Below are 68114 nucleotides of genomic sequence, written 5' to 3'. Positions count from 1 at the left end.
ATTTATTCAAAAATTGATATTTATTTGAGATAAATAGACTTTATTGATGAGGCAAGTCCTTTCTTCGCCAGATTCGTATCAATTCGGCTTCGCGTTCTTCCGAGCCACCATGGCCACTGAATCCTCCTGCATTGCGTTAACACATTCATACCCTTCTCCTTACGACTTATCTGGTCAGGTCTTTTCCGGAATGATATCTGGAGGATGACGCGGAATACACCTCGAAGCTCTGTAGGCCAATTTGAAACAAAAGCAAAGTATTATGACGGGAACTAGTACAACTAAATGATATCTAAGAAAACACTTACCATTCTATTCCGATTTTCACATATTGTCCACAAAGCAAAACTTGCTAGTTTTTTTTTTGCTGTGCACGTTTCACAACAGTACAGTGGAACTAATTTCTCAAAATCAATTTAGACAAACAATAGAGAATAAATACTTTTAAGTCTACATAAAATTTTCTCATTCAAACCTCACCAGCAGTTGGTAGAAGGTTAACAGTAAGGCACTTCACCGTCTGATAGTAAAGTTTCAAAATGATGCCATGCCGCTAATTAGCTTTTACCAAGGAGCGTGACAAATTTTTCCCATTCGGTGAGGATTACACCGTACCTGAGAGTGGACCTGTTCGGGGCACACGCACTTTGCCTACCCTTCGCTTGTTTAGCAGTCTCCCAGAAACAAGGCGAAAAGAAAGGTCCCTACATTTAAAGTTTCCTGCTCGGGTCTCAGTTTAGTCATACGCTTACAACACCAACATAAACCTTAAACCAAGCGACAAAATAGTATGTTCAAGTGTTCGAATTATCTAGATGGATGGATTAGTTTCTGTCTCTGCCCTGCTCATTGTGTGCGTTGTTCGGAATCGTTAATGAGCTCTGGACCTCGTCCCAGAGTCACCTTTCACGCCACATGCACCTGCCTACGTGTTTGGAGGTAGGTATGTATCTCACCTGACCAGGAGACATTTCCTTGGTCAGCAGGTGAGCTTTTCCTTCTTCCTTCCGACCGAACGTGGTTTGGTTTAGTTTAAGTTATAATTTGACGGCGGGATCAGCTCCCAACTTTATTCTGGGCCCGACTACTCTTGGCTCTCGAGTCTTGACCGCATAATAATGCTAATGACGAATGAAACCTCTTTAGCAGCAAACGGCCGGAGTCAAATAGTGAAAAATGAACCCTTGATTTATGATGTTTGATGGTTGTGACTTTTGAGTGAACAGGCAGGCACCCCCCGGTGTTGGATAGTTGGATTAAATAGAGCAGTTTGTTTTTTTTTTTTTTTTTTTTTCTTACCTTTCATCAGTCGTGTCTGAACCGTCGTTCTGATTAGACGTTTTTTCGGATTGTGTCTCACTTCTAAGTTGTGTGCCGTTCGTCACAAACACGGACATCGAAATTAAAGGATTTTTCATAGAGTTTTCTTCTTCGTCGCGTGTTACTTTCGAATTTAGTTTTACCGGATAGTGTGCCTAAAAAAGTGTCAAATTTGTTGACGCTGCAATGTCGGTGGATGGAAATCCACCCTGGGGCTCCCAGGCTAATCCCCCTGGCCGAAATAACAAGAGAACGATGCCCGTATGGATGGATCGGGACGGTTTACACGGCGATGTCCAATTCTTGGTTATGAAACCTTCTTCCAAAGCCAAACTACCGTCCAACCCGTTCATAATTGCCAAAACCATAGATCAAGCCGTAGGTCGAGTTGAAGCTGCAAACCCAACAGATGGCGGAACCAGCTATTTGCTCAAAGTTCGGAGTAAGGACCAAGCCGCCAAACTAACTCGCATAAATCAGCTAATCGATGGTACCCCAATATCAATCGTCTCCCACCCTACATTAAACACCACACAATGCATTGTCTCCTGCCGGGAAGTTTCTGGCATCTCGAATGAAGATCTTGCTAAAGAGCTGGCGGACCAGGGAGTGACCCGCGTTCATCGATTTCTCAAGAAAACCGACGGAAAAGAAGAACCAACCAACACTATGGTTTTAACAATTAAAGGAACCGTCCCTCCCACCCACGTCTTCTTCGGCTACGTTCGAGTGCCTACGAGAACCTACTATCCACGCCCCATGATGTGTTACAAATGCGGAAAATTCGGACACACAAAGCTCCGCTGTGAACAAACTGAAACTTGCCTTGCTTGCGGTGAAAACGGGCCTCACCCCAACTGCACCAGAACACCAAAGTGCGTGAACTGCGGAGGACCACATGCTGCCATCAACCGATCCTGTCCGAAGCAACAGGAGGAACAAGCAATTGTTCGGATCCGCGTTGACTTGGGAATTTCCCAAGGTGCTGCCATTAAAGAGTACCAGAACCGACGTGCTGCTGCAAGAAATCCCACATCAGTCCAATTGCGTCTGGAAGCTGCCAAAACCGCCAACCTCAACGACGAGAAAGATCTCCGTATTCAACAATTGGAGAACCAGATCGCCCAACTTATGGTCTTATTGAAAAAACTGCAAACAAACAACCAAGTAGTCGCTGATACCGAGGAAGACACAACAGACTCAGACGAAACTATGATCTCCGAAACCAGCACAGCACCATCCACTCCCAAACGGAACAGGAACAGAGAATCGTCCGAAGAACGTAGCCCCAAAAAAGATGCGGAACCGAAAAAGAAAAAGCCTCTCTCGCCGAATAAACCTCAATCTGCCAACCAACGGAAATCGCGGAATCCTACATAGCCTCGCATCTTTTCAAGGTCGGTGAGTAAAGGAAAATGCATTATTGTTTTCTGCAAAAATGGCCTCCCCTCATATTTCCCAAATATCCTCAGACCATACTCCCCCACCAGATAATAACATCCTACTCACCGCCTCATCAATAAATCCCAATCTCTCTACCCCATCTCCTAATCCTACACCCAACAGAAATCCTACCTCCAAAAGAACCTGTAATTTGGCAATCCAATGGAACGCACGTGGCCTCATATCCAGACTCCCAGAAATTCAGCTAATAACATCCAAATATACCCCTATCGTCATAGCCCTACAAGATATTCTAACAAACAATGCTGTCTCTCCCAACCTAATCAAAGGGTACGATTTATATTCCGTAACAAGCCCTACACGCGATATAAGGCAGGGTGCTGGACTAGCAATACAAAACAATACCCCCCACAAAATCATAAACATCAACTCTACTCTTTACACCATAGCAGTAAGACTGCTTTCCCCTCTCGATATTACCGTCGTTTCCCTTTATATCCCTCCTTGTATGAGGTATTCAGATTTCTGCGACCAACTTAACAATCTTATCCCTCAAATCCCTACCCCTTTTCTGATCATGACTGATCCTAATGCTCATTCCACAAGTTGGGGATGTACCTACACTGACAACAAAGGATCGTATATCGAAAACATTATCTCCTCTAAAAATCTTACCCTATTAAACAATGGCCTTCCCACACGCATTGATCCTTCCAATGGTAACACAACAGCTTTAGATATCACAATCTCATCCTGGGAACTGGGATCTAAGTTGTCATGGAACATCCTCGATGACTCCCATGGGAGTGACCACTGTCCCATACTAATAAAACTACAACACACTACTCCTATAGCCTCTACCAGACCTCGATGGAAATATACCGAGGCTGATTGGTTGGGTTACCAAAGTGAAGTAGATCAACAACTTGAAGCCACCCACCCTACTTGTATCACCCCATTCATAAAAACACTCTACGAAGTCGGTCTAAAATACATTCCCCGTACCAGTGGTCTCCCTGGAAAAATATCTGTTCCATGGTGGGGTCCTGAAGTTCGAGACGCAGTCAAGCTTCGTAGAAAGACGCTTCGTGCTCTGAAAAGGATCCCAAATGATGATCCTAGAAAAGTCAATGCCCTCGAATCTTTTAAAACAGCTAGATCCAAAGCCAGAGCTGCAGTCCGCACTGCCAAACGATCATCATGGAAAACCTTTACGGAAGAGATCCACTCCAGTACCCCCTCCACAGTTCTCTGGAATAAAATTAAAACCCTTAGTGGACAACCCCGAAAAAACCAATATACCATCCTTCTCAACAGTCAACACACAAACGACCCACCCCTCCTTGCCGAAGCCTTCTGTACACACTTCTCAGCAATAATCTCATCCCCTATAAATCATTTTCCCCCTAACATCACCACTCCATCCGATGACCACAACCAAGACTACAACTTCGACTTCACATTCGAAGAACTAGAGTTTGCCCTAAAGAAAGTCAAGGGTCTCTCTGCTGGTCCCGATGAGGTTGGTTATCCGTTTTTAAAAAATCTCTCTTTCTCAGCAAAACTAATCTTCCTACAAATTATCAATAAAATCTGGAGAGAAGGTGAAATTCCCGATTGTTGGAAGAATGGCCTTGTAATCCCTATACCTAAACCAAAACTAGATCCCCACCACTTGGATAACTATAGACCTATTACCCTACTGGATTGTTCCGGTAAAATCATGGAACGTATGGTTAACCGACGCTTACAGGCCATTCTTGATAAAGATCAGCGTCTGGACAACCGACAATTCGCTTTCCGTCCAGGTCGCTCTACCGATGACTACTTCTGTCACCTTGAATCCATTCTGGAAGAAACTATAGAAGACGGTAGTCATCTGGAAATTCTGTCGCTAGATATCTCAAAAGCCTTCGATCGAGTTGATCGAACGATGCTCATCCGAACTCTTTCTGAATGGGGCATAAATGGACGTATGATCCTATATATCAAGAGCTTTTTGTCGAACCGTTCCATCCAAGTCCTTATAAATGGATTCCGATCATCGTCAAAGACCATACACTCCGGTGTTCCCCAAGGGTCTGTCATTGCACCCACACTGTTCATCATAGCTATTGATTCCCTTTTTAAAAATATTCCTAACAACATTGAAACCATGATTTACGCTGACGACATCCTACTCCTTTCATCTGCACCCTTTATCCATTCCGCTCGTAAGAAACTACAAAATGCCCTTAATATAATAGGAAACTGGGCACCTGCAACCGGTTTCGTATTTTCCCCCACCAAATCCAATCTCCTACACCTAGGCCCAAACCGCAGAAAACTAAACAAACTTCCACCTCTCACTCTTTGTGGTGGAACCATACCCCTTGTTCGCTCAACTAGACTGCTTGGCATTTGGATTGATGATCGCCTGAACTTTAAACGGCATCTTGACCAAGTTCGCAAAAATTCCATCAACAAACTGAATATACTCCGATTTCTCTGCAAAAACACCAGCTCCGCACATCGAGACTCTCTATTCCGCTTTCTACATGGCTGGATTTTACCATCAATACTGTACGGACTCGGCTTTGTTAGTCGAGCAAAGTCTACTCTCCTAAATAAATTGGAGCCCCTGTACAATCAGTGTATTCGAACGATCAGTTCCGCATTTAGAACCAGTCCTATTATCTCCATGATGTCTGAATGTGGCCAACTACCCTTCAAATACCTCATCACAAAGAATATGACTGCCAAATCTTTGAGATGGCTTGCCACTGGTGGCTCTAGAGATTCCCCACTAGTAGCTAGAACTAATACAATGCTTCAGAACCATTGCAACATAACCCTTCCTGATATCTGCAACCGAATGAACAAGCCTTTTCGATACTGGAACGAAAAACTCCCTACAATTGATCTCAGCTTAGCTAACAAAATAAAAGCTGGGCAACCCTCAACGACCGTACAGCCTGTCTTCCGCCACTTAGTTGAGCGTAAATTTAAGTCCATACCACATATCTACACTGACGGTTCGAAGACTGAAAACTCGAAGGTTGGAAGTGGCATCTTCGATCAACAACACAACAGGAGTTTTCCATTACCATCTGCTTGCTCTGTTTTTAGCGCAGAAGCATATTCAATACTCGATGCACTAAACAACTCCTGCCCAGATTCAGGACCCTCAGTAATATTCTCCGACTCAGCCAGCGTTCTTAAAGCAGTCGCTGCGGGGAATCTGAAACATCCATGGATATCATCCATATCAGATCGGGCAGTCAGCAAAAACGTCACACTGACCTGGATACCAGGTCATTCTGGTATTCCTGGGAATGAGGCCGCTGATCGCCTGGCACAAGAAGGCACTAAATTGGAACCACCTGATATTCCCATCCCTCAAAAGGACGCATACAGAAACATTACAAACGGCATCCAACTAGCATGGGACATCGAGTGGAATCAAAATAGGCTTCCAAAATTACGTGAGATCAAAAACTGTACCAGGAGATGGACTGACCAGCCAAACCGGATCGAAAGAGTCGCATTGACAAGGATCCGAATAGGACATACCCGCTTAACCCATTCTCACCTCTTCGACCGATCCGGCCCTCCAATTTGTCCGAGCTGCAACATACAGAACACCATCAAGCACATCCTCACAGACTGCGACATCTATGCTCAAGCCCGGCTTGATTGCAACCTGGCTATCAATATTCGACAAATCCTATCAAACTGCCCACAAGAAGAAAAACGTCTGCTAACTTTCCTCAAAAATACAAAGTTAATTAATGAAATATAACCACTAGCCACGGAGGAGAATGGGATGAATAAGCCATAGATGCTTAAAATCCCGGACAAAAAAAAAAAAAAAAAAAAAAAAAAAAAAAAAAAAAAAAAAAAATTTTCTTACCTTTTCCAAATTTGTTCCGTTGATGGACGGACGATTGATGTGAAACGGTGGTCTTTCTGGGTCGATCATCGTTTGGAGCTCACCGTTCCTTGAAAGAAAAAGAAAAAAAACACAAATCAACTCGCTTTCAAATTTACCTTTTTGAGGGTCTGTAAATCTTTTCTGAAGAACAAACACTCTAATAGGAACAGAAAAAAAAACTACAAACGACATCATTGAGGACAGTTCCGAGTCCGGAAAGTCAGATTTGCATTAATTTCACAGTTCATATGCTCTTGCTAATATTATTGTAACCCGCTGGAAAACAGAAGAAAAAATCTACAACATGAAAATGTTTTCTTAAATGCACTCAAATTGCAACATTAGTTTACCGTTTGAGGTGGTTGGATTTATTTGGTTAGGCTTGTGTAAATAATCGGCCTGCTTCGCGCCGATTTAACATTGAATTATGGCGAATTCAGTTTTAAAATGACACCAACTAGAGCCTGCTTCGGTGATGGATAGCAATTTAGATGTAAATATTCCAGCTTAAATAATCCTCTGTGTGCTTTGATAGCCGAAAAATGACAGTTTGCACTTTACGTCTATATATTTTGAAGAGAAAGCAAAATATTACGTTTGAAAATTAAACCCAAAAATATAGACAAAAACTGGGGTTAAAATTCCACACAAATTTCAGGCTCGTTGAGCGACCCCTTCCCGTGATCCGATCTGGCCCAAATTTGGCATGAGATCTTGTACTAGGCCTAGGATCACATTTCACAGGTTTTGAATTTTCCATACAATTTTCAGGCACTCTGTTGTACAGTTTTTTTTTTTTTGTAAAAAATATCGATTAAATTTATAGGCATTTCGGTAAACATTAGCGGTTGTGCGGTAATACCAGCATAAGCGTGGCAGCGAAATCGACCTTACCATTTTTTTGCCTTATAATTTTGTCATTTTGGTCATTTTAGTCAATTCAGTTCTGTCATTTTTGTAAAAAAAAATCTTTTTTGGGATTTTTGTCATGATTGGCCTTTTAGCCATTTTTGTCGGTTTTATCATTTTTGTCATTTTTGACATGTTTGTTATTTTTATCATATTTGTCGTTTTTGTCATTTTTAACGTTTTAGCATGTCAGTGTCATTCCAATCGAGAAAAACCAAGCAGGCTTAAATGCAGCGCTACAGCAGGGTTGCAAGCTTATTATTTCAAAAGGGACTGCGCGCCTCTTTGTATGTAGTCTCTTCAGTTTGAACTAAATAAAGAGACTAAAGTAAACATAAAGAGACGCCATCTGATCCTTTTTTTTTTGTAAACAAATCGAGTTAACGGTTATTCTGATGTACATACATATGTGTTTGCACTTTACTAAATTACTAAAATCTCTGAAAATTTTCAAAAAATTAATAATGATCAATTGGACGAAACTACCTGTTGATGAATTTTCGTTGGAATGATAAGAATGTATAGATCACGTTGGCCATGCTTCACTGTCAATTTTTCGTAAATTTGGACAAATGTCGTCGAACGAAAAAGATCGTCATGAATTAATCCTGCGCACTCATTTCGAGAATCCGGAGTTATCATATCGGGATATCGGTAAGATGCTGGGAATCGTCCAATCCACGGTCAGCAGAGTATCAAAACGATACTTCAAGAATCTAACCATCGACCGGAAGGTGACGAACGGCAAAAATGGATGCTCCAACAGTGAAAAAGATCACAAGGGCGCCCGCATACTAAAAAACTATATCTCAAACAGTCTATACGATTCATCTACGGCTCCAGGAATAGTGATTGTCTCTGTAAACGTAGCTTTTACATTAAACTTTAGTTCGAAATCGATAAGAACGAAACATGAACTTCATGTAGAAAAGTGATGGTATTTGGAACGGTTGATAAATGATATGGACGGTTAACTTCAAGTTTTCTTTAATGTAAAACTGATCGCGAACCGTTACCCATAGCATCCATGACTTATGTCAAACTCTCGTCAAAAATTGACCGAAATGCGGATCAGTGGTGCCAGATGGTTTTGCAAAAAAATCAGCACACTTTTATAAAAATATTCATGTATTTGAAACATTTTCATTAATTTAAGAATATTAATACCGAGCAGCCAGGTTTAAGACGGTCCAATGAATTCAAATTTCAAGCAAGAGAACCTGCAAAATTCATTTATGTTTTTTTGCTCAGCTGACTAAACCCCTTAAGTGGAGTTGTTTCACATCATTAATCTTAAGTTGAGTTGTGTCACATTCATTAATAAATTATATTGATGTCACGGATCTCTCAAACACCTAGAAACATAAGTTTAAAAAAACATAGCTTTGTTTTAAGTATAAGAAAAATATATTTTGCCTCCATAACCAAAATGCCCCCCCCCCCCCTCCCCCTCTCCCGCACCTTTCAATTATCTCTAGCATTATTATTAAATATTTTCACATGTTACTGTATGTCAGAGAATTTAGCAAACACATTTCAAAAACTTTTGTTCTGAAAATAATCGATATGCATGGCATCACTGCCCACAAACGAAGTGCTTGAGAAATTCGAAATCGCGATGCGTTCCTGCCGTCCGGTTTCGCGCGTTTTCGTAAATTTTCCCCAAAAATTTAGCCGCGAAACATAAATTGAAAAACAAATCAGGTAAGTTTTAGCAATTTTCTTTAATTTCCGTTTTTTCACCGTATTTCTCGTATTTCATTTTCAGATACACACCCAGGAAATGGCGGCTAAAAAAAAGCGCCCCGCTGGGGGAAAAATGCAGGCCAGTAACCAAATGCGTCCGGACGGCCAGCCCCGTTGGCAGTGTTTGAAATTCCTGCGTCCAGTCCCGTTGGCGTTTCACAACTTCTGCAGGATACTCCGCACTTGGGGAAAAGGATCCTTTCAAGGGAACCCCAATCGGATCTTTACCACCATCGCTTTTCTCTCACCGGGAACGTATGAATTCAAGGGAAAAAAGCGGAAGAACGGATAAAAAGCGTAAGTTACATTTAAAAACACAAAAAACAATCTACCGTTATTAATCTGTTTAATTTTTCTTTGCAGAAACCCGTATTTATGGCCTCCAATAGCCGATTTCTTAGGGCCCTGGAGCTCATGGATAGGGACCGCAACCATCACCCAAAATTATTCGGCTGCCATTCGAACCGGGCAGAAAAGCTATTGGAACTGGATCTAGCTAGCTGCAACCTACAGGAATCGCCCGATCCTAGTTCCCCAGCCGTGAGGACCCCCCACTACAGTGTGCTGTGTGCGGCCAGTCAATTTTTTTTCACAATTGATCATCCTCGTAGGATGCTCGACATATTATAAGTGTAATGAAATACGCAGGCGGTGATTTGATGAATGTGGATAAAAGCTGACCGGAAAAAGTTAATTAAAATAATATGCAAATAGTGAAAAGAAAATGTATTTTATTTATTTGAATCCGATAACTCCACACATTTGTGTATGTGTACGTAATCTATTCACGTACGGTTCTGAATACTGTTTTTATAACGTTGGAAGAACGTTTTGCCAAATCTTTTTATAACTATTTTTGTAAATGTTTAGGTACAAGATAACTTTTAAAAAAACTTTAGCAGCAACTGTTTGATGCACTAAAAACTTTTCTACAAGTGAATTTTGTACGTTATCCCAACTGTTTGTGAAACAGTTCCTCCATACAAGTGTTATAACCGTTTTTAACAATTACATAACCTAACGACATATTAAAAATACTGTGAATTCGGATTTCACGGTTCAACTAAAGTATTTCACAGTTTGAATAATCGTTAGCTTAAAGTTTTTTTACGCTTCATTGAATAGTCATTGACTATTTAAGAAATCGTTTGGATACAATCCTTATTTATGCGGGCGTAGCTAAGCAGTTTAGACGTGATCCGAGAAGTTCGGTCCGGGATGTCGCCAAAAAGCTGAATTTGTCAAGTTCATTCGAAAGGTAAAACATGGTGGGGAAGACGCGAGCCCGGAAGCTGTACACAGAAAAAATGTTTGACTATTACGTGTCACTGAAACTGCAACCTTTAAAATAAATCAATTAACAAAACCTGTAATTTTAAATTGTTTTCCTTGAAAGTTAACGAAGATTCATTTATTATTACAGCAAATGTCCTGTAAAAAAGTTGTACACTGAAAATCAAATGTCACGTAATTTGTTTTTCGACCTGTAAAATTACGGTAAATGTCCTGCTCCTTTTTGTTACAGGACATTTGCGTAATTTTACATTAAATAATTTTTGCTGTGTACACCGAAGCCGCATTGCCTGGTAATGGACGACGAAACCTACGTCAAAGCGGACATTCGTCAGCTGCCGGGCCTGTTGTTCTTCAACGCAGAGGACAAATTCAGCGTTCCGGAGGAGATTTGCAAGCAGAAACTATTCAAGTTTGCCAAAAAATACATGGTGTACAAGCGATCTCCTCTTGCGGAAAGCAAAGCGCCCCCTTCGTGACGACCGGCACGGTAAACGGGCAGGTTTACCTTACGGAGTGCCTACAAAAGCGCTTACTACTATTATTGAGGCAGCACGAGGGCTCGACCATCTTCTGGCCGGATTTCGCTTCGTGCCACTATTCAAAGGACGTGTTGGAGTGGTACGAAGACAACGGGGTCATCATCGTGCCAAAGGAAATGAACCCGCCCAACGCGCCGGAGCTTCGCCCAATAGAGACACATTGAGCGATTATGAAGCAGGCGCTCCGGAAGAACCCAAAAGTTGTCAAATCGGAGGCGGACTTCAAGAGAAAATTACTTCTTCATATGACAGTAAGTAGGGGCAAACCCGAAGCAATCGACCATGTGCGCGCTCGGCTAAAATCCCAAGTCGATGGGTGGTGGTGGTGATAGAAAACAGCAGAGAGATCAATATCGAGGAAAGAACACATGCGATGCGACCAGGGTTTTTTTTTTTTCAAAATTCAGGGACATGAGAAATAGAAATTATCAAATCTTATTTCGATGCAGTTCGGTTGTACCCATTTTCCATCATATTCATAAAAATCAGGAGAAATCAGGCTTATTTCCAAAAAACCGTGAAAAACGGCAGGTTATCAGTTTGGGCCTCAAAAAATCAGGCACATTCGCAACCCTGCATGCGAGATATATAAATATTTTCTACACTTTGCCCATGTAAATTTGACACATTTTTTCTTTATGTATGAAGCTGTCAAATATCTGTGTGATCTGAAGATCTGAAGCCCTGGGGATCTGTGTAAAAATAACTCTGCTTTAGAAACTGACCAAAAACCGGCAAGATGTATAAGCAATATACTTGGAAATTTGAAGTAAGTTTTCTGTTGTGCTTGCTAAAAGGTCTGCAGCTAACTATATCCGGGAGCCAAAGTTAAAAGGTAACCTACAGGTTTAATTCATTATTTTATTTACTTGAATTGTTGGATTTCATTTTTCAGTTCCACAGTTCCAGTTTCAGTTCCAGTTCCACCCGAATTGAATCTGAATGTTTATGTAAACTATAAAATTCCCTCCCGAAGAAAACAAAAAAATCTGTGTAAAATTTTTGAGACTGCTTCCTGTCAAGATGTGTGAAATTCACACGTGAATGTTTTGTTAACCAGTCTAACACTTAAATTTAATTCACAACAACATTTAGTTTTTTTAATCATTAGGAAAAATTAACAAAAACAGGAAGAAAAAAACACCATTGCTTTCATTCGGATATTAAAAACATTCCTCGTGGCTATCATAAATAAACCGCGTTGAACTGACAAAAAATTCACGTAAAATGTAGATGCGTCCCATGAAGCACAAATTCTTATATTCAAGGACGCGTTCACATATCGATTTCGTAGCATCTACGTGAAGATCAATTGGATAAAAATTATGTAGTTTTTCACGAAGCCCCTACTTGCGGATTATTTTGAGTGTAGAAGATCCAGCAGTCACGTACGCATGATGGAGCCAATTTCCTCACGTTAAAAATTCATGATATTTACGGCTTATGTTCTTTCTTTCTTTGATATCTCATGTTTCTCTAATACAGGGATGAGCAACACGCGGCCCGCGGGCCGCATGTGGCCCGCGAGACCCTTTTGTGCGGCCCGCGATGCTTTTTTCAAATTTTTATGCCTTAACTTTTTTCTACAATGGAATGGATCGCTGTTGTGGAAAATTAATATGATTTGATCACTTATCTCCATTTGTCCCACAATCATTCAGATTGTTAACTTTTTTCTGGTTTTTCAAGTATTTATTATGTTCTGTTCAAGACATAAATGTTATATTGTTTATTGGCAAAACGTAGTATTTGAGTTTTTTTTTTATAAAGGATACTTTTTTCCTAATTTTTTAACTCCTATCACTTTGCTGAGCAAAATCCAATACCATTATCAAAGGATTTTGGAAGTCCGTTAGTGAAGTCATTATTTTCGTAACAAGCAAAAATAAAGTTGTTTGATAAAAAAATATGCTCAGCAGATTTTTTCTTAATTATTCTATTCAATTCGGCAAAAAGCTTGTTCTGTTAGCATTCAAATACTGGCAAAAAAAATTTAAACCAAAACATTGAGAAATATTTTTTTATTTCTGAACATTGACCAAACTAACGATAGTTTAATAATAAAGCCAGGGTGAACGATTTTAAATTTTTTATCAATATGAATCAAATATGCCGACCAAATTTATCAGTTCTTTATAAAAACAAAAGATATCTAAAATTCTGTGATTCGATCTAAAAGGTCTTTGACATTTATCTGTGATGCTTTTTTCAGATATTTTGATAGAAAAATTAACAAAATCGAAGAATTGAGTTATTTCACTTATAAATCGAATTCTACATTATCAAAATCATAATATAGCTTCAAAAGTCCTATTTCAATGAAATTTAAATAAGATAAAAAAAATCTGGAATAAATATTCTAGAAGCAAGAATGTAATTTTGAAGATAGTTGCTTAAAAATATGTGAAATTGAACATTTTCCTGTGATTTCGACCCTCTACATTTCAATGCAATGATCCAATACAGAACTTCAATAAAAAAAAAACGGGGGTTTTGTCGTTTGTATGAAAAAAATTTAGGCTTTGAAGACAAGTTTTAATTGTGGAAAAAAATCACAGAAAATCAATTAGCGACATTCTAAATTATCACTGTGGCAAGTTCCAGAATATTTTTAAATGGATGTGATGAGTAATAGTACCATCGGTTTTAACTAGAAAGTTGTAAGAACGAATGTTCGCCAAGAAATAAAATTAAACAATTGAGAGAATTAAAAAGTGACAAGTGATGTATCGGGTATTTTTAAAGTTGTCTTTAATTTCTGTTTTGAAACACGTTTTGTTTTTGAGATTTGTTTTCGCCAAAAATTTGTAGTTATAAAAACTGACGTGCTAATTATTCAAAAATAATTTTAAGTGCGGCCCGCCGACAAGATTTCAAATTTAAATTGGCCCGTTGGTTCAAAAGGTTGCTCACCCCTGCTCTAATACTTTCCATCACCTCTGAAAAAGTGATCAATTTTGTTATTTTTGTTAATTTTTGCCGATTTTCGTAATTTTTGTCGTTTGGCCATGTTTGTCCTTTTGCATTTATGCAATTTCTGTCATTTTTTTTTAATTATATCATTTTCGCACATTTTTCCATTTTTATCATTTTTTAAATTTTTGTTATTTTTTGTAATTTTTGTCATTTTATGATTTTTGTGATCTTTGTCATTTTAATCATTTTTTTTTTGTTTTTTTTTCCAATTTTTTGTATCTTCATCTTTTTTTTGGAAGTCATTACGATTGTCAATTTTTTATTGTTTCTTAATTTTTTTTTTCATCATACCTATTTGTTTTTTTTTGTCATTTTTAAAATTCTTATCTTTTTTGTCGTTAAATTGTTATTTTAGACGTTCAATTGCCATAATTGTCAATTTCGTTCACAACTCGGAACAATTTCCAACATTCCCTTAGTTCGTCGTTCTACATTTTGCTAACCGTTCAACATGTTAAATTAAATATCAAGATTTATTTCTCTCAAGTGGCCGCCATTTAGACTTTGCCGGTTAAATTTTAGTGCCCCTGTAACCTGCCCTGTGGCGGTGTGGCGGCGACCAATTAGTGGTGAAATATTAAAGCGGAATTAATGACCTTCCCTTTCGAACTGGCAAGCTGACGCAGACCAGGCGGAGGAATGTTGATACGGGTTCTGTTGCTTCCCACATTACTACTTACCCGTCAACCGCGGCCACGAAAAGTCACAAACATACGTATTAGAAGGTAGGTTCATAGAGAAGGGACGAGAGTCTTCTAGGCCAGGCAGCGAACGGTTTGTTGTTAGCGACCAGACCAGGACTCTTTGGACCATTAGCGGCGTCTCGGGCGGATTGTGTGATCAGGATCGGAATCGAGGCCGGTGCCGCTGAGGAGAAGCAAAGCACTAATTAAAACACAATTTTCTGGTAGTAGGTTACCGTTCAGCATAAATTACGTAACGCGCCATAAATTATTTCAACTCCTCCGAAACTAATAGTGGCCTTTGTGGAGAGGAAAGGCCGGGAGGGTCTTTTTGTTTTATGTGTTGATGTGACCTTTGAAATGGAGCACCATTAGCGTTAATCGAGAAATGAATACAACTTTTTCTCCGATATTTGAACCGGTGAAATGACCGGAGATAGCGAAAGTGAAAAACTGTTGTCATAAATACTAATCGTTATGAGGGAGATTTAAATTTTAATTTTAAAAACGCGTGAAAAGGGAATTATTTATGCAAAATGTTAACTTTGGAAGTAATGAGCTTTTTTAACTTTGATTTTCATGTTGTCTTGATATTCGTCGGATCAAAGCAATCGATGACGGCGGTGAATATACGGCAACATAAAGGTTTCACTTCAGTCTCATTTCAAATGTGCACACATTACACTAACTTTTGACAAATTAGGTAAAATTGGATGATATACGGTTGTCAGTTGATTTCAAATGTCGTCGAAAGAGCAGTGCGTTCGCCAAAGATAAATTTTCGTAGAAGTGCTGTTCCTGTACCTCAAATTTCCAAAATTCAAGAAACGTCAAATCTCTTCAGATAGTAGTAAGATAGTTACCCTAACACAACAGTAAAAGAATGTTTGAATAAAAATGTCATTTCAGTAAAAATTTGAAGACTGTGCGTGTGTGCGGTCAATTTTTAGACTGAGTTTTTAACTGTGTATCATATACTGCCGCTCATAGCAAGTCCGTCCCATTTGCGTTTTTGTTGAATTGAGAAAAACAGCAATGAAAAATCGTAAAATGTTCCGTTGAGAATTCGCCACTTGTATGCCTTTTTCATCAAAGTAATCACCAGAATCTGTCACTGCAACGGCAAACTAAAGTTTTTCGCTTTATAAGGTTTGTTTTTTCGTTTTAATTATGTTAAAAATCATTTCAGTAAAAATTTGAAGACTGTGCGTGTGTGCGGTCAATTTTTAGACTGAGTTTTTAACTGTGTATCATATACTGCCGCTCATAGCAAGTCCGTCCCATTTGCGTTTTTGTTGAATTGAGAAAAACAGCAATGAAAAATCGTAAAATGTTCCGTTGAGAATTCGCCACTTGTATGCCTTTTTCATCAAAGTAATCACCAGAATCTGTCACTGCAACGGCAAACTAAAGTTTTTCGCTTTATAAGGTTTGTTTTTTCGTTTTAATTATGTTAAAAATCATTTGCTGGGCTCTTATGGCAGTGGGACCGACATGCGATGATTTAAGCCATATGGGACCGACTTGCGATGATTTGTGCAATGGGACAAAATGACTTGAGGTTTTTTCAATGCTCATCAGAACAAAGTGCTGAAAACAAAATTTTCTATTGAAACTACAGAAAAAATTAAAGTGTTTCCAGTGATAAACTGAAAAATGACAAAAACGCAAATGGGACGGACTTGCTATGACCGGCAGTATAGGCTTCAAGCAGTTTCCTGGAAACCTGTACGTGATGGCCAAGGAGAAGTTCGAGGACTTCATGGCGCAGAAGGTTCTATTTCGGCAAGCCATCGCAACAAACATTTTTTTGCTGAAAAAAACGCTAGAAAAAATCGTACACTGAACCCAAAATCACATTTAAAAAACAAACAGAAGATTCACTTAAAAGTAAAAACTCAGTGAATTTCTTCATTTCAAGTGGCTCATGTACATTTCACTTGCCTCTCATTTGAATTTTAAGTGACCGAATCAATATACACTAGCTCATCACTTGAGTTTTAAGTGACCGGCATTGAATGTCTTCGATGCTCACTTGAAATCCACTTGATCGGTCACTTAAGCCAATATTCACTTGCCCATCACTTAAAATTCAAGTGATTTTTTGCATAGCGAATGTCAACAATGTCAGTATTGATTGTTTCATTGTTGTTTGGAAAGGAAACAACAGAGGTTTGTTTGAGTTGGTAGGTGCCGAATTAAAGTAATTTATATGTTATTAAACAATGATATTTTCCATAGGTCGACCGACAGAAACATCGTGTGAACCGGTTAACACGTCGCAGAGACCTTTTTGAAGCAATCAGGTTTCGGATACGTTTTCCGATGATGATTTATTTTGGAAATATTCAAGTGCAATTAAAGTAAGTATCATGCAAAACAATAAATACTAGTTAAATTTAATTTTTTTTATTATTGAAATAATAATAAAAAAAATTAAATCAAAAAAGATCAACCCGAATGTCTCGTCAAAGTGAGGAAGTCAATGATTTTTCGAAGCCGAAAAATCTTTTTGAACCCAAATAAGGAGAAAAAGTGACGTTTTTTACGTTGTATTTTTTTTAAATAAATAATTGTTTTGTAGAAACAAAGTTGATTAATGTTTGATATGGAGGATCGAAGCAACCTTGCTCGTGACCAGACTTGTTTTTCAGTCGCGCGTTCGTTTTCTTGAATTTCTTCCCGGTTTTGTAATAAAAATCCCGTGTGCTCGTATATGTACGTTTGTTATTTGAAAACTGGAAGATATAATTATTTTTATTTCTCGTTTATGCTACTATGTATTCCGGAGAAGAGATCAGGGAATAAATTGTGCCTTTAGTTGTGCAAGGTTATATTTAATAGTGTTCATTGAATTATGCAAGATAACCATATGGAAAAGAACACCCGGAACGATTGCCACGACGTCAACAGCAGCCAGTAGTGTCCTCTGCAACCAATGCAATCAGTATCAGCAATGCTGCGGGAAGTAACATCAACGCTTCGCAACAGGCCAGTTTATTTTGAGCTGATCAGCTACAACAGCCCTCGAATCCCTGGTCAAGTCACGGGGATTTTGGTGAGAGTGTGCCTCATGCGGCTGCTACGGGATGTCTTGGGGCTCGAGGATTGCACCTGGTGAGTCGGGTGGCAATGGGGGAGCCGAACCTTCAATAATGGGCCTCGTGGAACTTTTACGAGTCCCAAATGTTGCTGAGCGATTGCTGTTGCTCGTAAGATGGGTCACTTGCCGTTGTCTCAAACCCTTTCGCATGTTGGTCAACCCCCGGTAAGTACAAAAAGAGCGATCGTTGGCAACTTACGGATTTGGCTGCAGGTATGAATAAATTTGGTCATTAAAAGTTTAAGTTATTTGTGAGGTGATTGAAAATTTTGTGATAACTTTGATTTCCGGTTCTATCTGTGGAAATGTTTTTGAATGAGTCTTCAAATAAGTTGCAAAGAAATCAATTACCTACAAATTGATGCACGTAGTTTCTCAATTGAACATCTAAGAACAAAATTAGGCTCCTTTAAAGTTGTGACGTGAATTCACTCAGTTTAAACAGGACAGGGTAGTGGACTGAATTAATTTTACAATATTTGGAATTATTATGAATCATTTTCGAGAGATGTCAATTTTATGTGCACCTTTAAAAGTGATATTTTCTTATTACAACTTATATGTAAAACATGATAAAAAAAATGTTTCTATCCTATTTTGTCTATTGGTTTTTGTAACCGTTAGGCCGAATATTAGGCTCACTTGAGTATTCATTTTTTTTTTAATTTATACAATAACAGACTTTTCAAATTTATCAAATAATTTTGGAAAATTTATAAAATATCCAAAAGTAAAATTGAAAATGCTACACATCCACCAAAAACTTGTGGATTTAAGTAAACATCTTAGGTGTATCCGTGTATTTTTCACTGTTAATAACTTCATTTTTTGAGTATCGTTATTCCAGATTTTTTTATATATCAAGGCTAGCCCGTTCATGCCTTTCAAATATTTCCGGAAAATTTTGCGGTATGAAGACAAGTATCCTTTTCAAATGAAAAAAAAGGTAAGATGGACAGGACATCAAACGATCGGAAGACTGATATACAATGGATTGTGGGTTCAAGCCAGCCGGAGTATCTCGACAAATTTAGAATAATGAGTAGGTTACTTTGGAACCTTTTCAGAATTCTTCATTTGTTTCGAACAGTTGGAAGGGAGTGAGATGAGTCAAACCTGTCCCAAGCCAGTGGTAACGGACCCCTTGGTTGTGCTGCAAATATTGTTTATGAGTTAAGCTTGAACAATATTTGAATATGCGATCGAGACTTCCCGTACCGCCTCGGGTCGAAAGACCTATCAGCCACTGGTGGGTTTTCATACATACATACATATATACAAAGTTGATTAATGTTTGATATTCTGAAATTTCACCTAAAAACCATCACAACTGAAAGATATTAATGACCTGAGCAAACATTTGAAATTGACTTTGCCATTCACTTGAAATTCACTTGATCGCTCACTTAAGTGATTTCACTTGACGGTCACTTAAAATTCACATTAATTTACGTATGGCGAAAATTCACTCCAGATGTCACTTACCTTTAAAGTGAAAATTATTTTCGGTGTAGTTAAGGGCCCTATTACATAAGACGAGTCACGATGACGAATCATTTTACTCGAGTGAGCCACTTTGGTATTACAGTAGTTGAGTCGAGTCGAACTTCAGTCGAGTAGCTCGAATAATTCGACTGCGAAAAACATGATAACCGCCATTCGAGCACTCAAATTAATTCGATCAGCTTCACTCGACTACCGTAATTGGGATTGGGCCTGCTAAAAAGAATAAAGCTTGCTCTTTACTCTTACACAGATTTCCATAAGAATGACAGCTAATCGGAGTGAAATTGGAGTGAAGGCTATCGCTTTCTCTGTTTAACACACGAGAAATCGTATACCGGGTTTGTGAGCGCGCCCATCGCCCATACGACATTTCGCTCGACTCGACAGTGACTGGAGTCGAGTCGAGTTACTCGACTCGTTTTATGTAATCTTTAAGATTTTAATCAGCAATCTGGTTGAAAGAAGACCACCAAAATTCACTAAAGCATGGCTCATCTTAAATCTGGACGCACTGTTTATTATACCGTAGCGTTCCTAGTTGTCGGATCTGGGGTGTTTTGACTTTGTTTTGGTATGTTTCCGTGGTTGGGTTCAAAAATCGCGAAATTGTTGAAAATGGTCAAATTGACCGTTTGCAGCGTTCTCAAACGTTTCTAAGAGATGCATTGTGGAACTAAGGATAGGAAACTGCATTTGATTGAAGGTGTTGAGAACAATCAAGGCACATCGCCAAAAAATCAATACCGACCGGTGCACCGTCAGAAGAATTCGTCTGCCCGAAGCAATACGATCTTATCGGGCCAGTAAGCAACCAAACCTGACATTGAAGCAGAATGTAGTAGCCAAAGGACGTGCCCGGACGTTATACAACAAGGTTATAACGAAGTACGACGAATGCATCCTCATGGATGACGAAACGTACGTGAAGATGGATTTTGGGCAGCTTCCAAGCCAAAAAAAAATATAAAGCTACTGCACTGGTCGGGGTGATGTCTCCGGCAAGTTCAAATTCGTTTTTGCTGATAAGTTTGCAATAAAGTGTTTGATCTGGCAAGGTATTTGCAGCTGCGGACGAAAAACTCCGGTTTTTGTGACAAACAAGACCATGGACTCAGAGATGTACAAGGATGAGTGCCTGAGAAAACGTATTCTTCCGCACATTAGATCTCACAAAGGACCAGTAAAGTTTTGGACAGCTTTGACAAGCTGCCACTACAGCAAAGAGGTACGACAGTGGTATCGGGACAACGAGGTGGATTTTGTCGAAAAGGACATCAACCCACCCAACTGCCCTCAATTCTGCCCTATCGAAAAATATTGGGCAATTGTCTAGCAGAAGATGAAGAAGAATGGTAGGACGACTCGGGATGCAACAGAGATGAAGAGATGGTGGAACAAAATGGCCGCAGAGGTCAGCGAACAGGATGTCCAAACTATGAGTGGTATTCGACGAAAAGTTCGAAATTTCATCAAAATCACATCGGAATATTTTTTTTCAATTATTTTTCCTAAGTACAATAAAAAAGTATAATAAAGCCCCAAGATTGAACATCGAACACAGTTGCACTGGATAGAGGTTTAAATGACTTTCTGCCAACTGAATGCATAAATAACACTGTTCAGGATCGCCCTGATGCCATGAATCGATAGCATCAGATATTCCGAGATTAAATAAAAACCGCACTCATTCAAAAACATTACAAACTTAGTGGACTGTATTATAAATTCAAACAACTTAGACTAATTACAATTATGGCCTTTTCGACACAAACTATGGTCCCTTTGGAACTCTGACTATGGCCATTCTGGCCTCTGACTTGCCCCAAAGGCCGCTGATTTTGTTACCGTGGTCCTTCTCCGATGGTAGTTGGTTGGAATAAGAGGCCGAGCCTTGGGATGATTTTTGCTGGACCCTTCGGAAAACCCTCTTCGTGGCCGAGGAAAAGCCGATGATTTTGGCGCGCATCTCAGCCGTTAATGCGCGCAGCATCGCCAAGTTGCTATTGGGTCATTTCATCTCTTAGGGTGGTTCATGGTGACCCGTTCGTTCCAGAACAAACACAATTCTAGATAAATGATCCGGATATGACTTCGAGATCATATTAAATAACACAGGGGGGAGGGAAACGATCATCTGTGGTGACAAGGGCCCATGACTTAATCCGCAATCCACAAAACCATCATCACTATATTCAAATAAGCCAATCATGGACCTTTTTCCTGTCCGACCTGTCTGTCTATCTGTATAGGATTTCCAGAAATAAAACATCCAATCAAAATATTCAAATGCCTCCGCTCTCCATAAAACGACACTTGGTTTGTAGTGTTTTTTTGTCTCAACTCAGTTCAATCATCAGTATCCCAATAAACGCCGAAATAGTCAACGATGTACCCGGATCGAATCCGTTCCGATCGATTGGGCTCTGTTTTCTCGACTCGACTCGGAAAGTGAGTAAGTAGGTAGGAAAATCCAATCGTTTTCATGTGGGAAATTTGAAATTCAGCACATGGAAATAATGTGTTGATGGTGGATATTGGATATTCAAATTTTTCATTCCATCTGCTGACGAATGGCGGCGTCAATGATGGCGTTGTGTGTGCCCTCACGTTAAAAATGTAGAACTAAAGGACACGCCGCCGATATTACCATCAGGAAGCCCCACATCTCCCTCTCCAATCCCAGACGGAATTGAACAGAACAATTTGCCACACAAATTGCCTCCTATCATAGGCAGCGTTGATTTTCACACCCGTCCCCGTCATCTTCGTTCGTTAGTCGAGTCTAGATAACAATCTTCGGGAAAACAACAACGGTCCATCAGGAACCCAGAAACCGGAGAAGGGATGAGGGTTGCCAGGATGTAATTTGGGAAAAGTAGCTGTGTAGCGACACTTCGGATCTCGCAAATATTCTCAACCCATGAATACTAGATGAACCGAGGGAATTGACAAAATTCGAATGTTACCATGCTGAAAAAATGGCGCCGCTGACAGATACCGAAAGACAGCCTCGCCCGATGTCATCGTGTTATGATGCGACGAGATGAACAATCCGATTTGCAACGCTTGCTGGGATGGAAAATGGCACGATTCGTCCCGTTCCATTCGTGGGTTAGGCCATCCGGATGAATTGGATTGACAGCGCAGCTGAAGATATGGAAACGAGCAAGAGAGGAAAGTGCGGACGACGGATCAGTAATTTTATGCAATAATAGTTGCAGTCAGCCATGAAAAATTTTCCCTCATCACGGCTTGCTTTGGTACGCCGTTTCAGGTCAATTACTGTATACAACAGAAGAAGGACGTTGAGTAGTCGACCGACTCAAAGTCGAAACCGGACGAAGGGCACGCAGAAGAATGCAATTATTTATTGGTTTGTAATAGATTGTAATTATCCTGCGTCGCCTTCGCTTCCCAAGAGAGGATGAATGGGCAAATTAATCTTTCTGGCCTAGGAATAAACGAACCGGCGCGGCGTGGCCAGAAAACGTGGCGCACACAGACAGGTAGTCGAAGACCTATTAGCCACAATCATCATCTTTCACATGATGGAAAGCAGCGAAACTTATCTATACCTAGGTATATGTGGAAAGGAACAAACGATAGGATATTCCCCGTTTTGTTTTGAGCTGATTTGTGTCGATATAATTTATAGGCCAGGGGCGGCTTTCCGTTCCTTTAGCGGCGTTATTATTAACCGTGAGTTCAAAGGTAAGTTCGGTTACTTCCTCGTTTTTTCCTAACCACAATTCCATTTTTTTTTCTCTTTTTCTGTCTATCCATTAAAAAAGGAAGAAACAATTCATTCATGAAATTCAGTCGGAAAGAATCCAATATGTGATCTTTTGTGGTTTTAAGAGCCTAGGCATGTCCGCTGAAGATTTTGGCAAAGGTAATTATAGGACGATTGGGCCCGAGTACCCGCCCCTTGTTTTGTAGGGTAGGAACCTACGTTATTAGTTTATTGTGTGCACATTCGGTGCGGAGGCGACGAGAAATATCATCTATGCTATTCTACTTCCTTTGTGATTACTGTCAATAAGGTCGAATCCAACGACGACGCCTCAATGAATAGTTTTAAAGCATTCCTCCTGGAGCATAAAAAAAAATGAAATTTGGCGACAGTTGTTCGACTTTACAGATCAATGATGACGATCTCACATCCATTTTAACTTTTTAAAGGTAAAACGTTCAACCCCATACTATTCATTACCGAAAGTCGTAAAACATTACTTCAACTAACTAACGCTTTGAATTAAAAAAAATAGTGATAAAAAGTGAGACAGACCATTACAATTTCCATCAGAAAGCTAAAAAACGATCATTTTAGAATCGGCCAAAAGTAGTTTTTTAATCGAGGTCTGGCCTTTCTGAATGCTTTATCGGCAACTAAATGCTATTACTCGGACAAACGTCTTTATCAATCGTCAGTTTAAAAAAAAGGGTCCAAAAATGTTCTTTTCAGCTGAAGAACCACTGAACATTTCCAAAAAAAAAATCCGAAGGGGGGAATAAATAAAGTTTGGGGTATTTTATGTAAATTTCTAAAAATTCAATATTCAAAAGATTACATGACGAAAAGTCAAATATTGGAAGATACACAGTAAACGAAAATTACCGAGTTCGGTAATTTTTTTACAGAAACACTTCTGTAATTTGAATATTTTGAAAAACAGCGAAAACTGTAAAGTAAAACTGAAAACTGCCGCTGTCAAGACAAAGTCAAAATGCATTTTTCCTTTTCTGGCATTTTTTACATTTTCCTTCGCTCTCTTGCAGTCGTAATGAATGTAAGTTTGCCCCAGAGTACATGGAAAATAACAGGTAGGCCATTGCGCTTAACCTCAATCGAAAGCTCCGTGTATGTACACAGCATGCTTGCATACCAACAAAAATAGTTATGAAAATATGACCTTTTCATATGGAATAGCAATCAAAATTATTAATTTTTCCGTCGATAGCCATTCGATTCTTTTGAAAAGGGCTTCAGATTAAAGATTGATTCTTCAGGCTCATCGGAAACTATTTTTTGCATTGGATTTTCGGATCTGAACCATAAATAATGAGCATTCAAATTTTCATCGTCGTCCCTCTTTTTTTGAGAACAAGCAATGTAATATTTTCTTCTGTCTGTGTTAAACATTTGATAAATGATCTAAAATACTTCGTATTTCTGTGATGAAAAGTCAATTTGTTTGAATTTTTATTCAAATCGCAAAAGAAAAAGGCCACACAAGGCAAAAATATCACCAAATTTTTTATTTAAATCGAGAAAAAGTCCATTGCATATTTCATTTAGCGGTGTTGAAAAGCCAAATATTGTTCGTCGCATCAAAATGCATCAGTGCATATTCTTCTCATAAGTTTATTTCTTGTCAATTCTAGGAAAAACGTAATTTTTTGATAAAGTCCATACATTTTTCCATAACTATTTTTCGGAGCCTCTTACCAATACGTAGAAAGAGAGCGGAATGGCCTACCTTGTTTATTTCAAAGTACTATGAGTTTGCCCAAGCAAATAACGCAGCCTGTTCAATTTGATGACATGCACGTGTTCGGTATGATTTCGTGTCATTAGCTGTATGTCAGGATACAAATCAAACCAAAATAGTAATTCTGCTACCTGAAACATTAAGTACATCCGTCGTTGTGAGGCCAGATTTTAGGATGTCATTTGAGACTCATATTGTAGCCTGATTATATATAAGGTTGTCATTTTTTTTTTAATTGCGCTATATTTCGGAAAAACACAACCAGATATGCAGAGCAAACTCGACGACCTCACCGAAAGTTCCAAGGCAGCAGGTCTCAAAGTCAATGTCGGAAAGACCAAGTCGATGGAGATCAACACAGGAAATCCCTCCAGTTTCATGGTAGCTGAGCAACGAGTTGAGAAAGTAGAGTGCTTCCAGTATCTTGGTAGCCAGATAACGCCTGATGGTGGTACCAGAAAAGACATCGAAACCCGGATCAGAAAGGCCCGATTTGCGTTTGCGAGTCTCCGAAACATCTGGCGGTCACGCCAGATCTCTCTACGAACGAAAATCCGAATCTTCAACTCAAACGTCAAATCCGTATTGCTGTACGGGTGTGAAACTTGGTGCACATATGCGGTAACGACGCGAAAACTGCAAGTATTTGTAAACCGATGCCTGCGGAATATCATCCGCGCTTGGTGGCCTGGCAACTGGATCTCGAATGAGGAACTATCGCCGGTGTCATCAAAGGGCGCTAGAAATCGAGATTCGGGAACGTAAGTGGAGATGGATTGGGCACACGCTGCGAAGAGATGAAAACGAGATTTGCAGAGAGGCGCTAGATTGGAATCCAGAAGGTCATCGAAGAAGAGGCAGACCCAGAAACTCGTGGCGGCGAAGCCTAGCCGCTGAAATCCGAACTGTCGACGAGAATCTTGACTGGGACCAAGTGAAGACGCTGGCTCCGGATCGTCAACAGTGGAGGTCTTTTACCACGGCCCTATGCACCGGAGGATCGGCGCGGGATCATTAAGTATTAAGTAAGCTATATTTCGGAAATCATTCTTTATAGCTTAACATTAAGTCTGTTCAATGAAGTCTGGTCGAAATGAGTCGAAACAAGTAGAAACCGATTTTTTTTTCTTTGCTTGTCCGCTATAGGATAGAAATGGATTGACAGTTGATCATCTGTCTCTTTCCAATTGACGTCGACCGATTTCTACCGGGTCGAAACGAATCCTGCTGCCGAGCTGGATCGGTTTTGACTAGTTTCAACTTGCTCCATTGAACAACGACCTGACTAGTTTCGACCAAAACATTGGCTCGTTGAACATCTACCAGTTGACAGAAACCAGTTAAAACCGATTTTTACCAACCATTGAACGAAGCTATTGATAACAACGCGCTATTCAAATTTTATGTTTGCTACTGCAAGAATGCCCTTATACTGTATTTGTTTTCTCCACTCGTGGAGTGTTCCACCGTACCCGATAAAAACAAACACAAATCCTCGCCAGTGTATTGCTACCTCGCTCACTCACACGCTCTCTCGCAACACTGGCAAAATTATCGGTGGGCCACCGTCCGTAAGCAGAACTCCGACAGGTCAAAACCAGTGCAACACCGTCCGAATAAACAAACAGTTTGACAGCACCTAGTGGTGCACCAGTGCAACACTAGTGCAACACTCGGCATAAACAAATACGGTATTAGTTTATACTAACGAGCCTATAGTAAACAAAGAGACGAAATTATGGAATTTTCGATTTTCTGTCAGTGTCATTCCAATCGAGCAAATCCAAGCAGTCTTAAAGCAGACCCATGTAACTTATCGAAATTTTTTTCTATACGCTCAGTGCTGCTCCCTTCTGAGAAGGGGTATCATAACAGGCGACTAAAATAGCTTGTACACCCTCCATGGGGGTCAATGGTTTGAGTATTCAACAACTTCAACGTCAAATAAGATACAAAATTATCAAAGCAACCGTTGTTCGTATTCGCACTGTTGGTATCAATTTCAACATACTTGTTTTTATGAACAAAAAAATTCCCAATTGAGCATTCAATAGATGATTTTCTTCTCGAACAGAGTAAAATTAGAAAAGCAGAGTTTCGGTTTAATTCAAATTAAAATCAATTTTTTCCGAATGGCAATATATGGTTAATAATTCGTCCAAAAGGTCAACCAAAATATATTTTTACCATTTAAAGCATTGTAGATGGCTCTGAAGTACTCACTTCCAACAGATATACTTTTAAAGCAGATTTGTTTTTCCAAGACACACATTGGTTACCATGGCTAGATGCATGAATATTGTTGCCCCAACTCTTAAGGTGGCGTTGCGAACATCGAAAGTCCGTATAGAAGAATTAATGTTCGCGGTAAAGCCCACCTCTTTATCTTGAAGTGATGGTATCTTTGCTTAAAGGCAGCAGGGTTGCACGCTTATTATTTCAAAAGGGATCGGACTGCGCCTCTTTGTATGTAGTCTCTTTAGTTTATACCATTAAAAATATAAGTACCACAGATTTTCCGAAACAGACAGATATTTTGAAACGTCCATCGATATGCAATGCAAAACATCGTTTAATTTTCTTAAACCAATATATTACCTACATAGTACTTCCTTGTTACAGGAACTGGTCATCAGTAAATTAATCAACGTAATTTTGTTTTCATACCCAATTTTATTCAATCATTCAAAATATGCTCAGTTATGATTACAGTTTCTTAAAGTAAAAAATTCCCTCCCCTTCCGATCGCAATATTTTACTGGTAGTAGAGTTCCAGATTCATACCGTCATGAATTTCATCTTAAGAGAAAAAAAATTCTAAGTCAGTAAACATCCCACCAAAAACGAAACAATATTAAGTACTTACAGTCCGATAGTTTAATGTTATCCTTGAAAATTGTGTACCACTTTTTGAGCACAATTTTGTCATGTCGTGTTCCGGTTTGTGCCGCTATCAGCTTCTTAAGATCCCCAATGGTATCATCCGGATTACATTTTACTCGAACCTGAAACAAACGTATCATTTACAATGGTTTTCAATCACTTGGCGCCATCTCACAGTGGCAAACAATTACCTTCTTTCCCAGTCGATCGTTGCAGGTTATTTCTAGCATTTTAATATGCTTTTTCGCAACAAAAGTTCGCAAAACGTTTTAAACACGGCGGAAATTTCACGATTTACGAGAAATTCTGAACCAAAACAAACAGTTTCGTTGAGTTTCGTCTCTTTTGACGAAACTGTAGCAGGGCTGCGTTCAATTTCGTTTTAATGTTGGCATGCCCAGGGAGTGATACACACGCTAGAAGCTAACAATTCAAATTAGGTAAGTTTGCTTTGAAACTGAGTAAAAATCACCATGTTAATATGGCCAGTTAGATAATAAATTTGAGCGTATGACTTATTTATTAATTTATGTTTCATTTTTTTCCAAGTTTTCAATAAATTTTGAAATCGTTTTTTGAAACAAGAATTCTCTGAATGTGATATTTGTTATAAAATATGTCAACACATTTTAAACACTATTCCATCAATTTGAATATATGCCTTTGTGTTTTTAAGTGGAAATATGGTGAATTAGTCACATATATATTCTTTTTATTTACATATTTCCCTATCTACTTTCTTTTTTCTTTTAAAGTGAACTGATTGTAATCAAACAAAACGGGTTTGGCTCCTTAAAGCCTAAAGGTATGAGCCTTTTCAAATGAAGAATTTACAAAAAAAAATAGTTACACAACATTTAAAAACTAAATAAGACATATAACATCGTTCATTCATCAAATAACAATTATTTTATTTTGTTATTAATGCCACAGCGAAGAGATACACGAAATCGAGACTCGGGAACTTAAGTGGAGATGGATTGGGCACACGCTGCGAAGAGATGAAATCGAGATTTGCAGAGGCGCTTGACTAGAATCCAGATGGGCATCGGAGAAGTGGCTTGTGGCGGCGTAGTCTAGCCGCTGAAATCCGCAGAATAGACGAGAACCTTGGATGACAGCAAGTGAAGACGCTGGCTCCGGATCGACAGCAGTGGAGATATTTTATCTCAGCTCTATGCGTCGGTCTATCGGTGCCGGAATATTTATTCATACTCTTTCTACCAACTCGAAAAATAATATAGAATCATCGTTTTGAAATCTAAAAGCGAAAGAAATAAGGTCAGTTATTATAAGCGCAGAGGGTTTTTTCATACAGTTTGTTACGATAAAAATTCCACTATCACTGATATCATCTATCGATAAAAAGAGTCAAATTGCTCAAAATAATCGTAACATTACTCATTTTGTCAAATTCTCCACCATTGAGTATTTTCGGAACGTGTTTCTCACGAATGTTAAACGCAATTGTGCCCCACCGCTGGGCTTTAGCGGCTGTCAAATTCGCTTGACTTTTGCGTACCGTGTACGTCACGATTCGGTCCGAAAACTGCTGGAAAACTGCAATAATTACACATCAACAGCTATCATCGCACATCAGAGCCCTGGCGAGAGTAGCAGCAGCAGCAGCGGAGTTTCCCGAGTTTGCCATCAACCGAAAGACCAGTGCTAGTGAAAGTAGCCGTTTTCTCTGGCTTACAAAAAGTTTACAGAACCCTACCAAAGCGCATAGTTAAACGAATTGCGGTCGAAGAATATTCTCAGGTAAGTAGAACGCTACTGTTTCAACCTTCGAACCGGGCTCATCAATCTTTTCCATGCCTTCAAACCGCAAAATTCTCTCCCCGAAAAAAAAAAATCTCGCACTCGATGGACACGACACACAAAAAAATGCAGCAGCGATTGTGAAACGCGAACCTGTCTGGGTTGAGGCTGACTTTTTGGAAGTTTTTTTTTCTTTGGGTTGCTGTGTTGTCTCAGCAAGGTTACTTGGTGCGGCGAGGAACAGGGAGTACGCGGAGGGCAAACTCATCGAGAGTGAATAGTAGCGAAAATCAACAATACAGTGAAACGGTGACCACCGAAGACTAGGCAACAGCATGTCCATACCGAACCAATATCTGGAGAAAACGGAAGACGTCGCGGACCAGGTGAGTGCCAAATGCTTGAATTTATTTAAAAAAAAAAAAAGGAAATTGAATACCTAATTGAAATCGGGCATAAAAGTGCGCCGTGGCAACGAAAGGGTTAAAGGTCAGCGTATGCATAATTGGTCTAGACACAGAACAACAAAGTGCTGTTGACACGATTGTATCATAACATGATTAGTGATCAAACTGTTGTTTTGTTTGTTTTTTTCTCAATGAAGTTTGCTATTTTCAAATCGTCACAATTTCCTAAGCTATGTTTCAATATAGGTACAATAAATCCATGTTTTGTTGACAATAACCCGTAAACTTAAACTTGTTGGGTATGTTGTTTATAGAATTTGAGCTTAAGGCACGAACTAATGGGAGTATCAGAACGATTACGTGATCATGAGAAGAAATTGATATTATTGTCATGATCAGAGACCAGACTTCATGTCTTGACCTTCATATTGAAAGTATTTTCCACAAAGTATTAGTTCCCGAAAGTAAAGATACTTCATGAAGCACCCATTTCCTGTCAGGAATTGCGTCATGTAGAAATTCATCATGTTTTTACCATCCATTCCTTGATGTTTGGGAACAAACAATGGTTCCACCTTTCTCTTTCTGAGCTGCAATACATGAAGCCTCCGACGAAACGATGCGGTATGCACACCGCTGACTGCTTCTGATTCCCGGGTTATTATCCTCGAAAGTGCGGCCATTGCTTTTGTCGCCTTCTTTAACATATATTGGATGTGGTTTTTAACGTTGAGCCAGTTAACCTGACCTTGAGCATTCCCAACTGTGGTGATGGGGTACACTAGCTTGCGCTCTCAAGCAAGTATCTATATTTTGTTTACTTTTGTCTTCGCCTTCCATTGAACGACGATATGTTTGTTAGCCGGAAATAACCCAACTCTTCGTCAGATAAACAACGAGAATGAGATTGCCTTTAATGGTTTCCTGCCTAGCTTTCTCGGGGACATAGCACAAGATTGGACCGGATGATATAACGAGAACTAGGTTCAAAGCCAAAGGACAGTGAAATACTCGCCCGATTGTAACCGGGACATCAGACAGCCATTCACTCAATCGCTGGCCGCTAACTATTTCATCCTGTTCCTGTTACAAATTTGTTAGCCAGTAAGACGTGGAGAGGGAGAAATTTAGTTTTCTTGACCTTATATCTGCAAGATTTGCACACATGTTCACGCTCTGGTCCACGAGGAAGCCGAGAGTGGCGGGTGCGGTAGACATCCAATTACTATTTTAACAAATACACGTGTTTCAATTGCAAAAACATTGGTAAACCGAACGTGTCGGGTGAGGTACGATTTTTTTATCAGCTCCCCCACGAATGATTAGGTATGTACCTTATTAGAAAAACGTCACCAACAACCCGCATGAATCAGTATTATACAATAACGATTTCCATTATCTTCTTCCTAAGACACACGAAAGATCAGCTTTATAGTTTTGGATTATTAATGAACGATTATGGTAGTCTTTTTTCCACAACCCCCTGGCAACTTGACGTTTCCCATACTAATCGCGTGTGCCAGTTTTTCTGGTTCTCTGGTTCTGTCAAAATCTCATTTTCATTCAACAAACATATCGAAAGGGTGGATAATGAAATGTTCGACAAATTAAGGTTTCAAAAATATTTTTTTTTTGATTTAAAAATAAGTTTTTAAAAACAATGATTAAGAATCACCTATTAAGCGCAAAAGGAGTCGATGTTTAAAGAAAAACACGATAATATGGTCAAAAAAGTCAGCGTTTCAAATGGCTTTTATTTATGAAATACACAAGCAAATTTTAATTCAAAAATCTTTGTAATTGGTTTATTGCATGGTAAATTTTAAAAACAACATTTTATTCATTTCTAAACAATATTAACTTTGTTATTTTTTTAAGAGATTCTTTAGAATCATTATGTTGCTTAGGGAAGAACTCCATCCGAAACTTCAAATAAAAATCAACACATAATTTCAACAACAAGTTTCGATGGTTGACTAAAGCATCTTGATCCAAAATGTGTTCGACTAATCCTCTAAAACATTCCGTGCATCATTTGAAACCCGTGTCAGAGTTCGATTCATTATGATATCATAATAGTATGCAAAGTTTATACTTGGATGATTTTGTTCTACAATTTTTACCTCCAACTCGGTTATTCTGCACACCTTTAACACATCGGCATTAACTATTCTGCCAATGAAACTATTGAAAAGTTCATTTCTGCAATCTTCACATTTGATGCTACGAACTAATTTTTTTTTTTAATTAAACTTGCCGAAATTTTATCTGTACTTCACTTGTGCAAATGCAAAGCCATCACCTCAACTCGTTTCCGCTTTCATTCTCAATGTTTACTATCTCAACATATTTGTTAAACTAATATTTCATAACATTCAGCTGGATAAAATTTTACCGTAATAAATTTAAGGAAATAGCGGAACTATTTCAAACCGCGTTATGTTTAATGGAAGAAACTCATAACTCTATCTGGTGACGCCTTGAAACAAAAACACAACGGATTCGAATGAAAGATGGCCATTTTGTAATCTTTCATATAAACAGAAATTTTATTCAGTTGGAACCGAGAATGGAACACAAATAGATTGAAATAAAATTACTGATTTCATTGACAACTATTTTAAAATTTAGTTATAAAGTTATTTATTTTTCTTTTTTGCATCACTTTTGATTATGTGCCCTTTTAAAATGGTATTTCGTCAGTTGAATTGCATCCAAGGATGCCGAAACAAAATCAAGTGGTTTCAATGGAAAATGAACGTTGCTGCTTCTAGGGACGACCCAGGATGCATGTAAACAAACGCGACTAGTGCGACATCTACAATTTTGAAGACGGCACAGCAAACTCGACTAAACTGTCAAGTTGCCAGGGGGTTGTTTTTCCATGACATGGAATCGTTTGGACGCACCTTACGATACAGTGAACTGGTCGTTAAGTAGAGTAACCATTCATTTTTTTTGCTTTTTTCTACTCGTTCTAAAACGGTTTGATTATTCGTGTTATCTTCATCTAATGATCCAATCATAAAATGATGATGATACCGCGTATCGTGAACTAATCATGAAAATATTCAAAATCATACTGGGGTTTCGGTTATTCTATCTTATTAAAGTCAAATTTTCAAATTAAAAGAAAAACATTATTTTACACATTTTTTTTTATTTCATACATTTTATAGCGAACACAATTAATAATTATGCAATTTTTCTAATAACTTTTCAATAACTTTTCACATAAAAATAATCATATACATATATGTCGGTTCTGTTTTGAAGCTGCCGGTGTAACAAAATTTACCACAAACACTGAGTTTCGGTCGCGCGATCCAACTTCTGTTTGACGCTGTGGCTGTTCCGCGGTTTTCCAGTGGTGGTGCTTGAATGTCCTTGAATTTGCCACGCTTCTTGGGCGATGGAATGCCAAAACTCGCCATCTTCCTCCGGTGACTTTCCGTGGCCTCCAATTGCCGCCCCTGAAAGAACGTTGTTTTGAAAGAAGCATTAATTTTTACTCATATCCAAGTATTAAATGAATATTTAAGGATACTCACCATTACCGGCAAAGCTAGCTCCGTTGCCTTATGATCCGACCTTCTCCCTTTCCAGATTTCCAAGATTGACCCGAACTCTGCCTGGGTTTTTTTTTTCACGAAATAAACCACGTGTGTTGACGTGACAGCAAAGAACTTAAGGCGTGTTGCAAAAAACCTCAAATTATTTTAAGGATTGTTAATTGTATCTTCCAGGAATAGTTTTTTATCATTCAAGCGCGTTGCTAAATTTATCGATTCGGTATTTAGAAGATTCTTAGAATCTTCCAGAAATAGTATTTCATCCGTTTTAGCAGAGACACATTAAACCATGAAACGATGTGCACGTTACTATAAACGTAATCAGATGAGAATAATACGGATGATTCAGCATATGGTATTAACATATGCGGGAAGCCTCAAGCTCAAGTATGTACAGTCATATCGCTGATTCTCGTAGCTTGCAATAAAATTGTATTCACGCTCGTCTCAAGTGTTCTATTATGCTATTGATTCACTTTCAAGCGCATATATTGAAACATGAAGTTAAACAGTGACAATTACAAAAACAGTGGAACTCCACTTTGAACATCATTTTTTGAACCCTGACAGACAAGATGATTCGTCGATTTATCAACTTTACAGGTGATCCGCAAGGGTAAACATATCCTGCCGCACGTGGCCCGGCTCTGTCTGATCGCAACCTTCCTGGAGGATGGCATCCGCATGTGGGTCCAGTGGAACGAACAGCGCGAGTACATGGACATGAGCTGGAGCTGTGGCAAGTTTCTGGCGACGACGTTCGTGCTGGTGAATTTGGTCGGCCAGATCGGTGGCTGCATTATGGTGCTGGGTCGCTTGAAGGTAACGATCGCCTGTGGCGTTCTGTTCTTCATCGTAGTACTGCAGGTGGGTTTGCTTTGAGTTACATTTTCTTTTGGAGCAATAGAATAACTTTATTTTCCTTTCAGACCATCGCTTATTCCATCCTTTGGGACATCCAGTTCCTGTTGCGTAATCTGGCCCTGATTGGAGCCCTGCTGCTGGTGTTAGCCGAATCCCGCGGTGAAGCGCGAAGCTTATTCGCCGGAGTTCCCTCGCTTGGAGAGAACAAACCGAAAAACTTCATGCAGCTGGCTGGTCGCATTCTGTTAGCGTTCATGTTCATCACCTTGATCCGATTCGAGCTGAGCTTCCTTCAGATCCTTCAGGACATTGTCGGTTCCATTCTGATGGTTCTGGTTACCGTAGGCTACAAGACTAAGCTGTCGGCACTAATTTTAGTAGCCCTGCTGACCATTCTGAATCTGTATCACAACGCCTGGTGGACCATTCCGGCGTACAAACCACTGCGCGATTTCCTCAAGTACGACTTCTTCCAAACCCTGTCAGTGATCGGTGGACTGCTGATGATCGTTTCCCTTGGTCCGGGTGGTGTTTCGATGGACGAACATAAGAAAAAGTGGTAAAAGCTTCCTGGATAGAGTCAGCAACCAAGAAACAACAAAATACTTGAAGAAATCGGAACGCGATGTAGTAATGCATGTAATGCAAGATATTTGAGTCCTGCTGGGACCGGGAATGTACGAGAGCATGTGAGATAGAGAGTTGAACTAAGTTGAATGTAACCCTGGAGGAGAAACAATCCCACAACAACAACAAAAACAGAAAACACATACCAATTCATACTGACAGACAGAAAGACAAACCAACAAACAGACACTCTTCGATTCGATAGGAATTTTTTTAAATATATGAAAGAAACAATATTTTTAAGAAACAAAAATTCCTGTATCTATGACAAGGGAAATTAAGAGGAATCCATTGCACATCTTTCCATTCCAAAGCAGCGAACGCAAAACTGTTGAGAAAAGTTCAAGCATGGGATCCGATACTAAAAGATGTGATTTTCTGTGAGCTTAGGACAACCTCGGAAAATCCAAGCCAAGCTAACTTTTTTCTGTTGACGATTGAGGACGTTCCCCGAATTCCGTTCATATTATTTGTTCGTTTACCTTTTAGAATTCATTTATTTCCTTTTTTTAAGCCAACAAGAAAAGTTAGACCTTATCGGAAATCTGTTCATACCACCTAGCAGTTAATTACTTTATAAACAAAAACTTAATAAATTCAACAATTGAGTCCATTTATTTTCCTTAACTTTAAATTTCTCGGTTTTCTCCGTCATTTTGATTTTTTAAGAACTTTCCAATAGGAAATTAAACAAAACTGTCCAAGCGAATTTATTTTCACAAATGAAGGAGCAACACTTCGAAAGACCCGATTAAACTTAACTAATCTGGAACGCACATAAAAACCCCAGCTGAACAATTATATAACCTTACACCTTAATGAATGGAAGACAGACGGACAAAAAGTCGAAATTGATGTTAAACTATGTGTAATTTTAAGAGAATGAATATACAGGTGAGAAAAGAAGTTTAAGAACAACAGTATTTTCGTCTTTTCTTTACGAAATGGCTTCTGGAGAAGGACATTAAAAAATGCGTTAAAATTGAAAAGAATGAACATTTTAAATTTCAAGTAGACACGAATGCCACAAGAATGGTAAAGTGTCGTTCATAAACCATTAAAAAATTATTTTGAAGATTGAAGGTATACGAAGAAAAGCTTCAAACGTTTCCAACATGACTACCAAATTCTATTTTAGTTTATGTTGATTTAAAATACATCAAAGAGTTAGGGATTTAAAACGTCACTAAATAAAGACGTTCTGGTAAAATTCGAAGAATTCTATACATTGATCTGGTACACGATGCTTTATTTGAGTTTAATATATTACCTAGATTTGTGAGAAATTCAATAAAATTATCTGATCGCCTGGGACTTAGAACCTAAATAACTTTTCTTGCAAATTTCGTGTATTGTTTTTTTTTCGATAGTTGTAGTACTTATAGGTAGTACGTGACAGTTTGCCAATCAACTTCAGTGATTGCGCTGATGGTATAATTAACATTTTACCCTCCGGTCCAATGAAACTACTCCCATTATATCAATAAACTGTGTGATAGAAAGTTTCAGAAGCAAAAACAAAATGTCTAGATGGCAAAACCATGATTTCCTTAAACCAGCTAGGAAAACTCTCTTATAATGTTTGGATGACTATTGCACTGTTGGCGACCAACTATAAATTTGAACTTTTACTAAACCGAAAATTTGAACATGTAGAAGCTTAAATTTTGCCTTTTTTTATCACATACCAATCCGTTTTAACCTATTCTATTTTGAACGGATTTTTTTAGAAACTTACCTCTCAAGAAACTGGCTTGGGATTTTGTCGAATAGCTAAAGTTGCTTCCCGGCTGCAACCTGCCGTAGAAGATCGTCAATCTGCAGTTTGTACATCTCCTTAACGTCAACCAGATCAAGTTTGAGTTCCTCCGTCTTTTCGACGGCTTCTCCGTACAGTTGTAACAGGGCGTCGTACCGTTCCTGCAGGGTGCCAAACTCTTCTTCCAATTTTACGGTACGTTCCGTTTTTTCCTTCAACTGGAAAAATTCATAATACATTAGACAATTTCATTTTTATAAGAATTTTACGGGGAAACTCACACTTTCCAATTCGACCGTCAGGTTCGAGATCTCTCGGTTGAGGACGTTTCGTTCCTGTTGGAAGCGAGACAGTTCCCACTGCAGTTGATATACTTCGCCGTCGCGTTGCTTCAGGGTTGCCTGGAGATTTTCCAACAGCGAGGTGGTGTGAAGTAGCGGTAAACCTCCGATGGTTTGTCGGCCGCTGTGGGTTGATCCACCCTCCATTTCGTCCAGTTCGTTCTGATTCCACGGTATCGAACCGATAGACTCCGGCAACGATAGCTGACCCATACTGGGGGTCGGTGAGGAGGTGCGCGAATTTCGCTCTACTGATGATTGGTGCTGGACGCTGTGATGATGATGATGATGTTGTTGGTGTTGATGTCCAGAGGACGGAGGAAATGGCGGTGAATTTCGACGAGACGATGATTCCTGCTTCAGCGCGGACTGTTTGACCGTCTCCAACTGCTCTTTTTGCTGGGCAATTTTCCGGTCTTGTTCCGTTATTCTCATCTCCTTTTCTACTAATTTTATTTTCAATTGCTCTCGTTCGTCTTCCAATGATTTTAGCTTCAACTTGAAGTCGCCCTTTAGCAAATCTGCTTCAATTTGCTTCTGCTGAAGGTCATTGGTTAGCTCCTCAGATCGGATTAGGGCGGCTGTAAGTCTTTCTTCAAGATTCGAAATTCGTCCATTTAAAGTGAAATTCTGTTCCTTGAGAGAACGTTCGTTTTCGTTGAAGTTTTTAGATTTTTCTAGCGACTGTTCCAGCTTCAAACTGATGTCAGCTTCCCGTTGTTCCCAAACACGTTCCTTGTTGCGAATTGCATGCTGAAGGGATTCGATTTGTTTTATTAGAGGAACGGTGACCATTGCTGTTGCTTTCTTTTCTTCCTCTACCCGGGCTTCCATTTCCTCAATCCTCAGCATCAGATCGGTATTTTCGCTCTTCAGTCTTTGCATTCGCTGCGCTTGTTCGGCTTCAGATCTGCGTAGCTTTTCACGCAGATCATCGAGTTCAGTGACAATTTGCTCGTTCACTCTTTGAATATTACTATGTTCGGTTTCCATCGTAGCTAATAAGGACGATTTTCGGACCAGTTCTGCATAGGCTTCTGTTTTTTCTGTCAGTTCCTTTTTGGCAAAGTCGAAGCTCTTTTTCAAAGTTTCAAGCTTTTGGGTTTGATCGTCCAGTTGACTTTTCAAAGACCCGTTATCTTTTTCCAGCTTCCGTTTTTCAGAAGACAACTTATGGACAGCATCGATTTGTGACCTTTCAACCTCTTCTTTAGCCGAAAGAGATCTCTTCAATCTGTCGGTTTCATCCGTGAGATCTCTGATGTCCTCTTTCAGTTTTTTAATCAGCGCTTCACATTCCTTCTCCTTCAAACGGAGCTTTTTTATAATATTGGAATGTTGCAGCACTTGCTTGGACAGATTTTCACCTTCCTTTTTCAATTCTTCGATCATAAAATCTTTTTCACTAAGTAGTTTGTCCACCTCGGTACGATTCATCTTTCCCTGCGATTCGGTTTTGGCTACGTCCAGTTGCTTTTTAAGTGTTTCTCTCTCACGAATCGTTTGTTGAAACTTTTTTTCTAGAGCCGACAACCGCTGAGTGTACTCGTCCGATTCGCTACTATCGGATCGTTTTTGTTTGGACTCTATCTGTGCCGTAAGTTGGCAGTTTTGTTCATGCAGTTCGGCATTCTGGCGACCCATTTCTAAAAGCCGGAACTCACGCTGTTCCAAAATCTCCGATAGCTCAGCAATCCTTCGCATCAATCTTTCCGTCTCACTTAAATCGTCACTGTTAGCGCTTTGCACCGATACTTCCGACAGCTCTCGGTTGTGTCCTCGTTTCTTAATCATCATTATGTCTATGTTATTCTTTCCATCCGAAATCTTCAACGGACTCGTTCGGTAGGCTCCGCTATTGGTGCTGCTAGAGTCCCCATTAGGACTGGAAATTATCTCGATGTCCGATGAAGTGGCCGTTTCAATTTCATCTCCCGAATTTTGAGACGATGTCGCTTCTTGTGGCTTCGGTTCCAACGTTCCCATTATCGAGATTTGTCCAGCCTGGATCTCTTCGAAACTGTGCGTTGAATCGGAAATCTGCGTCTGAATCTCAACGTTTTCGTAGGACTTTTCTAATGATGGATCCGGTTGCTTGTACATCTTTTCGACCGAAGTCACCGTGGTTTCGGAATCATTCGACTCCTCTGTATCACAAACAGAAACCTCGGAAAATGTCATCTGTCGGCTAGAAGTCATTTTGTCTAAGCTCAAATGTAAGCTACTTCTACTGGGAGCTACCGTTATCGGAAAAGACCCTTCACTAGTCTCCATCACCGTAATAGGTTGTTCCGATAATGTATACGACACAGAGTCATCTTCCACGCTTATATCATCGTCCCCCAGCTCCACGGACGTAAATTTTAGCTCCTCTCCTTCTATTACTTCCTCTGGACTCTGGTCTAATGTGGTGATCGATTCAGGAGATGAAACACTCGACGGAGTTCCTAGCACCTTTATAATTTCTACCGACTCTGACTCCTGCATTGTGAGACCAGAACTTGGCGAAGTTAACGCCGAACCAGGAGTAGTTACAGGACTCAGTAGCTCTATTGACTCCGACGCGCTATTCTCCGACTCCTTCCCGACATCTTCCTTGAAACTAGCCTTTGGAACCTCAGCTATTCCAGAATCTTCAAAGCTCTTTCTCTTCAAACTCGACGGAGCCTTTGTGACCGTCATATTGGCTGCTGTGACAGGCTGCTCGAAGAACGATCCCGTAAATGATCCCCAAATACTGTCCATTTGACCTTTACCCACATTGCCGCCACCCTTCACTTCTCCAAGGGCAACCTTCGGAATGATCAATTCACTCACCGGAGAAGAAGGTTCCGTTTTACTGACACCCCTTGGTACACTCGCTGATTCTTCGGAAGCATTGTCTGCCTCTACCGATGGTGCAGTTTTTATTCTGGCCGAAGAATCAACGTCCCCAGCCGGCACTGCCGGAATCGAGTCTTGTTCGTCATCCTCCTTGATATCTAGGGCTTTATCAATTTGTTTCTGTGCCTCCTTCAGTGCCACTTTCGCCAGGTTGGCAATTCCAGTCGTGTCAAACCAACTCATATCGACAACGGCAGACTCCCCGGGTACTTGCAAATGCTGGTATTCGGTACCAGGGTCAAGGAAAATGCTCACATCACCAATGTTACTTGAATTAATGGGAATTTTGCTAGAGTTTTCCAAAATTTTTCACCACCTATATATTTTTCCAACTTGAATATCCCTTTTTCTTTTTATGCAAATCAACACCCCTTTTCTCCGTCTTTGTTTTGTGGAACACGTCAATTTTCTGCCATAGCTACACATTAAAACAATTTCACTCGAATTAAAAATATTTTTAACTATTATGAAAATTTTCATATCGCTCTTAGAGCACCTGTATTCGTGGTCCAAACAGCCGGTTTAGACCCAAATTCTGACCCGAGCAACCGCACTGGTGATCCTTTATACCAGTTTCAACTCAACTTTTTTTAGAGCTGGTATAAGGATTGATCCAAAACTGATGATATTTGGATCCAATTTGACGCAGTTCTAAACCGTTTGACAGTTAATGGAACACGAGTGCAGTTGCCAGTTTTTTCATTGGATCGATCTAATTTCTTTGGTTCAATTCTTGTATAAATTAGACCCAAGAACAGACCACAAATACAGATGCTCTTAAGAGACTGTAAATTTAGAGCAAGTTCACTGGTGTTGGGAAAAAGTGGTTGAAATTTTGACATTTTAAAAATTTTACCCTGCAAAAACGTTTTCAAGATCTTGGGGCGTTATATTTTTTTACAACACTGTTTCTGTTTCAGCCGTATGTGATAGAAATATTGCTATTTTTGCATCACAGCATGCGAAAATAGAACACGTGTTGTAGAAAAACTTGAAGGCCACTGATCTTGAAAATGTTTTTGCATGGCAAAATTTTCAAAATGTGCAAAAAGTGACGAAATTTCTACCACTTTTTCCCAACACCAGTGAACTTGCTCTAACGAAATAATTTCCGAAAGTGGCTGATATGAATAAAGCTCTAGTAATTGCTTTTGCTATTTTCGAGCAGTTTTGTGAGCCAAATACTTCGAATGGCATGCATATTTTTAATCCGGAGCTGGTTGAATGTAAATGTTCTACCCTGCGTTTTCATACCAAGTTGAGCAAATGCTTTAAAATTTTTCCATTCTTAAGTTCGAGCTAAGTAAAAGCTATCGAAGCAATTGCTATTTTCTTATTCATACCACCTAGTGTCTCTTTTTCTTCAGTGTGCGTTCCTTTGCGCCACCTTATACCGTATTTTTTTCACCTGGAGGCAATTGCTAGGCAACCTAGGTTCGCTCTAACTGCTGTCATCGTGCTCATTTATTGCTCGAGAGGCAACCTAGGTTCGCTCGAAAAACGGACGGAGTCGCCCTGAGAAGAAAGTCAGTTTTGCGAGAAGTTCACCAATACTCTCAACGTTGTTGTCAAAACATTAAACAGCTGTTTTTGGCTGAAAGGAAAACAGTTGAAATAATGAACGGGAAAATGATTATTGCCGCGATTTTGAACCTCTCAGCCAAGCAAAATCGTACTATCTGCTGTCCAGTGCAATCCGGACACGAAAAAAGGCAATCCGGATATGAAGAACCGAATGAAGAAATCCAGAAGGGAGAACAAAATGACAGCTGCATGTAAACATTGCGCTCGTTCTCACGCACACCTACGTATGAAATAACTCGAAACCCGAAACTCGTTTTTTTATTCTGACGGTTCCAGAGCCAAATCCGGAATCAAAAAAAAATACGCCATTAGTAAAAGCACTGACCATACTGACTGGACACTCGATTTCGTTTTCTGGATAATTTTTCCAGAAAAAAAAACAAAAAAAAATCATTTTTCCAACAGTACGCAATGTCGATTCCAGAGTGCGCATCGATCGATTTGAAGAAATGCTATCCCAGTTAGGAAATGCCACCCAACTTTAAAAATAAAACACGCAATTTCTACGATAAAATCGGGCTAAACAGGACCATTTTTCCTACAGGGCATTTTTTGTCAAATTTTTCAGGTTCGCCACCTGCCGTCGGTATTGCGAACCTGCAAAAGCTGACAACAAAAAATTAGACAGAAAATGGTTGAATTTTTGTTCTAAGAGTCAAGTCAGTGTGGTCAGTGGTAAAAGTGTACCTCATTGGGTAGGGCCATAGCAATAAGGCATTTCCCCACTTGTCAGCCGAACAGCTGATTCCTCATGTTTACATTTTCTCGGCATATCGTGGTAGGGTAAACATAACAACAACATTACGTATGTTCAATGACCAGATAGTAACGATATGAAATTGGCAATGCAATTGTAGTGGTTTTGCAAGCGCACCTTGGTGAGGAGCATATAAATTCTTTGTTTAATGATTTGTAAATTCATAACAAGTTTAGACATGAAGGTTTTTTGATGCTTTTAATTAAAGAAGTTTTTAAAAGAAAGCATTGAACAGTGCTTATCATCAAAGATCAAATGGCGACCAGTTGGTGTTTACATTTTTCAAAACAAAAACAGCTTTTCAAAACAAAAACCCTTCCACAATCTGTCTCAGGAAATACTCATGACCAGGGTGAGTCAGTAGGGTGGGTGCATATTGAGGAAAAGTAGGCAAGGGGTACCAAAAGTTTCTCATTGGTGGGGGGTGGAGACGGAGCGTTTTTTGACAGCGAATTGTTCGTCTACCATGCCTACGATTACGATTGCCTGTCACAAGATGGACGATTCCGTGCATTGGTATAAGAACACACCTGAAGCTTTACCCGCCTTGCTCATGACTATGCCCAAAAGTGTCTCGGAAAACGATGCTCAAACGCATCAAATTACCCCTCGCTCGAACAGTCAAGCAAAGTGAAATTCTCTAAAAATATTTACACTCGTTGCTTTCAGCGTCTTTCTCCAGCAAACTAGGGTGGCTAAAAATTGTTAGAAGCGGTTGATCAGGTGGGGTTGAATTTCTCCGCGAAGTTTGTGGTGCGGTCCTGGTGGATCCACGGAAGAAGTGCGGTACGAATAACCGGAGAAGAAAGTATCATTGTGTCAGGCAGCAGCAACAAAATGTCAAAAATTTAGTCCGTCTTTTCTGGTTATTATCTCGTTGCTGCAGAAGGAAGAGCAAGGAAAGTATTCGTCATCGACGTTCTCGATTAATTTTTCTTCGGATAATGTGATTGTCCGAAAAAGCAACAACGGCGGTCAATAAAGGCGCTGAAATAATTTGCATTGATCGGTGGGTTGCGCACAGAAAAAAGAAAGCGTTTGCGGACCTGGGGAACTGCATAATTCATCATCCCGTCACGGTTTAGCTGCAGTGAGTTGGTAGTAAAAATTTGCTTAATTGTCAGAAAACGGGGCGTCAGCGTCAGCACTTAGGCATAGTACAGTGTGACCTTTTATTGATACTGTTATCCTCATATCTCATAGCAATTACAATGGCTAATCCATTTGATGAATCGGAATCCGAAGGGTGGTCAGTCGTAAGAACTGATGATGATTCTGAAATATTGGAAGGGTTCCTGTGTCCAATTTGTAAATCCGATCTCAAAACACCCGAACGTCTCACGGCTCACGTCGAACAGCAACATTCCGAGGAGCAGGATTTGCTTAAATCTTTGAAAGAAATGTTTAGCATTGCCAAAAAGAAAATTCTCAACCTGGACGAAACGGCAGCAGATTTGGCTCGAAGTTTGGACAGCTCTCTGCAAGTGGGTAAGCAGGAACGTCAAATGGCTGTCAATCCGATATTACTTCCGGGACAACAGGTCGGAGAGCACTGCGATCACCTGTGCTACTTCAAAGCTGTCCGGAATCCACGGTTGGAACGCTACGCCAGTGAGACGAACAAACTGATCATTCGATTAGATAAACTGTTGGACGGTCTACCGAACGATCCCGATGCTCGAAAGAAACACGAGCAAAGTAAGGTGCCTTGGATCGATGGGAAGCTGGTCAAGCTGTGCCCGAGCTGTGCGAAGAGCTTTGGACTGACACGAAGGCAACACCACTGTCGAGTGTGTGGATCGGTCATGTGCGACGGATGTTCATTCCATTTGTCGTTCGAGGAATCACGGTGGGTAGTTTAGTTTGAGGCAATCGAACATAAATTAATTCTCGAATATTTCCTTAGAACCATCGTTCAACCGGTCAGCCCCGGCACAGAGGAACCTCGCGGGGCACAAACTGTTGCACCTGAAGATCAAACCAAAGATCGCGATTCTTCTGGATTTCGAGTTTGCGAACACTGTCTACACCTGCTGATGAATCGGAAGGAGATGCAAGATTCACGTTCGGACCGTCCGCTGATCACCAAACTTTACGACAGATTACTCCAGGAGAAAAAGGACATCGAGCCAGAAATTCCAATGTACTCGAAGATCATTGCTAGCCTGTATGAAGGAGACGCAATCTACCGTTTGTCGGATGCTAGGGCATTGAGGGAGAAAATCGGACGGGCTGCCGAGCAGCTCGATAATATTAGCAAAACCATTCTGTGTATTCCGTTTGCCACCGGGAGCCGCGAAGAAGCTTTGAAAAAAGCAATTAGACTATCCTGCGTTGCCTACATAAAAAATCGTATGCTTTCCATTCCGAAGCTTCCACTGGAGGATGAGATTAAAAAGATTCAGCAACGCAAAAAACAGGAAACGGCTCGCCGAATGGAGAGGGAGCGCCGTTTGGCGTTGGAAGCCTATGAGAAATATGAACTTCATTCCGAACAGTACAATGGCAGCTCCAGTTCTAGCACCGCGTCGACGGCCGAGATGACAAATGGGAGGGCTACGTACGGCACTGCCGTTAGTTCCCAGGACAATTGGAGCGGCTATCAGGCAGCAAATGTTGCCGTTTCGAGCACCGCCGATCCGTTGATTGATCAAATCAATATCGTGAAAGGGTACATCCGACAAGCCCGTGAAGCATTACGTTTCGAAGAGGTCGAAACATTAGAACGGAATCTGAGCGAATTAACGCAGGAATTCTATGAAAGACAACGAAGAGCATCTTCTGACAACAAGCCAAGCATTACAGAAGCTAGACAGTAAGGAACGTCGATAGCGTTGTTCAGCCGGATGAAGATGAATTTTTGAATAAAAAATGTTTTTATTCGTGGAAGCATTCTATTAGGTATTTCCAGTGTATTACACATATTATAGCTAATTTTAGTATCATTCGAATGTACCTAGCTTAGAATAAAACCATCTTTGAATGTTACTTTGCATTGTGTATCATTCACGTGGATCGTTGATCTGGATAGCAAATACATATCTGTACCAACACGTGAAAAGGATGTATCTCCATATATGGCGAATCGAGAAAAACGCGTTTGAAAAAAATACAACCTATTTTAAATCGCTAATTAAAAATCACTTGAAATTTTTACATTTTATGAAACACAAACGATTTTTAGAAGCATCCCCTACATGTTAGAATCGAGGGATATAAATTTTCATGAAAAAACAACGCGTTATCGTAGATAGAACCTAGCTCACTTAATATTTTGTCTCCCTTGTTTATACACCCTTTGCTATTTCCTCATTTCTAGCTTCAGTTTTAAGCTCGCGTTCATTTGCAACTATGTTTTTATGTTGAATTAAGTGTTTAATCTTTACCAACACATAAAAAGGACCAATCTCTATATATGGCGTATAGAGAAAAATTCGTTTGAATAAAATAAAATCTATTTTAAAATTTCTAATTAAAAATCACTTGAAATTTTTGCTTTTTATGCAAGACAAACGATTTTTAGAAGCAAATAGCAGAGAACTATGTGTTAGAATAGAGGAATATCAATTTTCATGAAAAAACAACGCGCTATCGTAGATAGAACCTTGCTCACGTAATATTTTGTCTAACCTGTTTATACACCCTTTGCTATTTTCTTATTTTTAGCTTTAGTTATAAGCTCGCATTCATTTGCAACTATGTTTTTATGTTCAATAAAGAGTCAAATTGATTATTTTGAGTTTGTTTGCGGAGTGGTAGCGAAAAACTGTTCCGGAGTAAAGGGTGTATATCCATGTGATGGCAGTTCTGGTTTTAGAATGTTTATAGATCTTTACTCAAATTGAGTTTTTAATGTAACGGAATAATATTTTCTGAAAAGGGTTTTACCGTTAAGTAGTGCAAATGTTGGCCTATCATGAGGTACTGAAATTGGTTTTTGTTTACTTTTGGAGATAGATCCTTTTCACGTGTTGGTACAGATATGTGTTTTTGTGAAAGGGTACCGAGTGCAAAATAAAATGAGTCCTATGCTGCGAGTCAAGTGAAGTGACTCTCCAAATTTTATATGTAATGTCTTAATTCGAGCTGTAGTCAAGAAATGTCAGTTCGGAATAGCTTCGATTGGTTCTCGTCATTGTGAATCGAACACCGAACTGAAATTTCTTGTTTGAAGAACTGTAGTCTGGCGCTACGAGATGAAATTTTAACCGGTGTCTCGCAGAATTAGACCCATTATTGTGTCTCCTTGAGGATTGTGATACCTAATTTATAAGACTTTTTTTAAAGGAAATATCGTCACATATTCCGGTTTATTTCTTAAACCTAGTTTACGAGTTTTGAAAACTTTGAGATTCAAATATCAAAATAATATTTTGTTAAAAAATGGTATTCAACAATGTAAGAAATTATACAATAAAGGTTTATAAACTGTGAAATTATTGCGATTTGTTCCCCGAACAGAGCGCTTCCTTATTTGAATTTAGAGTCCCAAAAAAGAACAGACGTAAGCCAAAACGTTAATACCTCATTTTGTGCGTTTCCCAAAACATTGTTATCGACAGAATTGGCTCACTTGAGCCCATGCTGTTCAATCAGTGTGGCGACCTTCGCCACGTATGCCTGCTTAGCGTCGTCCTGGGACATTCCCTTGCGGCCGTTCCAGGCTTCCCACTTGGACTTACCTTTGAAATCCAGAAAGCCAGGTTTCTCGGTGTTGCAATCGCCGACGGTTGCCTGTTTGTACAGGCCGTAAATTTCCAGCAAATCGGCGTCGGCCGGGGTGGCCTTCAGGTTTTTAACGTCCTCGACGGCTTTGTCAAAATCCTACAAGCAAAAAATGACCACAGTGGAATATGATTTTGTCCTCATATTAGATGGAATTCTTGCATGACTTTGAATTACTTCTAGTTGCAAGTTTTTGCAAACAGCCCAAGTACAATAGAACCCCGCTTACAATACCAAAACAAAAGGACACAGGGTTTTCAATGTATATTTCGTGTAAACCGAGCTTGCCATTACCCCGATCACTCGGATGATAGATAAGCAGGATTCTGCTGTGACTATTCATTCTGATGACCTTGGTCTTATGTGCGAAATCGCACTTAACCTCTTCCCCGTATGTACCTTTATTATCCAAAACCGACTGCCTCCCAAGAAATACATAAATTTATTCAGCTTTTAGTTTATATACTTACCGACATAATGCTAGTTCAAAATTAACGATTTTACAAAGAAATCAACTTAATTTTGTAATTAATTCTTTGAAGAAAAGTTCCACGCACGTTCAGGCCTCCAATTTCCAATCAATGCAATGCAGCAAAAGATGATGCGTCTTGAAAGAAATCCCGTTGGAAAAGAAAAGAAAAGAACGCACACCGGCAAAAATCGTGCGCAAACGAGAGAGGAGATTTCGTGTTGACATTTTGTTAGGATGGTTCACTTTTATGGGAGCCGTAATTTGAAGAGATGGATTTTGCACATGACACTTGAAATTGGTTTTGTTTACTTTTTTTAAAAGGACAAAATTTAATTAAGGCGATTTCTGATTTCTCAAATATAACTGGCAACCATAAGCTACATCACTTGACACGGAGAAGAGGGGATGAATAACACGAGAGTTTAAAATCCCAGAAAAACAAAAGTAAGTACAAATTTGCTAGATTTCTAAATAAATTAAACAGCATTGTGAACAAAAACTATACAAAACATTCCTTCATTCAGCAAACTGAACTGAGATCTGTTTGGCTGGTTGTGATGTTTGATTACCAAAATGAATCCTTCGCCCTCGTTGTGTCGTGTGTGTTTGGCCGAAGCCTCAAATATGCTGGACCTGTACAGCAGCTACGAGATTCAATCTATTCCCACCTTTAAACCCACGACGACATTTCCTATAGGAACAAATAAATCATTAGAGCTCCTGGGTGAAGATTCCTCATCCTGCTTCAGTCTGCTGACTAACCAGCACCACAAGCTTGAAGAGACCGAAATGAAGGAAACTGTCCATCTGGGTATGATCTATCAACAACTGACCGGATTGTCTATCGAGGACCAGCAAATTCCGACGGCGGTTTGCTTGCGCTGTACAGAGCGACTGAAGGAATTCTATCTGTTCCGGAAACGGGCCACAAAGGTTTACGAAGAGCTACAAACCAAAGCTAACATTGCAGCCATAATAAGTCAGCTGGATCAGCAAAGCAGTGTGGGAAGCGTGAGAAACGATAGACTGGAGGAAGACTTCACCGAAGATTTCATAGCTGGACAGGAACTAGCAGATGAAAAAAACAGGTTCTTTTTTTAGTACATACATTAAACAATCGAACTTTAATTTCCCAACAATTATTTCATGTTTCAGATTCAAGAAACCACTAGCGGCTGGTGAAAAACGCTGTGAAGTATGTCAGAAAGTTTTTAAAAATAAGAAAATGCTTGCTCGCCATCAGGAAATTCATGCCAAGGAGAATCAATACAAATGTCGCTACTGTGGCCGATGGTTCAAAGCCAGAAGTAGCTGGTACAATCATGAGCTGAAGCATCGGAATGCAGTTGGGAGGACAGAAAAATTGGAGCGAGAATTCCTGTGCGACATATGTGCAAAAACTTTTAAAACCCGCTACCAACTGAAGGAACACACAGAAATAGTTCACCAAGGGACAAAGCGCTTCCGGTGTGATATTTGCAGTAAAACTTTCACTAGAAATGGCTCACTAGCTGAGCATAAACTGATTCAACACGCCGAAATCAAGCAGTTCTCGTGTGGCATTTGCTCGAAATCATTCGGTAAAGAAGATTCGCTTAAGACTCATCTCACGATACATTTAGGAAAGCCTTTTCAATGTGAAATTTGCAGCAAAGGCTTTGCTAAGAAAGCATTCCTGACAGCACATATTTCCAAGTTCCACCCATCAAAGGAGGGCCCAAAAGTGAATTGCTGTGATATTTGCGACAAACGATTCAGCACATCCGGTCATCTCAAGGATCACATGAAAATTCATTCTAACGAAAAGCCAGAAAAGTGCAAATTTTGCGGTGCCTCTTTTCGACAGAAGCAACAATTGAAAGTACATCTCTATCAGCATTTGGGAAAACCTTTCAAATGTCAATTTTGTACGCAGGAATTCGGAATCAAATGTCGAATGGTAGCTCATTTAGAAAAGAATCATTCAACAGAGTTGCAGAATCTTCGGAACCAATCGCTTGCCCAGCAAAATTCAGATCCGATGGCAATTCCACCAGACTTTGGTGATGGAGCAATTAATGAAGAAATTCTAAACGAAATTTGCTATCAGATTGACGCGAACCAAATAATGTTACAAAACATCGATGCCGGAGACGAAGGCGTTGTTAATTTAATTTACAGTAGTAACGAGAATATTGTGTTCTTTGACGATCCAAACAATTTAACCCTGCCGGAAGAAATAGACCCTGCCATTTGCCAGTTATACAGTGATTTTGCTAACGAAAGTCACGCCAATATCAGAGGTCAATCCAATAAAAATGCTCAATAACCCAATAACTGCATTCATTTTGTGATACATAATAAAAAAAAATTGACAAAAACTTACTCCATTTTATTGGACAAGGCTTTTTCCTTTTTGAGTCTCTTTTGCCTTGCTTCGCTTCGGTCCAAATTGTCTTGGAAGAAGCTGGCCTCCTTCCGAGCTTGCGCGATTTCTGTCCGAAGCTTCTGCTTGAATACTGCCCTTTCGTATGACAGCCGTTCGCTCAGATGGATCCACTTGAACCGAGGCAGGTACTTCATGCTCCAAAGGATATCACAAAAGACGGACTTCTTTTTCGTGCTTATGGGACAGGTATTCAGATGCTGAACCACTGCTTTAGCCACCCGCTTTCGCTTAAACTCGACCCATCCCTCTGTGTACCGGATCATGGCACGTTTCCCTTTTGCGGTTTTTTTCTTCACCGTTCCATCTGAAACAACACTAAAGAATTTTAAAACTTCGTTTGATTGTTGAAAATGAACTCACCTTTACGCTCAGGCTGCAAATAGATACGCCCTACCTCTCCATACGGTTCCAGCAATTCTCGTAGAATGGTTACGTTCATGTGTTTGGGAATTGAGGAAATGTAAACAATGCCTGGTTTCCGTTTAACAGTAGCTCCAACTAGTATTGGTTTCCGTGGTTTAACAATCCTTTTAACCTGTTTTTTCTCGTCCTCGCTAATCGCTTCTGGTAAATCTTCTACATCCGAGTTATTTTGGGCACCCGAATCATTATCCGATCCCGAGAGAACTTCTTCCTCGGATTCGTTCTCACCGTTCGACACTTTATCCGATTCTTCCCACGTGGAAGGGATGTTTACAGATCTCCGTTTCATTTCAACTTAACTGTAATTTTGACTTTTTTGCTGTATAATTTGATAATATTTTTCCTATAAACTTGTTGCGGCGTTAAAATTTTTTTGTGGCATGTGCACATGCATGCTTTTGAAAACTGTTTTCACACGATTCTGATTACGCACTCATTACGTGTTTGTTATAACCCATCCTGAAGTTCAGAGCTGAAATTTTTTTAATAGTTTCATAAACCAAAATTGCGTTCACGTTGCCCGCATTGTGTACTGATGAGTTGTTTCTAACCCGATTATAATTGATTTTCGTTAATCGTGTTCTATTTGCAGAATCCATCTATGTCTACAAAATAAATTTCCTGCGGTTGTTTTTCCTTCTGCTCAAAATGTGAAAACAAAAATCATTTTTACCTAAAAAACAAATCAATAGCACCAGATTTTTCTTTTTCAAACATGTCTCATAATGTACTGATTTGATTGTGCTAATTATTTATGGAATTTTTAATACCTTTACCAAAATTTCAGAAGTCGAAATGGTTCACGTCGGCTTTCGATGCTGCTCCACCAGCTCGACCAGCAGCACCGGTGTTGGACTCAGGTCAAACCTCGTTTCAGTTTCAAACGTCCTTGGAAATCGTTGAGGAACCTCCATCCAAGCGACCGGCTAGGACGGTTTCTAAAAGCAAAAGCTTCGCTAAACCATCCGCTCCCGCTCCGTCCCCGCGCCAGGTGGATTGGGCTATCGATTTTGCGCCCAAGTCAACGGCCGATTTGGCCGTGCACCCAAAAAAGCTGGAGGAGCTGCAACATTGGTTCAAAACTTACGAAAAGGTTGCTATTAATGTTGGTTAAATTCTAAAAAATAATAATATCTTAAAATTTTAGATGAAAGCTTCTGATCCCGTAGCAATTCTGCTGCTGTCAGGACCTCCTGGGTGTGGCAAGTGCTCCGCAATAAACGCCGTAGCCAAAGATCACGGCTATCAGATAGCAGAGTGGACCACTCCAGTTGATGTGGATCTGTATAGTGATGATTATGATTTCGAGTCCGGCACCAAGGAGTTCACCTTCCGCGAAAGTCAAAAAGCTCAGTTCGGCGAATTCCTTTATAAAACATCCCGATATTGTTCAATATTTCAGGATGATATCAAACCAAAACTGTTATTGGTAAAAGATCTTCCCAATGTGTTTCTCCGGGATCCGGATTCGTTTCACGATTCCTTAGAACATTACCTGAATACGGGAGCGTCACCTTTGGTGTTTATTGCCACAGAAACTTCCAGTAAAAAGAGCGATATCGTATTCAATCTATTTCCGGCAACCGTGTTGCAAGATTTCCAAATTCTTCATGTTACTTTTAATCCTGTTTCGACGACTTTAATGAAGAAAGCTTTGAAACGAATTAGCACATTAATGGTCGGTGCAGGAATGGCGCAGCATTACCGAGTACCGTCTCAGGATGTCATCGAAAGTATTGTGTTGTCATCGCAGGGCGATTTAAGGAACGCAACGTTGAATATGCACTTTGCTTCGCTGAAAAATGCACCAAGGTTGGAAACCGAGCAAGTTCCAGGAACGGAAACGCTTAACACCACCGGACGGGGAAGCCGTAAAAAAGAAACCATTAAACTTAAGTCTGTTGGATGCAACGAAAGTCTTACTTTGATGCATGCTTTAGGACGAGTTTTCAATCCAAAATGTGAGTCTAATTTTATGGAAAAACGCTTTGCAACTAGGTAGTTTATTTCATTTTTTTTCAGTTCATCCCATCAATCAAGACGAAGGAAGATTCCTACGATCCCCGGAAGATCTAACTGATGCTTTTGTTTCTCAACCTAATTCCATTATAAGCTTAATCCATTCGAACTATGTCCTCCGTTTTACGGACATCGACGACATCGTTGGAGCGGCGGACAATCTCAGCCTGGCAGATGTTATCATGAGCGAATATCGGGTAAAATCTCAAAACGATAGCATATTTAATGATTTCACATATGTACCTACCAAGTCATTTTACATTCTTTTTGCAGGAAGACCAGTTGGCTGCTCATGGATTGAACATAGTAATCCGGGGAATGATGGTACACAATAGGAAAACGGCCGGTGGTTGGCAGTCGATTAGAAAAAAGAAAACCTACGATCGGCCCAGGTTAGTAATAGTTTGAATTAGAGTTATAGTTACATGAGAAAAATACTGTATAAATTACAACTATTTCAGTGCTAGCAATCACGAGTCACAGTTGAAAAGATTTGGCCTCGAAACATCATCGATTTCCGCTGGATTGTTTATCACCGATTATAAAAAGTATTTGGACATCATACAACCCGTGAAAACGAACTCCTAAAGAAACTGGTAAGTCTCCCAATAAATTGCTAACTGATAGATAGTCATTTCGGATAATAATACTGTTATTTTTTTTACATATTGTGTTGTGAAATATTTAAAACTACCGAATGCCTAGATTGAGAAAACTGAACTCGCTAGTAACAAGAGAGTTACAATAGAAATTGAATCATTTGACTTAAATTGTATCTGCATCTACACAAACTAAGTAGGTACATGAAAATTAATAACCATAAATAACATCAAATGTTTATTGAAAGAAAAAAAATGATCAAAAAGGTACTTACCACACTTCACATGCTATCTACAAACTGCCTACATCACAATTCCATTTAAAATCATTCCTTGAATATTTCGATTCTTACAAAGTTGCTGTCTGTATCCTAAAAGTCCGAACGTCAGATGTCGCTCACAGCATTCCACGCACCACCTGGTGTTTGTAATTCACAACTTCATGGACAAACGGACACAAATAAACATTAAAATTTTTTAATAAGCTTTTTACTATGACATTTTCGACATTGTTGTTATCGGTTTTGTTCCGAATGTTGAGATATGAGGTGCCGCTCCAGATCGGGAGCACTGTAGTGTCGTTTTTTACAAATCTGACAAGCATGCCTGTTGGTGTGGATGATCCCATGCTGAACCAGTCGTTTGGTGCTGGTAAATTCTTTTGGGCATTCCGAACACTTGACAGTTGGATACACCTCATTGCTGTGGCCGTTTTCAATATGCTTGTTTAAGTCACTAGGTCTTGAAAATCGGGTCTTGCAAATCAGACAAATATAGGGTCTGAGGCCTGATGGCGTATTGGCATGTATGGTTTTCAGGTGATATCGAAGATTGTTTTTTGTTTTGAAAGTTTTCTTGCAAACATCGCATATGTAATCACGGTTTTCGTTGTGGATCACCCGATGCCTTACGAGATCTTCTGGAACCTTGAACATTCTTTTGCAAACATCACATTCGAAATTTCGCTCATCGGAATGCATTCTCGAATAGTGCAGCCTTAGGTTGTACGGTCCATTGAATGATTTTTCACAAATTTCGCACTCAAACACCTTTTCATGTATTAATTGATGTTTTTTCAGAATTTGTGGCGATTTGAACGTCTTTTGACAGACGCTGCACTCGTTCGGTTTGTCTCCCCTAGGGGAATGAGATTGATGCATATGAGTCTCCATATTCTGATTATTAGGAAAGCGTATGTTACAAATCTTACCAGCGTTGGTTTCTAAATGAGAGTTTCTTTGAATGTGGCATTGAATTTCACAGCTAAATAATCGTTGACATTCGCCGCAACTCATGTGAGGATACATCTGATCAACATGACTAGAACGGATGTGGGATGTCAGTTCTTGGCCATATTCGTGTTTTTTTCTGCAAATCAAACTTTTATAAAGTGCTTGCTTTTTTGTGTCTTTTTCCGATGATTTCTTGTCATGATGCAATTGTTTGTTACTGTTACTCTGTTTACATGCTTTGCGATGAACAGTAAATTTCTTCACATTTGAAAACGTTTCGCCACAATTATCGCAAGTGTGTTTAGATCTTAGTGTTTTCCGCATAGGCAGACATCCTTCCTCAGAATTCCTTCCTACGTTTGAAATAAGATGACGATGGAAAGGGATGATTTTGTAAAAATTTCTATCGCATTTTTTACAACTATAACGACTTTTGTCGTCATGTTGGTTTTTTAAATGCTTAATAACTTCCATTTCTGAAGAAAATTCTTCTTTACAAATCATGCATTTTGCCTCTATATGTCTGTTTCCGCCCACGTCTTCCAAATCCATTCCCATACTAATTATTGGTTCACTTTTTACTAATTCTATAGTCGAAACGAGGCTGTGCCCATCAGTGTGATTAAGTTTTTCGACCAATTCATGTTCAATCTCATTCACGTTTTGATAGAGTAGAGCCATGGACTCATTGCATCGATCGAAAAAGTTTGCAACGGATTCGATCATTTCTAATTTTGCGGCACACTCGACGCAAATTAAACTTGAAATTTGTGGACAAGAACTAATTAGCTTCCCAACGACGTTTTGTGGTAGAACGTTGGTTCTTAGAATCATGAAAACATCAAAATCTAAAACGTCCTCTGCTCTATAGAATTCCAGACAGATCTTGCAGCTTTCGATTGAAAACGTGACCCCATCTCTGAAACGAAATGTAAAGGTCACTTATTCATGACTTAGGTAGGCATCAATGAATTACTTATCGCGGAATCGTGAAGGTTCCAAATAGTGTTGGGTCAAGTTAGTCACTTCGAAATGGGCATCACAAATTTCCAGAGCATTCGATGCTAGATCGCTCCTCCATGAGACGCTTCCGAGCTGGCAGCCTGCCTGAACTGCTTGGAGCCATCGTTTGGCCAATACTGAATTCAGAGGCCATTCACGCGTTTGACCATGGTCGTCTTTCGTGTCACAAGTAGGTACAAAGCAGGGCATATTCTATTTTGTGCTCGTTGATTAAAAAAACATAATATGTTTGAGTTTAAAAACGATTGAGACTTTCTAAAACTGTTTTAGAAATTTAACGATTTTCACACGACAGATACGAAAATACATGTATACACTGGCGACGATTTGTGTTTGTTTTTATCGGTTACGATGGAACCAAGGTGTGTATCTAAGAACCTTGGATGGAACAATGAACGAGAGGAGAAAACAAACACGGTATCAGCGTGTTTGCTTGAAAATGCAACTGACGTCACGAATTGTCATGGTTTCAATGTTTACAAAAAAAACTTTTACTAATAGTGTTTTCGTTTATTGGCAGTGGCAACCTAGTTACCCACGAGTTTTGCCCTAGCTGCTGTTATTGTGTTCGTTTATTAATTCAGAAGTCCACTAGTTTTGCCCGAGATTTGAACCTCAAGCAGGCGGTTGCACCCCGTAAAAGTTGTCACTGTGGGGGTAAACATAGGTGTGAGTATAGCAACCATACACACTAATGCCGTTTTCGTTTTTCTCCACTGGCGCGGGGCAAAACTTTCTCTGAATAAACAAACAGAATCGTCACCCAGGACGATGCAAATATATGGTTGCTATAGTCAACCTTATGCTTGCCCCCAACACTGACAACTTCTACGGGTTGCAACCGCCTGCTTGAGGTTCAAACCTCGGGCAATTCTAGTGGACTTCTGAATTAATAAACGAACACAAAAACAGCAGTTAGGGCAAAACTCGTGGATAACTAGGTTGCCACTGCTTATAAACGAAAACACTATAAGATTGAATTTTTGCGCTCAGGATAATGACTCTTTGAATCACAGGGAAGTTGGTCAATTTCGAATGGGAACCCTTCCGAATCTCGTGACGCTTCACAATTCCTTCATTACGGGATGAAATTCCTACGAGTGCACAGGAACTCGAACAATCGTCCAGAAATCGGGACAGCAATCGCCTGTATCACGTAAGGCTCATCTGTCATAGCGCGTTTTTTGTTGTGTTGTATCTTTCTGTCCTTCACTATCGTGTGCTGAGTGTACTGCAGCGATTATTTTCGACAGTCAGTTGTGAAAATTTTAAGTGCTGGTAATTTTCACCATCTTTCAACAGTCAGCATAGCTGTGTGAAAAATGTGTCAAAATTTAAGAAATTCCTCCAAACCGGAAGGTTCCGGTATTTAAAAAAAATAAGCTAATCAAGAAACCGACGACAAGGTCAGCGTATGTGGTCCGATCAAATAGCGGCACCTTTCATCAACAACAGCCCCAGAAATTAAAGTTGTAGTTGCGAATAACATGCGACCGGGACTAGGTTCCAGCGCAGTTAATAATATCAGTTTTGGAGAATCAGGCTGATTCGGACCTTTCCCCCCGCGTGTGATCTTGGCCAGCACCCCGGAATGCAAGGTATATGTCAGGCTCGCACGGCGCTTCGGTAAGCATGAGTGCCATCCGGCGTTTTATTAAAAATTTCAACAATTTTTTTTACAGAGAAGGTGTTCCGCCTGTGTATTTTGTAGCGGTTATGAATGTGTGTCCACATTGGTAAATAAAACTTAAAAAATGAAAAAAAAGTTCGAACATTTGAAAATAAATTTCAATCTTTTCGTCAAGAAATTGTGTTCTTTTTTTCTAATATCGCATTGGGATAAATTTTAAAAATAAAAAATGGGAGGAAGGAAACCTAAATTGATGAAAAATCTCGGGAGAAAGCCTTTTCGAACTCACAGGAAAATTTAAACAGTCCTGCCAATTACAAGAAAACACGGATTCGAAGCTACAGGTGAATTTGACAGTTGTTTTCCTGAGCACTTTTTCTGTCCCGAGATTTGTCCTGTAATTTCAGCTGTTGAAAATACAGGAGAAAATCGTTCCGACCACAGGAGAAAAGATTAAGTGTGTATATTTGCATCGTTCCGATTTGTTAAAGTTGAATGATGAAGAACTGTTTAAAAAAGTTACTGATTTTGTCAAGAAAGCTAGACTGAACTTATAAACAACATAACAAAACTAAGGTACAGATACTATATAAGGGTATATACGGACAATAGTATTGACGCAAAATTGGCCTCAGCCATAACCTCAAATTTTGATTTGCTGGCGGCTCACCAGTGATGCTAGGTGCGTTATTAAAATCAGTTGCATGTTTTAAACTAATCATAATATTTCTGAATTGATTAAATTTTTGAACTATCAACAGCTAAATGTTTGAATTCATTCAATCAATTAATGGGGCTTTCATTGATTTACTTTTTTGTAGCAGTGAATGATGTGGACTTTGAAAAAAATCACCTACATGCTCTGATTATTTTAAACATAACCACAATTCGCTACATCGTTTAAGTGTGCAAAACAGACAGTGGTTATTTCGTTCAGATAAATGATGCTTTTAATTTCACATTCGAATAGAAATCTACGGGAAAGCTGCAAATTCTCAGTATTCATGAAAAGGTTTTTCAATAAAAACAATTCAACTAAAAAAATCTAATCATCTTCCAAATATCAATGAACTTGGCACTCCTGAACACCCAAAAACATCAAAACATGAACATCTGTGCATCGCTTTCCACAGGGCGAATTTGTCAATATTAGTACTGGAATATCGCGTTTATCATGCGCCCTTCTCAAAAACGCAAATTCTGTTCTCCCATGGTTTGAGGTTAGGGCTGAGGCCTTCTGCTAAGGTGGTGTTCGTGTAGAACTGTCAATATATCCTAATGATTATCCCGTTGCCAAGCACAGCTGCTAGCCGTCTGGCTAGTTGCTCACGAAAATGGCCATATATTCTCTGTTACTGGGCCACCAATCTGTAGGAAATAAGAATAGAGTAGAATAAATGTACAATTGTAATATTGGCAGCACTAACTATGTGTAGAGTTGACAATGAATACGACCAGCGTTACCACATATACAGATTTTTCTGTAATCATACAGATTTTTTCGAAATTTTCAAACCAAGAATCTGTATATACAGGTTACAGATAATTGGAAATTTATACAGATTTTATACAGATTTTCAGAAAATTAATTTTTTTTAACAATATTTTGATGCAAATTTGAGAAAATTGATAGTAATCTCCTTAATCTTCTTCGTTCAAGCTATTTTGAATTGTCTCAGACACAAATTTGAAAAATCTTCCAGATCAGGGATCGGGACTATAGAAATACACAGTGTATAACGATAAACTAGGGTTTGGAAACAGATTGAATCCTATGTTTGAGAATCTTTTACAAAAATTGAACATTACATTACACGAATCGTAACTTACAATGCTATGTTAAATGTTATTGGCTTACGGCCCTGGACATTCTTGTAGCAGTATATTGTGAATATACCTAACTATGTGAAGAAATTGGCTTATTACAGAGACTTTTGACATAATTTTGTTATCCCAACTGATTGTTAAACCCAAGGACACATTTCGCAGTAATTCGTACAAGTAGCAATTTTCGTGTAGCAAAGTGACAGAATTAACAATGATTTAACAGTCCGTAAAAATCATAAGCGCAATCCAATTCAGCGCATTATGCGTTATACACACGTCATTCGTATTGCAGCATTAGTATACGGAAACGAGATTTCAGATACAGATTTCAATACAGATTTTTGAGATATGATACAGATAAAAAAGATATTTTGCCTCGGAAATACAGATTTAAATGTGACTGTTTACAAAGACATGTGGTGTTGTCGAGTATCTAATAATGACTGTTTATTTACATAGAAATCATAGGGTAGTAAGAAGTAACATAACAGGGTGGTTCAAATACAACATCTTCCCTTTTCGAAAAAGTAATAACAATAATTATATGAAAAAGAAAAATTTTACATGACAAAATCTGAAAATCTTGATGGTTTTTTCACTTCTCTTCTAGGTCGCTCTGCAGGAATCTCCGGAAAACCCTTCTCGTCAGTTGAGCCGCTCTGGTCAACGCTTGAAGAAAAACGTTGATCCTGTCGTGGCAGTGTCGTTTTATCCCCAGTTGCGTTGATAGTGCCATAAACACGCTGCTTCTCTGGATTAGGCAACTCTCGATCATCTTCGCTGTTCTGCTCTACTGACTCCTTCGTAATACACATCGGATGTAAACGTTCAGCCTCCTCCTGTCGCACTGGCTTCACCACTTCAGATGTTTGTTCGTTTCGTTTGCCGGGTTTCACGTGAACCGCACTTCTACGGTATATCGCGCCATCGCTCATTTCAACTTCGCATGACTGATCCTCGAGTCGCCGCAACAGAACTGCTTTCTCCCACGTTGAGTGAAGATCCGGTCTACGTTGAACCAGCACTTTTGCTCCAACTTGTAACTCTGGCAGCTTCTTTGCTCTTTTGTCGTAACTCATTTTGGTAATAGCTCTCTTGTGTCGAATACTTTCCTCTACATCCTGTGACTTGGGCGGCTTCAGTCGGTTCGCGATGATTGGTACGGTGCTTCGAGTAGTTCTGCAAAACAGTCTTTGGTTCGGACTGGATCCTACAGCATTCGGAGTATTACGATGCTGCTGTAGAGCTCTCCAAAAGTCAGCTCCACTTTTAACGCACTTTTTGTACAGCTGCTTCATAGCCTTTATTGAAGATTCTGCTTTTCCATTTCCCTGGGCGTGATACGGAGATGACGTTACTGGCATAAAATCCCATTCTCGTGCAAATTCCCTCCATTCTACGTTGTCGAACTGTGGTCCGTTATCTGTGACCACTACCTCCGGACTTCCATGTCGTGCAAAATTACGTTTGCAGATTTTCACAATCGTATTGGTTTTAGAGTCGCTTAAGAAATCTACTTCGACAAAGTCTGAGAAACTATCAGCTGTAACCATTATAGTTAACTTCTTGTTGCCAGTCTTTATTTCGCCCAGGTCAATATTTACTCGCTGAAATGGGTACTCTGGTATAGGGTGCGTGGTCATGGGAGGTTTGCACTGATTACTGCTAAACTCCATACAAACTTCACAGTTTCGGACATAATTTGTAATCTGATCGGTCATCCCTGGCCAGAAGAATGACTCTCGTGCTGCACGAAGCGTATAGTCAATACCTAGATGCGCCATGTGTAAATTATCTAGCAGCTTCTTTCGTAGACTTTTTGGCACTAGCACTCTGCCACTCTTGAAAATAACTCCTTGACACGTTGAAAGATCGTATCTTATTGCCCAGTAAACGTACATCTCATCTTCCAAATCAGCTTTATTTTCTGGCCATCCATCGATTAGCAATTGCAATAGTGTATACAAAGTTCGGTCCTTTCTGGTTTCAGTCGCTATCTCTCCAAATCGTTCATCCGAAACGCTGATAAACTCAACAACATTGACTTCAGCAATTTCTTGAAATGCCGCTTCCACTTTGTCGCTTTGTTGGGTCCTTTCGCTGGGTATGGCCGTTCTTGATAGCAAATCTGCTATATGCATTTCACTACCTTTTCGGTACCGAACTGATATGTCGTAACGTTGTAGCGTCATTCTCATTTTTTGAAGACGTAGCGGTGCATCTGTTATTGGCTTCTTGAAAATGTCCTCTAAAGGTTTGTGATCGGACTCTACGACTGCAAACCTTCCTGCCACATATTGATCAAATCTCTTGCACGCGAACACAATTGCCAAGCATTCCCGTTCAATAGGAGCATAATTTCTTTCCGTCTTGCTCAGAGTTCGTGAGGCGTATGCCACCGGTCTGCCTAGTTGAAGTAAAACACATCCAACTCCCAGCATGCTTGCGTCGCATTGAATAACTAGCGGTTCAGTTGGATCGTAATAGCGCAATATGGGTGCCTCTGTCACCAACCGCTTAATTAATCGAAAACAATCTGCCGCCTCTTGATTCCATTCGAACTCTGCTGTGTCACGGGTGAGCCTTCGAAGTGGAGCACTAACTTCAGACAACCTCGGAAGAAATCGCCCCAGGTAGGTGACTAGTCCCAAAAAAGTCAACAGCTCTTTCTTATTTCCTGGAGGTTGAATGTCCAAAACAGCAGATATTTTGCCCGGATCTGGTTTAACTCCTTTGTCCGTCAAAATATGTCCGAAAAATGGCACCGACGATAACGCCACCTTTGCTTTTGCTCTGTTCAGCTTGAGTCCTCTTTCTCTGCATCGTAGAAATACTGCTTCCAAATTTCGATTGTGGTCGAGCATGGCTGCCTCCATTGTGTCACCACAACCGAAAACTACTACGTCATCTGCTAAACAACGTACGCCTCTAAGCCCGGTAATAATCTGTTGTTGTGCCTTTTGAAAAACTTCAGGAGCGCATGAAATCCCAAATGGCATCCTCTTCCAACGATACACACCCATTGGTGTCCAGAAGGCCGTCAAATCCGAGCTCCGTTCATCTAGATCCAAATGCCAAAATCCGTTTTTTGCGTCGAGTACCGTGAACACTTTCGCTTTAGCAAACTCCGGAAGCAGCTCCTCTATCGTCGGGATCTGATGATTCATACGTTTTATAGCCTGGTTTAGTTCCGCCGGATCCAGGCACAGCCGTAATTTGTCGCCTTTCTTAACTAGCACGAGATTGCTCAGCCACTCCATGTGTCTGTTGACCGGTTCAACTATTCCTCTTTTCTCTAAATCCTCTATCTTGGTTTTCAACTCCGGGAGATATGCGAGAGGAATGCGTCGTGCTTTTTGTTGGACCGCTGTAATGGAATCATCAATTTCAATTTTGAATTTCCCATGGAATACACCGTCACCTTCAAAAACGTCATGGTACTTACGGAGGATCCCATCACAGCTCTGATGCAAAGCGGTCACATTGTATATATCCTGTACTTTGATGATTCCAAGGTCGATTGCCGATTGTGACGACAGCAACGGTGGTCTTGTTTTCTTGACAATCACAAAAGTTAGTGACTTGGAGCCATCTTTTAACTCAACGTCCAAGTTCACTTTTCCTTTCGGCGCTATTATTTTTCCCGAGTAACACCTCAATTTGATTTTCGTGGAAAAAATCTTCGCATTTGGTGACATCCGCATCAGATCTCTATAGCAAAGCACGTTCACTCTGGCTCCTGTATCGACTTGTATGTCCAGAGGCTTTGGTGCTCCAGTGCAATTCACTACTCTTAGCTGCACCATAATTTTTCCAGCGTCCTTCATTTGTTCACCGTCAACCTTGGCAATGTCCACGTACTCACATTCTTCCTCGTCATCTGAACTTTCCGCACTTCCAGAGCTATCTTCCATTTGTCGGATGTTTTTGTTCCTGGGTCCATTCCTCACACGATTCGCACGACAAACTGCTTTGTAGTGGTTCAGCTTCCCACATGCGCGGCATTTACTTCCGAACGCTGGGCATTTTTTTTTATCTTTCGGGTGTTTTCCGCCGCAGTACTTACACTTGTTTACAAATTTCATTGTAGCTGTCAACTTGAAAGTTTCCCTGGCAGAATCCTTCGTGACTGACATTCGTTCGTATTTTCGTGCCAGCTCTTCGATTTGTTGATGCTCCTTGACTTTTTTCACCATGTCATCCACCGGAATATCACCAGCCTTGAGTAGCTCCTTTCTCGTCTGATGGTCTCGCACACCAGCTATCACTCGATCTTTAAGCAGATCTTCCTGCTGAGCCGCGGTGTACCCACAGCTGGTCGCCTTCTTTTTAAGCCGTTTCACAAAATCTTCTATTTTTTCTTCTTCCTCCTGGCACATCGCATTGAACTCGGCACGCTCCATCCGTCGGTCACGTTGTGGTCTCAAATGCTGCTCGATCCGAGATAAAATTTCATCCGGCAACGCAAGCTCCTCCTCCGTCAGTTGCAATTCCTCAACTAGCATCACACCTTCTATTCCCATGACCGCCATCAGGGTCGCGACTTGCTGATTCGCCGCCTTTTTCGCTACCTCCGTGGCTAAGGCGTAGTATTTCCACTGCAGCCGGAATATTTTTATCGCCTCTCCGTCGTCACCGCCCAACTTCAGCGGTACTGGAACTGGTATGTTGGCCATTTTAAGGTTAGGTTTGTGCCGTAAATTTTCTCGGTTAAAATCTTCCCGATTCCGCTTCGCGTCGCGATTTTTATTACGGATACTGTTACCGAATTAAACGTACTACGATTAAATCGCGACTTTAACCCGTTACTGAGACATTAAATCGAAAAAATGCCCACTTTTGACACCATGTTTACAAAGACATGTGGTGTTGTCGAGTATCTAATAATGACTGTTTATTTACATAGAAATCATAGGGTAGTAAGAAGTAACATAACAGGGTGGTTCAAATACAACAGTGACATCGCTGAATACGACGCGCATTGAGTAGACAAGCAAAATCAGTTTATAGACGAATTTCAAGAGCGACGGTTCGACATGGCTTTGAAGAAATAAGCCCACGAAGATTGTTAAAAATCCGGGTGTTTGAGTCGGTTTCGACACAATCGAGGTTGTCAGAAGACAACTTCGCTCAGAAGAAGAAGAAGAGTATAGCAACCATATATTTGCATCGTCCCGGGTAACGATTCTGTTTGTTTATTCAGAAAAAGTTTTGCCCCGCGCTTGTGGAGAAAACGAAAACGGCATAACACTTAGCACGGGATTTCCATCGCCACCTGAGATGTGCATACAGGTTGGATTCCACCACATTGGTTGGAATCCACCTACCGAATACCAAATATCGATCTTTTAAGTGTCGATCGGCAGAGTTTGAGAAACCTTTTATGTTAGGCAGATTATACGCACTATTATAAATCCGTTTACGTAATAATTTTCATAAATCACCGTGACTTTTGGACGTTTCTACAATTTCTTGTGTCAATACTAAACGTATCGTTAACTGACAACCTCAGGCCGTGTCAACCAAAATATATAATTTCAGATAATCGTACACAATATTCAGCTTGAATATGGGAAGCAGAAAATGAAATTTTTTGAGTTCCAAATTTTATTCCTGGAATAAGATAAATTGTATGTTAAACCCCTTAAAACAAAAATACAAAATTGGTCTCAAATAAACTTTCTCTTTAAGAAAAAAAACTCCGTTTCTTTTAGGTGAACCTATTGAGATCCCATTTATTTTCATAGAAAATTTTCTTCAAAGGTTAAGATGTTTATATGTAAAAATTATTCCATCTTAATTATTTGTTTAACACGAAATGTATTTGATTTAAAAAAAAACCACTGCATACTGTTTCAAGGCACACATCCAGCTCTAATCAATTATAGATGCAGAACCAACAAAGATTGTTACGATCGGAAATTATTTTTTCCTTTTTTGCTCTTATGTCCATGTGACTTAAAGTGTGCTATCAAATTGCTTTTCGTGGTCATGAATTTATTGCACAGCTTACATTCAAACTTCTTCTTTGTGACCTCAGGGTTCTTATTCGAAAGATGATATTCCAAACTACTTTTAGTTCTGAATTTTTTCTTGCAAATGTCACATTGATATTCTGGTTCTGAATGTGACTTACGGTGATCCTTCAAATAACTTTTTCTGGGAAAAACCTTTTGGCATATTTCGCATGAAAAGTTTCCTTCTTTGAAATGTATCTTCTTGTGGGAATTGAGATTATATAAAGTTTTGAAAGCTTTCTGGCAAATTTCGCATTTAAAGTTTCTTTCTTCCTTATGCTTTCGCTCCACGTGCAGACGCAGCACGGTATTTGTTTTGAATCTTGCTTTACAGAACTCACATTCGAAGCCTCGTTCATCCGAGTGGCGATCTCTCAGATGCACCCTTAATGGTCCCGCGCCATTGCAGTGTTTCCCACAAATCTGGCACACATATCGGCCTGTGTGCAAGAGCATATGATAATTCAATTTTTTCTTACAATCAAATGTTAGCATACAATCTGTGCATTTCAAATACGGATATTCTTCTCCGGAATGGCTCTCTTGAATATGGGTAGCTAAATCACATGTTTTGATAAACTTGATTGAACAAATTAAACATTTGACTGAGCCTGATGGGTAATTGGTGCGCGGTACGTTATGATGTACAATCGAATCGTGTTTTCGAAGGCTTTTGCTACTCTTGAAACGATAATCACAAGTGGGACACGCAAACGGTTTGTCCCCTTCGTGATTTTCGCGAGCATGCTTGTCAAGTTCGCTCATAAGTCGGTAACTTTTATCACAGATCTTGCACTGGATTAAGCTGTTAGGAGGGAAATGATTGATTATAGGTCTTCTCGGTGTAGGTTTTCTATTAATCGTTGTACTCTCTGGAATCACGTTATTGGAGCTTTTTCTACAATTATCGCTGATGCCCTGATCCGTGCTTCCTATCGGGTGCATTTCCAAATGGGTGTTGTAATCAATCAGCTCTAGAAAACTCTCACCGCAAACCTCACATTGTTGAGTGCCTGTTTTTCCGTGTTGTTCGATCAAATGATTCCGTAATTGAAGTTCGGTAGAAAAGCTGACGGTACAGATGAAACATTTTTCAACAAGCATTACAGTAGGTGGGTTACTTGTTATGTTTTCAATATCCAATTCTAAAGCCTGATTGTCCTTGATAATTTCAACGTCCGAATCTTGATTTTCGGATTCTGAGGTTATATTAATAGTTGGGCATTCATTCCCAGCATTTTTGGCTTGAGATATGGAATTCTGGACCTCGATCACTATGTCTATTTTGCGCTCCAGTGACTTATACGACTTGAAAGAACTATCAATGGCGAGTTGAGCACGATGCATGATCTCAATGTTGGCTGTACATGATAAGCATACAAAGCGAGATAGTTTACCATCTGATGATAGCACTTTATCAATCGTATTGAAGTTGAAGTTGTGCTTACGATCTCTGAAAACGTTTCTCTTAATTCTTTCGCAATCCAGCATATTCGTTAGTGAGAAAAATTGCTGACACATATGACAACTCGAAACGTAACTGATCGCACCTTTGCTGAAATACAATATCACAGTTTAAAACAAGCTATGTGATGCCTCTTAAATTTGCTTCATATCTTACCTGTTTCGAAAACGTGTCGGTTCTAGGTAACGTTTACTTATCACGTCCGATTCTGCTTCCTCGAAATGCTCATCGCAAATTTTCATCACCCTGGCTGAACGCATACCCCGAGGAACATCCTGCAGCTCACATCCCACCCGGAGGGCTTGCAACCAGCGGTTGACGAGCACGGGATGCTTTGGAAAAGTTCGCAATCGACGATCGGGCACTTTGGCCGAGCAGGTCGGCACTATACAGGGCATTTTTAGGGCCAGTTTCCTCTTTATCAATTGAATTTACGTGACCAAGCTAAAAAAAAATGGATTAATCAATTTATGAACAATACAAAGCTTAAAAGAAACATAATAAGCGAGTTTAAAACATTTTAATGTTTATGAAATTACCTTAGTTGACGTATTCTCCTTTATTCAAGGTACCGGAAACAGCTTTGTCAATCACATTATGTTCAAAACAACAGATTGTTAGGTTATGTATTTAAAAAATAACGGCGTGTTCGTAAATTGATTTTTTCTATCGAAGTGATTTTTTTTATCGATGCTGGCGTTCGTAAATTCCAAACAAACGTATGCAAAAGCATATGGAAAGTGATTTGACATCTACCAAACAAATCAATCGACTGATGCATCACCCAAAAAAATCAATTTACGAACGCGCCGTAATAATTCGGTATCGAATTTTGAATACGGCGAATGCGCCAACTGTAAACAAATCCAGATAATCACATAAATGCGTTAAACTCTTTATTTTACATCCGAAAATATGATCTCCTTTTGATTTTTCTTATTTTAGTGAAGTTAAATCTCATTTTTTAAATAAGGCGAATAGCTTTTTTTATGCGTGTGTAATCCCACAGTTCATTCGCCCATTTCCCCTCAAAATTTCGTCGCGAACAAAAGGGCCAATAGTTATTTCGAGATGGAAAAAGGGCATTGAAGTTTTTGAAATTTGTTTTCCCAGGAAGAGGAGAAGCACAAATCAGCATTTATAAGATCGTTGAATGTGCTAATGTGTTAATGTGATCATTTGGACCCGCTTTTAAGCCGAAATTTGCTTAAATATCGCTTATTTAATGAGTGATCCAAAAGGCGAACAGTCATTCTGCAATTCAAAAGGGCGCTCCAATTTGGCGAATGAACAAAATGAGAGCACCAGCCTGTGGTAAAAGGGCCCACAGTTATATTTATTAATTTTTTGAAGTAATAAGTACGGGAAAGCTATATTGATCGATCGGGTGATAAAATTAAATCAATTTGAAAGCGTTTTAGTGACTTATTTAGGAAAATGATTGTACGCAGCTAAATAGGAAATGGATTTTATTTTCTGAAACTTGGAATGCGTTTTTCTCAAAACAAAGGTCTTGGCGCATTCGCCGTATTCAAAATTCGATACCGAATTAAAATACGTGTTGGCCAGCACTTGACTTGTTTCTTGTAATATGATACGAGCTTATTAAATGCTATGAAAAACCGCCTTGTATTGAACGTTGCGCAGCTTGACAGTAATATGTTTAATAAACGATAGAAACATAAGTTTAAGTTAGGGCTTCGAGAAGCTGCACTTGAATCAAAAATTTAAATTATAGTTTAACAGTATTTTAACAAGATAGTTGATCAATTTTTCACTTGACCGGTATGCCGGTCTTGCTTTGTTTGAAGATTGTTATGTTTTAGACCTTCACACGCTGATCGGGCCAAACTAAAATTTTATCCATAAAACATGCAAAATGGAAATAAGGTGAGCTATTGAACAACAGATGGCGCATCAATTGCT

The 68114-nt window shown here is 39.6% G+C and overlaps 11 protein-coding genes and 1 long non-coding RNA gene across 13 annotated transcripts; 5 read left to right on the top strand and 7 right to left on the bottom strand.

Annotated features, from left to right (window-relative positions):
* The first annotated feature begins 9132 nt into the window (after positions 1 to 9132).
* LOC129740402 (uncharacterized) lies at positions 9133 to 10003 on the top strand. Its single transcript, XR_008736230.1, has 3 exons — positions 9133 to 9250; positions 9315 to 9589; positions 9656 to 10003. It is a non-coding gene; the product is annotated as an uncharacterized LOC129740402 (long non-coding RNA).
* A 17537-nt stretch (positions 10004 to 27540) lies between these two features.
* On the bottom strand, positions 27541 to 28099 carry LOC129740268 (ubiquitin-like protein 5). The gene is made up of 3 exons (XM_055731874.1): positions 27962 to 28099; positions 27754 to 27892; positions 27541 to 27686 (listed from the first exon to the last, which is right to left on the bottom strand). Exons 1-3 carry the CDS (start codon positions 27998 to 28000, stop codon positions 27643 to 27645), a joined length of 222 nt encoding a protein of 73 aa, XP_055587849.1. The 5' UTR covers positions 28001 to 28099; the 3' UTR covers positions 27541 to 27642.
* A 1241-nt stretch (positions 28100 to 29340) lies between these two features.
* LOC129751306 (surfeit locus protein 4 homolog) lies at positions 29341 to 35927 on the top strand. The gene is made up of 4 exons (XM_055746731.1): positions 29341 to 29534; positions 29667 to 29920; positions 34117 to 34380; positions 34443 to 35927. The coding sequence occupies exons 2-4, from the start codon at positions 29870 to 29872 to the stop codon at positions 34938 to 34940; spliced, it is 813 nt and encodes a 270-aa protein (XP_055602706.1). The 5' UTR covers positions 29341 to 29534; positions 29667 to 29869; the 3' UTR covers positions 34941 to 35927.
* Positions 35928 to 36250: 323 nt separating this feature from the next.
* On the bottom strand, positions 36251 to 40381 carry LOC129751296 (TATA element modulatory factor). Its single transcript, XM_055746722.1, has 2 exons — positions 37045 to 40381; positions 36251 to 36981 (listed from the first exon to the last, which is right to left on the bottom strand). The coding sequence occupies exons 1-2, from the start codon at positions 40168 to 40170 to the stop codon at positions 36778 to 36780; spliced, it is 3330 nt and encodes a 1109-aa protein (XP_055602697.1). The 5' UTR covers positions 40171 to 40381; the 3' UTR covers positions 36251 to 36777.
* A 2656-nt stretch (positions 40382 to 43037) lies between these two features.
* Positions 43038 to 45316, top strand: LOC129749339 (rabenosyn-5). Of its 2 annotated transcripts, none has more exons than XM_055744281.1 (3): positions 43038 to 43418; positions 43532 to 44177; positions 44235 to 45316. In XM_055744281.1, the coding sequence occupies exons 2-3, from the start codon at positions 43540 to 43542 to the stop codon at positions 45145 to 45147; spliced, it is 1551 nt and encodes a 516-aa protein (XP_055600256.1). In that variant the 5' UTR covers positions 43038 to 43418; positions 43532 to 43539; the 3' UTR covers positions 45148 to 45316. The 2 variants fall into 2 exon arrangements, with proteins under 2 accessions (XP_055600256.1, XP_055600264.1); XM_055744289.1 differs by having other exon boundaries at positions 43038 to 43426.
* A 1293-nt stretch (positions 45317 to 46609) lies between these two features.
* Positions 46610 to 47686, bottom strand: LOC129749361 (acyl-CoA-binding protein homolog). The gene is made up of 2 exons (XM_055744324.1): positions 47524 to 47686; positions 46610 to 47152 (listed from the first exon to the last, which is right to left on the bottom strand). Exons 1-2 carry the CDS (start codon positions 47527 to 47529, stop codon positions 46898 to 46900), a joined length of 261 nt encoding a protein of 86 aa, XP_055600299.1. The 5' UTR covers positions 47530 to 47686; the 3' UTR covers positions 46610 to 46897.
* Positions 47687 to 47872: 186 nt separating this feature from the next.
* LOC129749320 (zinc finger protein 836-like) lies at positions 47873 to 49883 on the top strand. Its single transcript, XM_055744263.1, has 3 exons — positions 47873 to 47969; positions 48050 to 48613; positions 48681 to 49883. Exons 2-3 carry the CDS (start codon positions 48099 to 48101, stop codon positions 49831 to 49833), a joined length of 1668 nt encoding a protein of 555 aa, XP_055600238.1. The 5' UTR covers positions 47873 to 47969; positions 48050 to 48098; the 3' UTR covers positions 49834 to 49883.
* On the bottom strand, positions 49876 to 53049 carry LOC129749355 (uncharacterized). Its single transcript, XM_055744315.1, has 3 exons — positions 51147 to 53049; positions 50314 to 51049; positions 49876 to 50257 (listed from the first exon to the last, which is right to left on the bottom strand). The coding sequence occupies exons 2-3, from the start codon at positions 50663 to 50665 to the stop codon at positions 49887 to 49889; spliced, it is 723 nt and encodes a 240-aa protein (XP_055600290.1). The 5' UTR covers positions 50666 to 51049; positions 51147 to 53049; the 3' UTR covers positions 49876 to 49886.
* Positions 50960 to 53059, top strand: LOC129749331 (cell cycle checkpoint protein RAD17). Its single transcript, XM_055744271.1, has 6 exons — positions 50960 to 51103; positions 51164 to 51469; positions 51524 to 52337; positions 52399 to 52592; positions 52669 to 52787; positions 52857 to 53059. The coding sequence occupies exons 1-6, from the start codon at positions 51092 to 51094 to the stop codon at positions 52981 to 52983; spliced, it is 1572 nt and encodes a 523-aa protein (XP_055600246.1). The 5' UTR covers positions 50960 to 51091; the 3' UTR covers positions 52984 to 53059.
* Positions 53060 to 53930: 871 nt separating this feature from the next.
* On the bottom strand, positions 53931 to 55798 carry LOC129749350 (zinc finger protein 37A-like). Its single transcript, XM_055744301.1, has 4 exons — positions 55700 to 55798; positions 55203 to 55441; positions 54205 to 55145; positions 53931 to 54131 (listed from the first exon to the last, which is right to left on the bottom strand). The coding sequence occupies exons 1-4, from the start codon at positions 55712 to 55714 to the stop codon at positions 54070 to 54072; spliced, it is 1257 nt and encodes a 418-aa protein (XP_055600276.1). The 5' UTR covers positions 55715 to 55798; the 3' UTR covers positions 53931 to 54069.
* A 3468-nt stretch (positions 55799 to 59266) lies between these two features.
* On the bottom strand, positions 59267 to 63382 carry LOC129758277 (uncharacterized protein K02A2.6-like). Its single transcript, XM_055755759.1, has one exon. It carries the CDS (start codon positions 63380 to 63382, stop codon positions 59267 to 59269), a length of 4116 nt encoding a protein of 1371 aa, XP_055611734.1.
* Positions 63383 to 64442: 1060 nt separating this feature from the next.
* On the bottom strand, positions 64443 to 66986 carry LOC129742115 (zinc finger protein 626-like). Its single transcript, XM_055733963.1, has 3 exons — positions 66728 to 66986; positions 66345 to 66632; positions 64443 to 66278 (listed from the first exon to the last, which is right to left on the bottom strand). The coding sequence occupies exons 2-3, from the start codon at positions 66584 to 66586 to the stop codon at positions 64616 to 64618; spliced, it is 1905 nt and encodes a 634-aa protein (XP_055589938.1). The 5' UTR covers positions 66587 to 66632; positions 66728 to 66986; the 3' UTR covers positions 64443 to 64615.
* Between the last annotated feature and the right edge of the window lie 1128 nt (positions 66987 to 68114).

This window comes from Uranotaenia lowii, chromosome 1, assembly GCF_029784155.1.
Source record: "Uranotaenia lowii strain MFRU-FL chromosome 1, ASM2978415v1, whole genome shotgun sequence".
In the NCBI taxonomy this organism is placed as follows: domain Eukaryota; kingdom Metazoa; phylum Arthropoda; class Insecta; order Diptera; family Culicidae; genus Uranotaenia; species Uranotaenia lowii.
This window is presented reverse-complemented; position numbering and strand designations above follow the sequence as displayed.

What these genes read in the sequence shown, in the direction of transcription:
- LOC129740268 (XM_055731874.1), bottom strand. Translation starts at nt 28,000, where the DNA reads ATGCTAGAAATAACCTGCAACGATCGACTGGGAAAGAAG. An exon ending in ACGATCGACTGGGAAAGAAG is followed by an intron (nt 27,893 to 27,961) that starts GTAATTGTTTGC and finishes CGTTTGTTTCAG; the next exon opens with GTTCGAGTAAAATGTAATCC. An exon ending in TAACATTAAACTATCGGACT is followed by an intron (nt 27,687 to 27,753) that starts GTAAGTACTTAA and finishes TTTTCTCTTAAG; the next exon opens with ATGAAATTCATGACGGTATG.
- LOC129751306 (XM_055746731.1), top strand. Translation starts at nt 29,870, where the DNA reads ATGTCCATACCGAACCAATATCTGGAGAAAACGGAAGACGTCGCGGAC. An exon ending in CGGAAGACGTCGCGGACCAG is followed by an intron (nt 29,921 to 34,116) that starts GTGAGTGCCAAA and finishes TCAACTTTACAG; the next exon opens with GTGATCCGCAAGGGTAAACA. An exon ending in TCTTCATCGTAGTACTGCAG is followed by an intron (nt 34,381 to 34,442) that starts GTGGGTTTGCTT and finishes TTTTCCTTTCAG; the next exon opens with ACCATCGCTTATTCCATCCT.
- LOC129751296 (XM_055746722.1), bottom strand. Translation starts at nt 40,170, where the DNA reads ATGAGTTGGTTTGACACGACTGGAATTGCCAACCTGGCGAAAGTGGCA. An exon ending in TGACGGTCGAATTGGAAAGT is followed by an intron (nt 36,982 to 37,044) that starts GTGAGTTTCCCC and finishes GAATTTTTCCAG; the next exon opens with TTGAAGGAAAAAACGGAACG.
- LOC129749339 (XM_055744281.1), top strand. Translation starts at nt 43,540, where the DNA reads ATGGCTAATCCATTTGATGAATCGGAATCCGAAGGGTGGTCAGTCGTA. An exon ending in TTGTCGTTCGAGGAATCACG is followed by an intron (nt 44,178 to 44,234) that starts GTGGGTAGTTTA and finishes ATATTTCCTTAG; the next exon opens with AACCATCGTTCAACCGGTCA.
- LOC129749320 (XM_055744263.1), top strand. Translation starts at nt 48,099, where the DNA reads ATGAATCCTTCGCCCTCGTTGTGTCGTGTGTGTTTGGCCGAAGCCTCA. An exon ending in CTAGCAGATGAAAAAAACAG is followed by an intron (nt 48,614 to 48,680) that starts GTTCTTTTTTTA and finishes TTCATGTTTCAG; the next exon opens with ATTCAAGAAACCACTAGCGG.
- LOC129749355 (XM_055744315.1), bottom strand. Translation starts at nt 50,665, where the DNA reads ATGAAACGGAGATCTGTAAACATCCCTTCCACGTGGGAAGAATCGGAT. An exon ending in TTTGCAGCCTGAGCGTAAAG is followed by an intron (nt 50,258 to 50,313) that starts GTGAGTTCATTT and finishes GTGTTGTTTCAG; the next exon opens with ATGGAACGGTGAAGAAAAAA.
- LOC129749331 (XM_055744271.1), top strand. An exon ending in GGTTCAAAACTTACGAAAAG is followed by an intron (nt 51,470 to 51,523) that starts GTTGCTATTAAT and finishes TTAAAATTTTAG; the next exon opens with ATGAAAGCTTCTGATCCCGT. An exon ending in ACGAGTTTTCAATCCAAAAT is followed by an intron (nt 52,338 to 52,398) that starts GTGAGTCTAATT and finishes ATTTTTTTTCAG; the next exon opens with TTCATCCCATCAATCAAGAC.
- LOC129749350 (XM_055744301.1), bottom strand. An exon ending in CCTTCACGATTCCGCGATAA is followed by an intron (nt 55,146 to 55,202) that starts GTAATTCATTGA and finishes ATTTCGTTTCAG; the next exon opens with AGATGGGGTCACGTTTTCAA. An exon ending in TCATTTAGAAACCAACGCTG is followed by an intron (nt 54,132 to 54,204) that starts GTAAGATTTGTA and finishes TCATTCCCCTAG; the next exon opens with GGGAGACAAACCGAACGAGT.
- LOC129758277 (XM_055755759.1), bottom strand. Translation starts at nt 63,382, where the DNA reads ATGGCCAACATACCAGTTCCAGTACCGCTGAAGTTGGGCGGTGACGAC.
- LOC129742115 (XM_055733963.1), bottom strand. Translation starts at nt 66,586, where the DNA reads ATGCCCTGTATAGTGCCGACCTGCTCGGCCAAAGTGCCCGATCGTCGA. An exon ending in CCGACACGTTTTCGAAACAG is followed by an intron (nt 66,279 to 66,344) that starts GTAAGATATGAA and finishes ATTGTATTTCAG; the next exon opens with CAAAGGTGCGATCAGTTACG.